Here is a 72089-nt window from a genome sequence, read left to right on the forward strand (position 1 = left end):
TTAAAATGTAAAGTGTATAATTTATAATCTATATTATATAATTATACATACATACATTATAAAATTATACAATTATAAAATTTTATCTACATTATAAGATATAATATATAGTATGTTATATTATGTTTATTTTATATATTATATACATATTTATTATAAGTTTAATAAAATTATATGTTATATATTATTATATTTTTATATATTATCTATTATATGTATTATAATGTGATACAATATTATATATTATAATATGCAAATAGTTTATTTATATACAATAGATTAATATATATTGTAATTTTTTTATATTGCATTATAATATATTATGTATTTTATATATTATATATAATATATGTTGTTTATATTATTGTATTATTTTATTATATTCTATTGTATATAATATATAATAATACAATAATAATACATAATATTACTATGTAGTATATTATAATGTATATAATATTATAATATAACATATTTTATTTATTTATATTTATGTATTTGTATATTTATATGTTTATATTTGTATATATATTTTCCTATATAATATATAATGGTATACAATATTATACATATTACAATATTTATTACAAGTTATTATGAATTATATATTATAAGTTATGTATATTAGTCATATATTATACATAATATATGTAATAATATATGTATGATATATTATAATACATTTTACGTTAGTAATATCTGATACATAATATAAAATAGGTATTTATTTAAAATATATAAATATGTTTCTTTTATATATATTTATGTATATGTATCATATATTATACATGCCAATTATATATATATTTCTGTCTGAACTTCACGATAACCACAAACCAATAACCTATTAGATTCATACTCAAACAGAGGAATGAATCCAAATATGACAATACAGATGGCCATCACTCACAAGGAAAGAATGCAAAGGAACAGCAAAGGAGACAAAAGAACTACAAAAGCAAAAGGAAAACAAAAATGGCAAAAAGTACCCACAATCAATAATTATTTTTTAATGTAAATACACAGAGTAGCTGAATGTATTAAGAAAAAAAATAAGACCCATATATATGCAAGACACTTCATGTCTCAATATACAGAGAGACTTTAAGTGAGGGGATAGAAAAATAGGTTTTCTTGCAAATGGAAACAAAAAGAAGGCTGAGGTAGCAATAAATATAACAGGCAAAACATACTTTAAGACAAAGACCATAATAAGTTAAGAAGAATGCCATTACTAAATAATCAGGTAATCCAACCAGCAAGAAAATGTAACAATTGTAAACATATTTTCACCAGAAGAAGGGGCACCTAAAAGCATAAGGGAATATGAGCAGATATAAAGGGAGAAACTGACAGTAATACAATAAGAGTAGGGGACTTTTAACACTCCACTTGCATTCATAGATAATTCAGACAGAAAATCAATAAGGAAACACAGGTCTTAAATAACACATTTGTTGAGATGAACTTAAAAGATATATAGAGAACATTCTATCCAAAAGGAGCAGAATACACATTCTTTACAAGTACACCTGAAATATTCTCCAGGATATATCATATACTAGGGCAAAATTGATATCTCAACAATTTAGGAGGATTGAAATCATGTCAAACATTTGTTCTGGCCACAGTGCTATGAGACTAGGAATAAACTACAAGTAAAAAACACAAACGTGGGCTTCCCTGGTGGCGCAGTGGTTGAGAGTCCACCTGCCAATGCAGGAAACACGGGTTCGTGCCCCGGTCTGGGAAGATCCCACATGCCATGGAGTGGCTGCGCCCGTGAGCCAAGGCCACTGAGCCTGCATGTCCAGAGCCTGTGCTCTGGCAACGGGAGAAGCCACAACAGTGAGAGGCCAGTACACCACAAAAAAAAAAAACAAAAAAACAAAAAAAACCCCACAAACGTTTGGAGGTTACACAATGTGCTACTAAACAAACTCACTGAAGAAATTACAGAGGAATTCAAAAATACCTGGAGACAAATGAAAATGGAAACACAAAGAGCCAAATTCAGCAAACACAATTGCAGCACACACAGTTCTAAGAGGGAAGGTTATAGTGATACACACCTACCTCAGGAAAAAATAAATTCAAATAAGCAACTAAATAGTACACCTAAAGAAATTAGAAAAAGAGCAAACAAAGAACAAAGTTAGTAGAAGAAAAGAAAATGTAAAGATCAGAGCAGAAATAAAATAGAGACTAAAAATGATACAAAAGAGCAATAACCTAAAAGCTGGTTCTTTGAAAAGATAAACAAAGTTGATAAACCTTTAGCTAGACTTATGAAGAAAAAAATATAGTGAACTCAAATTATCAAAATAAGAAATGAAAAAGGAGATTTTACAACTGATACAATTCAAATACAAATGATCAGAAGAGATTACTATGAATAATCATACGTCAATAAAAATGGACAATCTACAAGAAATTGATAAGTTTCTAGAAAGGTACAATCTCTCAAGACTGAATCAAGGAGAAACAGAAAATATGAACAGACCAATTAAGTGATATAATTGAATCAGTTCAAAACAAAAACAAAACTCTCCCACCCAATAAAATGTTGGACCAGAGAGCTTCACAGGTGAATTCTACAAATCATTTAACAAAGAGGTAATGCCTATCCTTTTATAAATATACCAAAAGTTGAAGAGGAAGGAATGCATCCAAACTCATTCTACACAACCAGTATTGCCCTGATTCCCAAACCACACAAAAATACCACAAAAAAATATATAGAGAGAACAATATCATTGATGAAAATAGGTGCAAAATTTTTTATCAATACATTAGCAAACTGAATTCAACAATTAAAATTTTCATGCACTATGATAAAGTGGGTTTTATTCCAGGGATGCAAAAAGGTTGAATATCAGCAAATCAAACAATATGATACACAATATAGAAAACCGAAGGACAAAAATCATGATATCATATAATTAGATATAAAAAAGATCTGTCAAAATTCAACATACATTTATAAAAAAAAATCTTTCAATTAAGTGGGTATAAAGGAAACATACCTCAGCATAATAAAGATCACATGAAAAACCTGCAGTCAACAATACTCAGCAGTGAAAAGCCAAAAACATTTCTTCTAAAATCAGGAACACAACAAGGATGCCCATTCTTGCTACTTTTATTCAACATATTATTGGAAGTTCTAGTGACATTAATAAGAAAAAAAAGAAAGAAAATGAATCTGAATTGGAAAAGAAAAAGAAAAACTATTACTGATTGCAAATGACATGATGCTACATATAGAAAATCCTAGAGTCCACCAAAAGTATATTAAAACTAATAAATGAATTCAGTAAATTTTCAGAATACAAAATTATACACAGAATTGTGTTTTTATACATTAATTAACTATCAGAAAGAGAAATTAAGAAAAAAATTGCATCAAATATTTTTAAAAATATATAGGAATAAGTCTAACTAAAGAGTTGAAAGACCTGTACTCTGAAAACTGTAGAACATTGACAAAAAACCCTGAAGATGACACAAACAAATGGAAAGATATATTGTGCTTATGGATTAGAAGAATTAACATTGTCAAAAATGGCCATGCTACTCAAGGTAATCTGCAGATTTAATCAGTTCGTATCAAAATACTAATGGCATTTTCACAGAATTAAAACAAAGAATTCTAAAATTTGTATTCAATCACAAATGACCTTGAATAGCTAAAACAATCTTGAGAAAAAAGAACAAAGCTGGCGTTATCACACTCCCTAATTTCAAACTACACTACAGAGTTACAGTAATCAATCAAAACAGTATGGTACTGCCACATAAACAGGCACACGTATCAGTAAAACCGAATAGAGAACCTAGAAATGAACCCACATTATATAGTCAATTATATAGTTAATCTATGACAAAGGAGACTAGAATATACACTGGGAAAAAAAACAGCCTCTTTAATAAATGGTGCTGGGAAAACTGGACTGCTACATGCAAAAAGTCAAGCTGAGCTAATTTCTCATACTATAGAGAAAAATAAACTTAAAATGGATTAAAGACTTAAATATAAGATCTTAAAACATAAAATTCCTAGAAGAAATTATAGGCAGTACACTCTTTGATATATTTAGCAATATTAGAACTCTTAGCAATATTTTTTGTATCTGTCTCTTCAATCAAAGGAAACAAATCAAAACTAAATAAGTGGGACTACCTCAAAATAGAAGGCTTTTGGGCTTCCCTGGTGGCACAGTAGTTGAAAATCTGCCTGCTAATGCAGGGGACACGGGTTCGAGCCCTGGTCTGGGAAGATCCCACATTCCGCGGAGCAACTGGCCCGTGAGCCACAACTACTGAGCCTGCGCGTCTGGAGCCTGTGCGCCACAACAAGAGAGGCTGCAATAGTGAGAGGCCCATGCACCGCGATGAAGAGTGACCCCTGCTTGCCACAACTAGAGAAAGCCCTTGCACAGAAATGAAGACCCAACACATCAAAAATAAATAAATTAATTAATAAACTCCTACTCCCAACATCTCCTTTAAAATAAAAAAAAATAGAAGGCTTCACAGCAAAGGAAACTATCAACAAAACAAAAAGGCAGCTTACTATAAAGGGGAAAGATATTTGCAAATAACATATGTGATAGGGGTCAATATAAAAAAATATACAAAGAACTCACACAACTCAATTTAACAAAGACAGTTTAAAAAATGGGCAGAGGAAATGAAATTTTTTCCAAAAAAGACATGCAGATAGCCAAAAGGCACATAGAAAAATGCTTAACATAATTAATCCTCAGGGAAATGAAAATCAAAACCAAAATAAGATATCCACTCACACCTGTTAGAATGGCTATTTTCTAAATAAATAAATAAATAACATGTCAAAAATGTGGAGAAAAGCGAAACTTCTTGAAATTTTACTGGGATTATAAATTGGTGCAGCCACTATGGTAAATATCATGGGGTACCTTAAAAAATTAAAATAGAACTGTCATATCATACACCAATTTCACTTTTGAGTATTCACCCCCAAAAAACAAAAACACTAATTCAAAAAGACATATGCAACTCAGCGCTCAATACAGCACTATTTACAATAGCCAAACATGGAAACAAACTAAGTGTCCATCAACAGATGAATGGATAAAGATATGGTGTGTATATACAATGGAATACTACTCAGCCATAAAGAAATAATGAAATATGGCTATTTGTGACAGCACAGATGGACATGGAGATTATTATACTAAGCAAAGTAAGTCAGAAAGAGAAAGACAAATGCTGCATGATCTCACTTATACATGGAATATAAAACATACATTATATAAGAAAAACAAAATGAAAACAGACTCATAGATAAAGAGAACAAACTGGAGGTTGCTAGAAGGTAGGGTGTCAGGGAGATGGGCAAAACAAGTGAAAGGAATTAAGACATATAAACCTCCAGTAATATAATAAATAAGTCACAGGGATACAACATACTGCATAGAGAATGTGGTCAATAATATGGTAATAGGTTTGTAATGGGACAGAGGGCTACTAGACTTATTGTGGTGATCATTCTGTAATGTACATATCGAATCACTATGTAATAAATATGGTAATAGGTTTGTAATGGGACAGAGGGCTACTAGACTTATTGTGGTGATCATTCTGTAATGTACATATCGAATCACTATGTAATAAACTGAAACTAGCATAATATTGCATGGCAATTTTATTTCAATTAAAAATAAATAAGAAATAGAAAAATAACTATATCTTCTCTATAATATCTGTGGCAGCTTCTCAACCAGACTCTCCCTGTTCATTCTCCTAGTAAATGCTTATTTCATCTTGTACAGTTCTGTTACTGTAACATTTTTTTTTAAGGCTGAAGTAATGACTGTTCAAATGGAGGTTTGTTTGCTCTACTTTTACCCTTCTATGTAATTAAATATAGATGTTTGGTGAACTTTCTGATATTTAAAGAAAGCTGTCCCAAATTTTCATATATTTTCCTCTTTAGGTCAAACTACACAACTTCAACTTCTTTAGCCATTTCATATGATTAGGTTTCTAAATGCTGCATGATCTTTCTCCAGATGCATGTCCTCTTCCCTCAATGAAATCTGGAAATGTATGTCCAGTTACACTGATATGCCTAAATTGAAAGCAATAATCCAGATGTGTCCTGACAGTATAGCACTCTTGTTAATAATCAATTGGCCATAGGTTTAAGGGCTTATTTCTGCACTCTCAATTTTATTACACTGATCCATAAATCTAGCCTGATGGCATTCATCACCCCACTAGTTTCATTACTATAGCTTTGTAGTAGTTTCAAAACAGGAAGTGTGAGTCCTCCAACTTTATTTTTCTTTTTTCAAGATTATTTTGGTTATTCTGGATTCCCTGAATTTCCATACCAATTTTGGCAGTTTGATAATTTCTGAAAAAAACAAACATAAAAACATCTAGGATTTTGAAGGAGGTTACATTGAATCTCTAGAGTATATTGGAAAATAGCAGCATTTTATCTGTATTAAAAAACTGAGCAATCTCCTGATCCATAATACGGGATGACATTCAAATTAGTTATCTTTTTTAATCTCTTTCAACAATGATTGTGATAGTCAGTGTACAAATCTTTACTGTCTCATTAAATTTATTCTTATTTGAAGTTTGTTGAACTTCATGCATGTATAGTAACATTAATGCTTTTTAAGTCAAATTTGTGAAAATTTAAGCCCTTATAGCTTCAATTTCTGATACTCCCATTAGGCATATGCTGGTGCATATACTGATGTTCAACACTTCTATGAGTCTCTGTTTACTTTCTTCATTCTTTTCTCTTTCTGTTCTTCAGAACAAAGAATCTTTAATGATTTGTCAATATTTTATTCTTCAGCTTAAATCTACTATTGAGCCTTTCTAGTGAATTCTTCGTCTTTATTATTAGACTTTTCAGCTCCAGCATTTACATTTCGTTCTTTTTGTTTGTTTTTTAATTTGTATTTCTTTACTGATATTCTCTATGAGACATTGCTAAAATATATTCTTTACTGCTTTAAACATGGATTCCTTTTGCTCTTTGAAGATATTTATAATAGCTGCTTATTCTGGGTTCCCTCAAAGGCAGTTTCTATAGCTTACTTATATTTTTTTCCCTTGTATGGGTGGCCTTTTTCTGCTTGTTTACATGTCTCATTTTGTTGTGTTAAAAACTGAGCATTTCAGAGAATATCTCTAAATAACTCTGCATGTGAAACCCCACTCCCCTCTGGAGCTTCTTGTTGCTATTTACATTGCGTGCTCAATTAATTGTTTAGTGACGTGAATGGACTATTTCAGTGAGGTCTATTTCCTCTAAAATGTCACAGTTACAGGCTGGAGTCGAATGTATTGTCACAATCAACATGGGATGGCAGTGATTTTTGAAGGGTTCTCATTGGCTGTCTCTCCCTTATCTCCCTTTTAAATTTTAGCTGATCCACTGCCATTGGTATTACACTCAGCTCTAACTCTCAATAAATGCCAGATGACTGCTGTTTTTGATTACTGTTTTTGACAATGTCCTGAGACGTATGTTGTTCTATAGTCTGACCCAATTCAATCTAGGCCCCTTTATGGCCAGTCTTTGAGCTTTGTTCTGAGCTCAGGAAGACTCCTCTTGGCTGGTTATTTCCCTGATGCTCTTTGTTAACATTCTTTTAGTTCTTTTATACTTTAACATTGTGCTATCATGGAATTACTTGACTCCTCTTAGTTTCTTTTATCCAAAATCTCCATTGCTTTCACCAGTGCCCTCAGACTTTAACTTCCTGGAGCTCTGTTCCAAATAAAGTCAGTCCACCTAGGGAAAGCTACTTATATCTGTCTTAAGACCTACATTTCCCCCTCAGCAAAACATCTGTATCACTGCTTTGGAGCTGGAGAGAGGGTAATGCCCATTCCTCCCCAGTGACACCATACACTACAAGCAGGGTGCTAGGCAGAGATGGTAGCCCCTGCTTCTCTTGGCTTGCCTCTCCTGATGGGGTCCTCCACCCTACAAGCAAACTAAGGTGATGGCATGTCAGGATTAGATGCTCAGATTTCTGTACTTGGGGTAGAGTTTCTACCCCATGGATTGCAGATGGGGAGGGAAGGGAGCCACAGATCCCACAGTTTCTCTTTGGAATAAAGCTTCTATGACACTGAGCTGGGAAAGATGATAAATCTTGGCAGCCTGTCTCTCTTGAGGAGCTACCATAGCCCCTGACTGGTAGCCGGGAAAGAAGGATCCTCATATTCTTGCTTGCAGCTGCCAAGAATAGAACTTCCATCTTGCTGAGCTTGGTCAGGGAGAGAGATGTTTGCATCTCAAATGTCAGATTCTTGCTGTTCTTACCTTATTTAATAGACTGTTTTGAATAAATATTTATCCACTTGCCGTTTGTCCTTTGGACAATTTCTAGCATTTTAAAAAAGTCTTAAATATATTTTTTAAAATATTTTTCACCTGTCAAGGTTGTTTTGCTGGAGAGAGATTACTTAGAGATACGCATGCTGCTATTCTGGAAATGTGCATCCCTTGGTAACCATTCTATCGTATGAATATAACCCCTATTATTTATTCATCTTCTTATTGATGGATATTTATGAGTTTGAGAAATGTTCTCTTTTAATGGCATATATCACCCTATGCACATGTGCAAAATCACCCCTAAGGTATAAGCCTGGAGATAGATTGTCTCTGGTGTATTGTCCATTTGTATTGGTTTTTATTAAACTCAAATTTTGATTAGCACTTTTCTAATTATCTCAAATGAGTTATAATTTATATTACCACTAATAAAATATTAGAATACTTTTCAAAAGAGGAAGGCATGGGGTGGGCTTCACATTTGCCTCTTTGCCGATGAATCATTTGCTGACTTGTTGAGGGGACTAAGAGGTTGAAAGAAGCAGCTTTAGGCTTACATTAGCCTCAATAATCTTAGGTGATAGAAGTTGGAATTCAAGGCTACCAGGGCACCTGGGTATTGAGGATTCAAGCTATAGAGGATGGAACCATAGATTCTAAAATTGTTATGTTCTCTTCTCCTTGAGAAACTTGCTGAATCCTAAGTTATATGACATGAGAAAAGTGTTTGAGAAATAAGACAAAATTAGATGCTAGAAGGTTAAATCAGTAACCAAAGATGTCAGCATTTTTCAGGCCTCATTTTAACTTAAAAGGAGACAGGTGTTGAATTTCAGGGCATGACAAGATAAAGGAACACTGGTAAATACCCATGCTATTACTGAAGGCTATGGCAGTAAGGCAAAACTAGAAATGGCTGATCTCTACAAAATCTGAATCCTAGCCTGGACTGGATCAAGGTGATGTCCCTTTGCTCAAAGAGACTAAACATCACCTAGTACCTCTTATATTTTAATACTCAATGTCTAGCATTTTCTCAAAAGTTACCAGGCATTCAAGTAAGCAGGGTCAAATGACAAACAAGAGAAAAAAAAGACAATAGAGAGAGAGTCAAAATTCATCCAGAGGGCTTCCCTGGTGGCACAGTGGTTGAGAGTCCACCTGCCGATGCAGGGGACATGGGTTCATGCCCCGGTCCAGGAAGATCCCACATACCATGGAGCGGCTGGGCTGTGAGCCACAGCTGCTGGGCCTGTGCGTCCAGAGCCTGTGCTCTGCAACAGGAGAGATCACAGCAGTGAGAGGCCCATGTACCACAAAAAAAACAAAAAAACAAATTCATCCAGAAAGCAACTTTAAATTAATTATGATTAAATTGTTCCAGAACATAGAAAGATGAAAAGAGAATGAAAGATAATTTCACCAGATAATTTAAGTGTATATACACTAATATGTATAAAATAGATAACTAATAAGAACCTGTTGTATAAAAATAAATAAAATTCGAATAAAAATAATTTAAAAAATTTAAAAACATCAAATTAAAATGCTACAAATAAAAAATCCAATCACGGAAATTAAAAATGTAATAGATGTGTTTCATAGTATGTTAAAGCTGAGGAAAAGAAAAGTAAGCTAGAGGATATGTTAGGAGAATGTATATGGATTGAAACACAGAAAGAAAAAAAGGAGAAATACAGTAAAACTTGTAAAAGAAATCTGGGGCATGTTGCAAAAGCTTAATATACATAAATTTGAGTACCAGAAAGAGAGAAAAGAATGTCAGCATGCTGTGGTAAAAATCCAGAAAATAAAATGGAGTGAAAATATATTAAAAGCAGTTAGTGTTGGTGGGTCCACAGTTTAACTACAAAGTAGCAAGTGTAAAACTGACAATGAACTGCTCACAATAAAGGGTGGAAGCAGAACATCATAGGAAAATGCTTTAAAAGATGGAGGGATAACAACTATCAATCTCAAATTTTAAATTCAGAAAAATTCTCAAAACAGTGCCTATAGGGCATCCCTGGTGGCGCAGTGGTTGAGAGTCCGCCTGCCGATGCAGGGGACACGGGTTCGTGCCCCGGTCCGGGAAGATCCCACATGCCGTGGAGCAGCTGGGCCCGTGAGCCATGGCCACTGAGCCTGCACGTCTGGAGCCTGTGCTCCACAACGGGAGAGGCCACAAAAGTGAGAGGCCCGCGTACCACCAAAAAAAAAAAAAAAAAAAAAAAAACCAAAAAAAAATGCCTATATAAACATATTTTCAACCATAAAAAATTTTAATATTTTTCCAGTAAAACTGCACTAAAACTGAAAATAAGTTTACATCAACAGAGAGAAAGAAAAAAAAAAAAAGCTGAACAAAATCTTCAGGAAATACGAAAATGATATAAAAATGGAAACATGAAAATATAAAAGGGAATGAGAAGAATGCAAACATAGAAAAGTGACAAATGGGACAGAACAGAAAATTCAGAAATAAATCCATATATCTGTGCTCATATAATTAATAAAAACAATATGCCCTAAAGTATAGGCACTGATAATCTTTTCATTAAGCTGTCCTGAGTCTATTGGATATTTGCATTTATAAAAATAATAATAACCTTTTTCTGTACCATGTAAAAAAATTAAAGGAATATAGATATAAATGTGAAAGGTAAAACAATAAAGCTTCAAAACAACATGAGAATATCTTCATAAACTCAGTGTTGGCTAAATTTCTAAAGCAGTATTTCAGCCTTAAAAGAAAAAAAAAGAAAAAACCTAAAGGAGACTTTATTAAATTTAGTCAAAAGGTAGTATGAAGAAAGAGAAACCCACACATCATAGAATTGTTGCAATTCTATTTAATTTCAATTCTTTTAAAATGAAGATTAAAAATTATCTTCATCTTAAATAGGATTTCCAAACTTTATTTATTGTATCAGCCGAAGTGCAAATTTTTATTTTGTTCTAAGCTGGCTCCGATATACTTTACATTTCTACCAAGTGAAGAAATGGGCATTGTGAGCATTTCTATCCCAGACTTTACTAGGGAAGGATACAGTAAATTATGCTTTATCCAGTGGTGTTCTGTTGACTTTGTGATTGTATCTTTAGCCCTAAATAGTAGGCATGTGTGCACTGAAACAAAAAATAACTCATTTTAAACTTGTAACTCATTTACTTTTACCATGTCTCTCTTCTCTGTAAGACAGAGAATGCCAGCAATGGTTCACAAAATTGACAGTTACAAGAAGAGAAAGCGTGGTGAAATGTAAAACCAAAAAAAAAAAAGTGAGTGTTTTAGAAAAGGAGAGGAAATTCCTATAGACAACAGAGCCATTCTTATAATATTGTCTTGAGATCAAAAAGGATACTAAATCCAAACCTCACACAGATTAAATAACTGGAAAAATAAATTAAATTTTGATTAAAAACTACATTATAACAGTGACATTTGTAATTATTGGACTATGGGTTCATATAAAGGAAAGTGTACAGAGTACTCTGGAAATGTTAGCTAAAAGGAGATACATAGTAATGCTATAAACAACTGTATGCCAACAGTTTAGATGGCTTCAAAATTGATACTGAGTATTATATCTCAGTTGGGCTAAATTCAGAGGATTATTTTCAGAAAGCAAATTAACAGTTTAGGGTTTCAATTCAGCTCAGGGCAAAGTCAGTGAACCCAGAGATTCTATGATTCAGTTAAAAGCATTTTCTTCTCTTTTAGTCCCAAGGTAATGTAGTTAACAATTAAACCCAAAATTTGATACTGTGGCTACAGAATTACAATGTAATTTGAATTCACATTCTCACCAAGTCCTTAACTGAAAGTTATAACATAAATTTGAAGGAATGAGTCCCAGAGTGTTTGAATGGAGATATTTTGTGGAAACAAATTTGAGACCTCCTTTACCAGCCCTTCCTCTCATGACTGACAATAGTAAAGTTAATAGAAAACTACAGCAGCTCAATACAACTCTATTCTTCAGGAATAAAGGATTGATTTACTCCACAGATTAGGTAGTTTTCTGCTCAGGGTCGCATTAGGCTAAAATTAAGGTCTTGGATGGGTCTGTGACCTAATTTGAACCTCAGGATCCTCTTCTAAATTCCCTAGTTGTTGTCACAATTTAGTGTCTTGCAGCCATATGACCATGGCTCTAGCCTGAAAAGGACACCTGCCATTCCATGACATGTGATCCTCACTACAACAGGGAAGTTCGATACTCAAGGCCAACCAAGGAGTCTCCTCTGTTGTGAATTTTCATGAATTTTTCTGTTTCTGACTCTAGAACTTACTTACAAAGGGCTCAAGTCATTAGTTTAGACTCACCCAAGATAAATTCCCTTTTTATATCTTAACTGATTAGGAAACTCAATTACATCTGCAAAATCCCTTAACTTTGCCATATAACATAGCCTAATAATAGATATATTCCATGGTATTTACATGCCTCACTGACACTCAAGGGGAAAGCATTATATTATACTGAGGGGTGGAAATCTTGTGGACCATCTTAGAATTATGGGTGTCAAAGTGAGGCATTTTGTCTCTTTCAGAGATCCTTCTCTGTTATTATCCTCATATCTTTAGAGCATTTCCCTTGTCATTATGTCATCCAAGTGGGATTGATGCACAAGTTAAGAGAATTAATAATGTTTCAATTTTGGAAATCTTTCTTTCTGAAGAACTGAAAGCACTGCCAAATTATGTTATGTCAAAATAAGTGATGCATTTATAAAGTCATGTTCTCACTGTGATAGTGAGGAAAAGTTCTAGGCATTTGACAAGTTGAATGATAAAATATGAAATTAAAACATTGACTTGTTGGGCTTCCCTGGTGGCACAGTGGTCGAGAGTCTGCCTGCCAATGCAGGGGACATGGGTTCGTGCCCTGGTCTGGGAAGATCCCACATGCCGTGGAGTGGCTGGGCCTGTGAGCCATGGCCGCCGAGCCTGCGCATCCGGAGCCTGTGCTCCGCAAAGGGAGAGGCCACAACAGTGAGAGGCCCGCGTACTACAAAAAAACAAAAAAAAACATTGACTTGTTGATGAACATTTTCATTTCTGCTATATATTTCCAACTCATACTCACAGCAGTTGTTCCAAAGCAGAAGGGGTGGAAGGTTGAATCAAATGTCTATGATATTATGTTTAAATTGCAGATATTTATAAAAGTTGTTAATTACATGGTTTAAATTCTCTAGTTATATTCAAAGTTTCCTGCTTATTACTACATGTGCTTAAGCAATAGTGGTCTATCTACATAACTATGGTGATAAAGAGTGTCCCAGCACCAACCTTGTATGCACAGCATGGAGGATAGGGTTTATTCCCTGGGCCTTGTGTATAGAACCTCCTTTGCAGGAAACAGGGCAGGAAGGAGCATGCAAGAACTTAAATATTTCATGGGCCATGCACCATCCCCAGGTGCCACCAGGCGGCAGTGGAGGTATCAAGAGCACACAGTCTACAGTCAGGGACAGTGCAGGGAGCTGGAGAAATACTTTGAGAAGAGCGAGTACCAAATGCAGGTGTGGTTCAAGAACCAATGGGCAGTACAATGGAATATTACTCAGCCATAAAAAGGAATGAAATTGGGTCATTTGTAGAGACGTGGATGCACCTAGAGACTGTCATACAGTCAGAAAGAGAAAAACAAATACCGTATATTAACTCATATTATGGCATCTGAAAAAATGGTATAGACGATCTTATTTACAAAGCAGAAATAGAGACACAGATGTAGAGAACAAACTTATGGATACCAAGGGGGAAAGGGAGGGTGGGATGAATTGGGAAATTGAGATTGACTTATATACACTATTGATATTATGCATAAAATCGATACCTAGTGAGAATGTATTCTGTAGTCCAGGGAACTATACTCAGTGCTCTGTGATGACCTAAATGGAAGGAAATCCAAAAAACATGGGATATATCTATACGTAGAGCTGATTCACTTTGTTATACAGTAGAAACTGACACAACATTGTAAAGCAACTATACCCCAATAAAAATTTTAAAAAAGAAGAAGAACTGATTGGCTAAGCACTCGAGGAAGTAACCAGCTACAGCAGTAACACCAGTGACTGCATGGCTGGACAAGGTCATGGAGTTCATTCTGTGCCCTGAAGTCATGTGTTCCTGGGGTGCAGCTAGGTTTCTGTAGCCTGCTTCTGCGCAGCCCTTTAGGAGTCTTGCAGCCAATCCACCATCTCCTGCCACGACCAGGCCTGGGGAGTCCCTGTGCAGGGTGCACAGCAGGAAGCGGCAGCTGCCCCTGCCCCTGCCTGGGACCCCTTGTAGACACTGAGCAATTCTAACTTCACAGGGCGACTCTTACTCCAAGACCCCTTGGGAGGTTCTCTGTGTCCTTCATAATATCTGGGTACCAAGAAGAGGATGGCTTTGTGGACAAGAACTACTCCAGCCCTGAACCTTACTGAATTTGTAGAGGAGTTTGTCCATTTAGCATCCTGCAGATCCCCTGGGGAACCAGAGAGGATGGGGTGCTGTCCTGAGCACTGAGTCCACCCAGGTGGCTGAAATGGTGCCTTGATGGTCTTCACTGCTGATCACTCCACCACTGCCTGGATGCACCACTGTTCCTTTATCCAAAGGGGTGAATGTGGACCTTTGCATGTTTTCACTGTGCAACCATACAAATTGTGCTAAGAACTTCCCCTTCCTCTGATTTGGGTGGCACATGAGGATGTTGTTGATTTCTAAGACTACGAGTTCTCCACTTTATTGTGTTCTGCCCATGAGCTTTCTAGAGTGTTGAGCAGTCTTGTTCCAAGTGTTCCTCTTGGTCAACGTCCTTGCCCATGTTTAGGATTATGAGACTTTAAAATGTGTGCCCATATGCTGTGTTTGTTGTGATTTTAATATGAATTCCCATGATGATCATGAGGTAGAGCAACGCTTGTGTTACATGGCATTGGGAATCCTCATAAATTGTCTATTTGCACTTTTCTTTTGCCTATTTTTCTAGTTGATTTGATTTTTTGCAAACATTTATGATTTCTTAACATAAAACCGCTTGGCAACTAATATGTTGCAAACATTTCTCATCCTGTGGCTCTCATTTTACTGCTGAAGTATATTTTAATGGATAGATACATGTATTTTAATTTTAGTATAGTCCATTTCACTACTTCTCTCACCACACATCATTAAAAAATACAGTCACTGTCAACGGATACTTCAATATTAATGCAGAAAAAAGACTATAAAATTAAAAAGTAAAGATATACCAAATGAAAAAACTATTTTAAAAATGAGATTCAGTAGTCATAATATTACACTGTCAAATCATTTCAAAGTTCTCTAAATGTTGCCTGCTGGTGAAAGAGTCTGCAACTGAAACAATTACAATGAACAGAGTTTGTGCAATGGTCAAATTTCCTTTCTCATTTACTTCCTAGTGTTGTTGCTTTTTTCCATCTTGTTTAAGAAGTAACTATAAATATTCTGTATGAATTACCTAGTAATGCATGAAAACACCCACCAAATTTACTAGCTTAAAACATCATCATTTATTTCACCCATGAGTTTTAAGCTTGGCATGTACTTTGAACTCCATGCAAAATATTTGCAAAACCAGATGAATCAGATTAAGTCCTAGGGAAAAAGTTATACAATTTGAGGTCTAAAAGCATATACAAAGCAATTTCATAAAATAAAATATATAAACTTATCGAAGAATTGACTCACAAGAAAATCCCACGCTCAGATTATTTTAGGGCAATTTTATAAAACCTTCAAAGGACAGAAGATCATGATATTTCATAATAGGTCCAGAGAAGGTAAAAAGTTTGAAAATTTCCACATTTCTGAAGAAATTGTGACATTCAATTGTTTTTAATTAATTAATTAATTATTTTATGGCTGCATTGGGTCTCATTGCTGCACGTGAGCTTTCTCTAGTTGTGGCAAGATGGGGCTACTCTTTGCTGTGGTGTGTGTGCTTCTCATTGCAGTGGCTTCTCTTGTTGTGGAGCATGGGCTCTAAGAGTGTGGTCTTCAGTAGTTGTGGCTCGCAGGCTCAGTAGTTATGGCTCGTGGGCTGTAGAGTGCAGGCTATGTAGTTGTGGCACACGGGCTTAGTTGCTCCGCAACATGTGGGATATTCCCAGACCAGGGCTCGAACCCATGTCCCCTGCATTGACAGGCAGATTCTTAACAACTGCGCCACCAGGGAAACCCCTTACATTCAAATTTTAAGCTAATAAATATAGCCCCAGATAGATAAACAAGCAGATTCTATCTCACTTAAAATATCCATGCAATCAAACCTAAATAAAACATTAGTGAACAGAAATTTTAACATCACATTAAATTATAAATCTGTGTCACCTTATATGTAATACACACAATAGAGTGGAATGTAAGGATTATTAAATATTAGGAAACCACTTTATACAATTAACTACATTAATGGATCTAAGAAAAGTATCATACAGTCATTAATATAGACTCTGAAAAGATGTTTGATAGTATTATACACAAACACAATACTATCAAAAGCTTTTTAGTTATACATATTTACATTTAGAAATGTAAGTGTTGAGAAGCACAGAGTACCATACTACTATATAACTTGGGGAGTTGAAAGACTGTCACAGGCTTCCCTGGGAATGTATATTTAAATAAATATCTGCATAAAAAGTAGAAATTAGCAATGGAGTGATTTGAGGAACCAGCACTCCATGTAGCAAGAGTGGCATGTGTGAATGGCTTACAAAGGAAATGGGTGCCTAGTATGTCAATTGGACTAAAAGAAAGCCAGTGTTGTGAGGTAGCGTAGTCTAAGATCAGATGAGACAAAACTTGTAGTTGTGAAAAGAGTACATTGACATTTCTGAAGACAATTTAGTAGTGTGTCCTGAAAGCCTTGAATATGCAGATGTTAAACAATAACTCTTCCTATGAGTTATCCTAAGAGATAACTAAAGATAAGCAGAGACTTAAGTCTTAAGTAAAGGATATTCAACATGGTCTTTACAAAAGTAGAATAGGTAGTTAATAAAATTGTTGCTCCCATAAGTGAAATGGTTATAGTAATAAACTGTTCTGGAATAAACATTGAAACATATTTGTTATATGTAGTTTGAGTTGGAGAATGGACCCTTCCAAATTCCCAAAAGTTTCTGATAGGATTATATATTTAATTTTCACTGATATTCAAAATGAGATTTTTGTACTTTATAACCAAGCACAATTTGTTAATGGAACCACATATAAAAAAAACACAATTTTACATTCATTTGTTATAATGAATGATTTCAGTAAATGAAAATGTTCTGTTTTTGTAGTCTGCATATTTATTAAGTTGGAATGACTATATTTTAATGATAACACTAGAGCATATAAACTCTTTTAATATGATCAATATTATTACTTTCAGAGTCTCATATATTATGTTTTATAGTTTTCATAGAACATTTAAAGTTTAGGGAAATTGACACAAATTCCTCATTAGAATGATAATCAGCAGTTCATGACTACTTCCTTAAAAAATAGAATTTAACTTTTCAAAAGCAATTTATTTATTTATTTATTTTTCACTGCATTGGGTCTTTGTTGCTGCATGCAGGCTTTCTCTAGTTGCAGCGAGCAGGGGCTACTCTTCATTGCGGTGCGAGGGCTTCTCATTGTGGTGGCTTCTCTTGCTGTGGAACGTGGTCTCTAGGTTTGCAGGCTTCAGTAGTTGTGGCACACAGGCTCAGTAGTTGTGGCACACGAGTTTTGTTGCTCTGTGGCATGTGGAATCATCCTGGAGCAGGGCTCAAACCCATGTCCCCTGCATTGGCAAGTGGATTCCTAACCACTGCTCCACCAGGAAGCCCCTAGAATTTAACTTTTAACAGTAATCAAGTAAATTGAAGTTATGTCACACAATTTTAAATGTCATTGTGTTCTTGCTTTTAACTTCAGTTTAAGAGTTACTCAAATTTACAATGCTTGTCAATTGAGTCAGTAACATACATAAATATTTTAGGCAAAATTTTATTAACTTTTATACTTCTCAATCTTTGGTGATGAATAATAAATTATCAAATAACATAAAAAATCTCATCAATCATAAAGTGATTACAGACAAACTATAAATTAATTCGTTTCAAACTAGAATAATGAATACATACAATTATTATTTGCATTATTCAGAGTAGGAGACTTTTAAACAACTTTCTAGAAAATAAATAACGAATGAGTTCTAAAAATAGTTTTCCTCTCCTTTTTCTTCTATTATTACAATTATCTCTTAGAAGTGAGATCTCAATATTAAATAAATTTTGTACTTACTTCCGACTTAGAAGAAGTGAGATCTATACTAAATAAATTTTTACCTCTGACATTAATAATGATGTTTCAGAAATACTTCACCCATTTTCTTTTTTTCTGACTAAAAGCTTGTCTACTTGTTAAATCTAATTAGATTGAATTATAGAGCAATTCAGCAGTAAGCAATAAGTTTTAAACAGGCATTTGAACTTTAAAATTCTCATGGAATAATATTTTATATTATTTATAGGAAAATCTCCAATTCTTATGAAAACCTGAAACCATAAACTGCTTCATGAAGAACTTAATAAATCAAACTTTTGTGTTGTATCAATGAACAAACATCTGTCTCTCTTCATCAGTTTTGGAAAACTATGTAGCACTGCAATTAAGGAGTTGGATAAATAAAACTTCAAATTTTTACTTGCTGCCTTACCACGGAAAATAGTAAAATATTCTTAGCTCTCATTTCCTCAAATAATAAAAGAGGAACAATTATATGTGTTGAGGTTTAAATTATTTAATATATGTACATACTTTTCAGTTACTGAAAGTTAGTGGGTACCCAATAAAAATAAGTATTTATCTTATTTTTATAACAGATATTGAAATAATTTCTGAAATGTATGAAAATCCCTATACCTTAGAAACATATGTGAAATTTTTATGTGTAATGTCTTCAGTGAGCATCACAGTTAATTAAGGTAAAGGTTTTTACAAAATCAGACCTAACATAATTGCAAAATAAAAGTGATAACTTAGAGGTCATGAACTGTATATACCCTTCTCATCTTACAGATGAGCAAGATGTTCTCAGGGAAGATTAAATGATTTGCTAAATGTTGATAATTGACCAAAACTAAAGTACAGGTATACTTATTAGTAATCTGGATTTTTTCTTTATAATCAGCTTTTTAAATAATAAGAATATTTACTGTGTTAGATGACCCATGGCAATATACAAATATATTTTACATGATAGATAATTTTATTTATGTTTTTATTTATTTAATTTTTTGTTGAGGTATAATTGATGTATAATATCATATAAGTTTCACGTGTACAACATACTGATTCACAATTTTTAAAGGTTATACTCTATTTATAGTTATTATAAAATATTGATTGTATTCCCTGTATTGCACTATATATATTCTTGTAGTTTATTTATTCTATACATAATAGTTTGTACTTATTACAATCTTAATCCCCTACACCTTTCTTCTCCCTGCCCACTTCCCTCTCCCCACTGGTAACCACTAGTTTTTTCTCTATATCTGTGAGTCTCTTTCTGTTTTGTTATATTTATTCATTTGTTATTTCTTTTAGATTCCACAGATAAGTGATAACATACAGTATTTGTCTTTCTCTATCTGACTTATTGCACTTAACATAATACCCTCCAAGTTCATCCATGTATCCATGTTGCTGCAAATGGCAAAATTTTATTATTTTTTTATGGCTGAGTAGTATATATATATATATATATATATATATATATATATATACCACATCTTCTTTATCCATTCATCTGTTGATGAACACTTAGGTTGCTTCCATGTCTTGGCTATTGTAAATAATGCTGCTGTGAACATTGGGATACATTTATCTTTCCAAATTAGTGTTTTCATGTTTTTCAGATAAATACCCAGAGTGGATTTGCTGGATCACATGGTAGTTCTATTTTTAGTTTTTTGGGAAACCTCCATACTGTTTCCCACATGGGTTGCACTAATTTACATTCCCACCAACAGTGTACAAGGGTTCTCTTTTCTCCACATCCTTGCCAACATTTGTTATTTGTGTTCTGCTTGATGATAGCCACTCTGACAGGTGGGAGGCAATAGCTCGTTGTGATTTTTATTTGCATTTCTCTGATTTTTAATGATTTTGAGCATCATTTTGTGTCTGTTATTTTCCTATTTTATAGATAGAAATGAAAGATAACCTGTGGTTTTCAGTAGAATCTACAGGTTTATTTATGAGAACTATTTATTGGGGTCTCTGAGTATGAAATATGATACTATGAAGATATTATATAGACTATTTCAGTTATTAGCCTCAGTGTAAAGCAGTATACAATTAATATTTTGACCAACATATAGTTTAATTAGTATGAATATAATTAACCTATCTTATAATAATGATATTTTGAGAATAAAACTATCATTTAATGAGTTTATATGGAAAGTAATATGGAAATATCCTCCAGGATCACATAAAGAAGCTAAAAGTGCTGACAAAACTCTTTTACCATCCCCTATTAAGTTTCTTGTAAACAAAATGATCTTATTTGCTGATATCATTAACTTTTGTCAAGTTTATTAATTGGGGTGACATTAGTACTAACACAACAGTGCAGCAATTTGCTAAGAATTTCCATAAATCAGACTGCATTATGCTCCATGAGATTATAAACCAGAAATTTGACATTTTTTATCAGTGTTGTACAATGATGCTATTTTCTTAATTTTTAACTAAAAACGCAAATTTATCCTAAATGGAAGTAAAATAATGTCCTTTATAACTTTGACAGTATAACCTTTTATGTAGATATTGATATTTGCAAGTTGTTTCTACACTGAAATTAGCTTGTAGTGAATGTTTTCCTTTCCATGTTTTACTAATAAATTTATAATGAAAGATGAGAAAAACAAATTTGATAAATAGGAAAAAATAGTGTTGTCCTTTTACTGTATGGTTCTTATCAAATTTTGTCCAGCTCATGCCTCATTTCTTTTGTCTATGACCATTAGTGGACAACAATATGTAAAGCCAGATGAGGATTCATTAGCTACTTAGGAAAATTGCAAAGAGTTAATTTGCAAAAGTTGGCATTTTGCTGGATTATTGTGGATTTGGATATATGATTAACAATTTGAAATTTCTGGTAAACATCTTGGAATCTCTAGTTTAGCTGCTGCCAAAGGGGGGTTATTAAGCCTTAATTTGTAAGCTTAGGATGCTTGAAAATTCAACATTAGTCAAGAAAACATTAACAGGTCTTTTTCCCGAGGACACTGGGAGGAAATTTTTTGGCTTTCCAATAAGAATTATGAAATAAAGTGCTATAAAGAATTGTTTCCATAATGAATCTCTGATCTAAATGAAATGTAACTTGAAAAGAATGTATAATGTTCTACCTGACATAAAAAAGAAGAGGCATTTCTATTTTAAAACAATATCTAGCCTCTGATGCAACTTTCAGGTTTTCTCAAATTCACACTAAAATATCTATGGGAACACACACACACACACACACACACACACACACACACACACACACAGAGAAACAAAAACACCAGAAACAAAGAAATGAGAACTGAAAGTGAACTAATTACTAAAATTAGTGGTTGACTTTCCAGTAACTTTAAAGCTGATAGAAGGAAATCAAAAGTGCCTTGTTACTAAGAACAAATTAAGTCTGCTGTCCTAAAGAATAAAAATATAAACAGGAAACCCTTACTTTCTTCTCTAATATCTACTTACTATCTCATAATTTCATTGTTTACTCTTCTATTTAGTGTTTGCCACTCACAGAAAACTATTTTTAAATTAAATTATATTTTATTTTACTGTGGTAAGAACACTTTGTGTGAGTTCTATCCTATTAAACTTTAAATTGTACTAGACATCATTGTTGATTATAAGTACATATAGACTAGACTAGAGCATTATTCATTTTTTAACTGAAACCACATGCCCATTTATTAGTAATCTGTCAAGTTAGAGGTAGGTGTCAGGGTTTATGTATAGCTGATTCTATGCTATAATGAATAGGAGAAAGAAGATAAGGGTGCACTGCAAAATTTATACACATTGAGATTTGTAGGATTGTTTTATGCTTTTACTCCTTTTATTCATAATATCAAAAATTCAAGCAGTAGAATAAAGGTTTTTCTCAAATTAAATGAATATCTAATAGACCAGGACAGTTGACTTGTCAAGATCTTTCATTCTCTTTATTCTGTCTACTTTTCTCCATCTGGATTGTGACTATTGTAACAGAACATAGGTCTCTTGTTTTATCACTACAGTGGTCTCCTAACTGCTCCTTTGCCTGTAATAGTTCTCTTGCCAGATCATCTACCACACTGGAAAATGTGCTCTTGCTAAACCTCATATACAAATATGTCATTCCCTTTATTAAAAATTTTGAATTGTGACTCATTTCTTTGGATAGTCAAATTTCCTGAATAGTATTTATAAGTCTCCTTTATTATATGGATCATTTTTATTATTTCAACCCCACTTCCTGCTACAGCCAGGAAACACTGGTTGGTGTGATAGACAGAATAATGGCCCACCAAAGATATTCATATCCTGATTCTCAAAACCTGTGGATCAGTTACTTCAGATGGAAAAAGACACCATGCAGATATGATTACATTGAAAGCCTTGAGATGAAATTGTCCTGAATTATCTGAATAGACCCTACATAATCACAAGGGCCTTTGTAAGAGGTGGGCAGGAAGTTCAGAGTCAGAGAAGGAGATAAAATAACAAACAAAGATGATGGGAAGAGAGATTAATTTTGGACTACTGACTTACTGAATTATAAGATAAGACTTTGTTCTCTTTTAAGTCACTATGGTTGTGGTTTGTAACAGCATCAACAGGAAACTAATATAGATGGAAAATGCAAAGAAACCAAATGAAGGAAGAAAATAAAATCTATAAAGCAAAAGAAAGAATGAAGCAGGAGATTAGACAGGAGGAACCATGAGACATAACAGTCATGGACACTAGGAAAAAATAAAGAAAACCTAAATAAATGAATAAATACCTCATTCATGTGAATTGGAAGAGACCATATTGTTAAGATTTAAATTCTTTCCAAATTAACATATGTTTAATGTCATTCCAATCAAAATGTCAAACACTATTTATTTTAATTGACAAAATGGTCCTAAAATGTATATGGAAATGCAACAGGTCTATATTAACTTGAAATAAGAGTATTTATACTGCCTCATTCTAAGACTTACTATGAAATTCCAAGAAGCATTGAAATAGTAGTGTCAGAATAGAATAGTGAGTATGGAAACAGACACACACATATGAGCTCACTCAATTGTCAACAAAGACACCAATGCAATTCAATGGACAAAATAATGTCCAGACTGTGCTGGAACAACTGGATATTCTTACTGAAACAAACATAAATATTGACTCTACCTCACAGTATATTCAAAAATTAATTTTAAAATGTGAAAGTTAAAACCATAATCAATCTAGAAGAAAAATAAAGAGAAAATTTCAGTTTACAATTTTGTTTCCTTTATGATTAATACATTGGTGTTATGTCCATGAAAATTTTGCCTTCCTCAAAGTTACAAAGGCATTTATATTTTCTTCAGAAACCCTGTGATTCATAGTTTTAGGATTATGTCCATGACCCACTTCAATTTTTGTATGTGTTTCAATTGAGATAGTGGTTGAATTTTTATGGTTTTTACATTGAGTACCCAGTGATTTTGACTTTACATGTACATCCTTATTTCTCTACAAGCTGTTCCATTCCATATGGACACTCTTCTCTCCCTACTTGGGCTCTTTCACTCCAGAGTGGGAAATCTTCCTTATACCAGTCAGACTCTAATATTCCATGATAGACCACAATTTCCTCTCCCTGGAGAGGCTTCCTGATTCAGCCTCAGCTCTGACAACACTCCTGAAGTCATCATGGCTCCCTTCCACCACCACTACAATGGACGCCCACATGTTCTGCTCAACATAATGAATTTACCATTTGAGAAGAAGAAAAGTAAGGGCAATTTTACAGTTTGATGCTATTTTGATGGATTGTTTTGGTAATTTTATTTGCCAAATGCTTATATCTTTGATGTAAAAATAGAGTTGATTTTAAAAAATTTAACTAGTTTCTTGTCTTGAAAAATTTACTTATTAAATCTAGCATTTTTGTAGATTCTATAGGTTTTTCTACATAACCTATCCAGTCATCTATAAACTACATATATGTAATTTTATTTTTCATTTAAATGTCAATGTTAGATGTTTAAATAATTTCACTACTGCACCAATCACTCTTAAAGTTTTATCACATGAAAATTATATCTCAGTAAAGCAGTGCAATCATGAAAATATATTTGATAATATAAAACCCGAATTATAAAATTGAAATGTATCTAAATTTAAAATATTATTAGGTTTACAGTTTACATTTAAGTTTAACTTTGTAACAGTTATGTTTTAGTAATTGGCAAAAGACACTTTAACAGAGGTACAATATTTATTGCTTCATTCTATAAACATTTTTTCAAGTATCATATGTCTTGCCATAAATGATTAACCTCAAATTCAGAAGAGAATATGGTACCTAATTGATACTGTACTGAATGTTCTCTTCCTGTTGTTAATATTTTTAAAGGGATGTATGTGCATTCATGCATATGGCTAATTATATCAACAGATATTAGTATAATAAGCTTTTATATGAATGTATATTTATATATAGAAAGACATATTTATTTTGATGGGGTACAAAGTATATATATAAAGTATATATACATATATATAGAGAGAGTGATAAAGACAGAGAGATACACATTAATAATTATATAGACTCTTTCAAATATTTTCAATCTTAATAAATACTATCTTTAAAGGAATTGAAGCACCTGCTTACTAAGAATATGCAAGAAAAGGACCACAAATTAAAAAACAAATACTGCATGATCTTACTTATATGTGGAATCTAAAATAATCAAACCCATGGAAACAGACAGTAAAATGGTGCTTACCAAGAACTGAAAGGAGGGATAGATAAGAAAATTTTGGTCAAAGAACGTGTTTACTTATGAAAGATGCCTAAGTTTTGGAGATCAAATGTACAAAAATGTGACCATAGTTAACACTGTTGTATATTTAAATTTGCTAGAGAGTAGATCTTAGATCTTAAATGTTCTGAAAAAAAGAAAGAAAGGAAGGAAGGAAGAAAATGGTAATTATGTGAGGTAACACATATGTTTACTAACTTGGTCATGATGGCTATTTCACAATACAAATGCATATCAAATCATTCAGTAGTACATTTTAAATATATACAATTTTTGTCAATTCTGTTTCAATAAAACTAGGGGGAAGATAAATAACACAATTTAAAATAGTTGAAACAAAATGGGAATTTTTTTTTTTAATTCCAGTCAGGGGAGGACAAGTAACTAAATTAAAAAGTTCCTTATTCTATCTCACTTGCCTTTATTGCCAGAGTAACTTTTATTCAAGTAGAAAATAAAAATAAGCTGAATGATAATCACAAAAAGAGAACCACTAGAAGAACCTGCAGAAGGAAATAAAAATCATTTGTATTTATTCCAAAATTTTCTAGTTATCACTTAAATTTATCACTTAAAAACATAAAACAATAACTAAATATTACTGATCACAAAACTAAAATTATTAATAAATTTCCAGACAAGTATCCCCATATAACTCCATTCAACAGTAACATTTTATGTTTACAAATACACTGGTGGGAAAAATGCACTTGATATACTATATTTTCTTTGGAAGTTTGAGTTTATACCAGCATTAATAAATGTGTCTACATAAGAAAATCAGATTATATGATTTAACACTAATAAATTAAAGGAGAAAATGATGTTATTTATTTTCTATAGTTCCAGAAAAAAATTAAAATTTAGATTAATTCAAAATTTTCTAAAGAGGAAGAAAGTTTTGTAAGTTAGGAATAAAAAAAAAAAACTTATCCTGATAAATTCCCTTTACAAAGAGACAGAAAATAAATCTCTAAGACAATATCAGACAGAATGGTCAAATTTTGAAAGCATTTCTTAATATCAAGAACAACCTAAGGTGTTCAATATGACCACTTCTTCTCAAGGGGATAAATTAATTGGTTATCATATTATGTGTTTAGAAATGTGCAAAAAAGCCACAGATAAATTATTAGAGTTAAAGAATTTTAGAAATTTTGATGAATACAAAATATTTTGTAAACTCTACTGTGTTTTATTCACAAGAAACAATTATTCAGTTAAAGTGATTTTTAAAAATATCATTTATTCTTACTAAAAAAGACAACACAAAAATAAATCCAGAAAATGATTTTTTAATAAATTATAAACATTTATTTGAAAGGTTATATTAATATCACATATAACAGGTTATTAATATTTTATAAAATAATATTGATTATAATATGATATTAATATTATAAATCTTTTATCAATTAGCTTTATATTATAAAACCATATTGTAAAATAAACTGCAAAACAAATGATTTTCTTATTAGTAAGTTAATTAATTAATAAAAACATACATGTGTGTATATATATATATATACATATATATATATATACACACACATATACAAATACACATCTATTTACACATTGGAAACTGAGTAAAATTTCCTCTAAATTTGTCTATAGATTTCATGCAATCTTAATTAATATTGCAACAATTTTTGTTGCAACACCTGATAGTCAAGGATAAACCACACTAGAGAAAAAGAAAAAGAAGGCAAGAGGATATTTTCTATTAGATGCCAAGAAATACTGTAAAAAGAAGTGGCCAGGCTGGCAGAGTAGGAAGACTCTGAACTCACTTTCTCCCATGAGCACACAAAAATTAAAACTATTTACAGAGCAACCATCAATGAGAAATACTTGAAAACTAGCAGAAAATATTTTCCACAACTAAGAATACAAAGAAGGAAACAAAATGAGATGTGTAGGAAGGGTAGAGGCCAAGGATAGTCAAAAGTCCACATCCCTGTGTAGGTAAACCACATATCTGAGGGTAATTACAATTACAGAAGAGTATCCCCAAGAAACAAGAGGTCCAAGGCTCACACTTGGTTCCCCAGCTCAAGGGTTCTGCACTGGGAAGATGAATACTTAGAATGTCTGTAATTGAAGGCCATAGGGATTGCATACAAAAGAGATAGAGGGCTGAAAGAAACACACTCTTGTCTTAAAGAGCACATGTAAAATCTCAGTTTCCAAGACCCAGTGCACAGTCAGCAATAAATGTTCCTGGGCCAGACCCACTTGTTGATCCCAGAGAGACAGGAGGCAACTTAGACATCCACTAAGGACTTCTCTAAGCAGAAAAGAAAAAGCATAACTTGAAATATAAAAGTTATGAAAGGAAAAATCTCATTGGTAAAGAAAAATATAAAGATAGTAGACAAAACACTTATGATGCTACTGTGAAAGTTAAAAGACAAAAGTAATAAAATCATCTATATCCACAATAAGTAGTAAAGGATATACAAAAGAAGGATATGTGAAATATGATGTCAAAAATAATGATGTGGGAAGGGGAATAAAAATTCAGGTTTGTTAGAATGCATTTGAACTTAAGAGATCATTAACATATTTATATTTATAATTGTATCTGTATTTATGTATGAACCTCATGTTAACCACAAACCATAAACCTATAACAGATACACACACAAAAAAAGAAGAAGGAATACAAATATAACACTAAAGAGAGTTATTAAATCAAATAGGAAGAGCACAAAAGAAGAAAAGAGCAACAACCAAAAAAACTAAAAAACAACAAGACAGCAATAAACAAATGGTCATAACTATATTTATCAACAACTACCTTTAATGTAAATCACCTAAATGTTCTAATAAAAAGACACAGAAAGGCTATGTCTTTTTATTAATATGGATTTTTTTATGAATGGGTTAAAAAAAAAGACTCATATATATGTGGCCTACAAGAGACTCACTCAGACTGAAAGGGAAGGGTCAGAAAAAGGTAATCTGTGAAAATGAAAAAAAAAAGCTGGAATAGCAATACTTATGTCAACAAAAAAAATGTTTAAAAAAAGACTATGACAGGAGACAATAAAGGACATTGCATAATGATAAAATTATCAATCCAATAAGAAGATAATAACAATTGTCAATACATATGCATCCAAAATTGGAGCACCTAATACATAAACCCAATATTAACAGATATAAAGGGAGAAATTGACAGTAACACAATAAGAGTAGGGGTATTTAACATCCCATTTACATCAATGGACAGATCATCCAGACAGAAAAACAATAAGGGAACACTGAATTTAAGAGACACATTAGGCAAGATGGTCTTTATAGATATGGAGAAAACATTCCACCCTGAAGCAGCAGAGTATACATTCTTTACAAGTGCACATGACACATTCTCTAGGAGAGATGACATGCTAGGTGACAAAACAAATCTTAACAAATTTAACAGGATAGAAATTATATCAAGCATCTTTTGTAATGAGAATGGTATGAAATCAGAAATCAATTACAGGAAGAAAAATAGGGAAAACAAGAACACATGGAGACTAAACAATATATTATTAAAAAAACAATGGGTCAATGAAGAATCAAAGAGGAAATTACAAAATGCCTTGAGACAAATGAAATTAAAACACAACTTTCCAAAATCTATGGAACACAGAAAAAGGGAGGAAATTTTACAGTGTTACAGGCCTACCTCAAGAAATAAGAAAAATCTCAAACAACCTAACCTACTATGTAAAAAAATTAGAAAAAGAACAAACAAAGCCCAAAGCCAGCAGAAGGAAGAAAACAGTAAAGATCAAAATGGAAATAAGTAAAATAGAGCTAGAAAAAAAATAAAGAAAAAAAGAAAAAAGGAATACAAATAAGAGTTGCTTTTATGAAAAGATAAAGAAAATTGATAAGCCTTTAGCCAGGCTCATTAAGAAAAAAAGTGAAGACCAAAATAAAATAAGAAATAAAAGAGAAGAAATTACAGTCAACATTACAGAGGTACAAAAAATCATAAGAGAACTGTAGGAATGGATCTATGCCAACAACTTGGACAATCTAGAAGAAATGAGTGAATTCCTAAAATCATACAACTTGGCAAGACTGAATCAGGAAGAACTAGATAATCTGAACAGACTGATTACTAGTAGTAAAATTTAATCAGTAATAAAAAATCTCCCAGCTAAAAAAATTCCAGGTTCAGATGGCTTCACAGGGAAATTCTATCAACCATATAAAGAAGAACTAATATTTATCATTCTCAAACTATCCAAAAATATTGAAGAGGAAGGAACATTCTCAAGTTTATTCTATGTAGCCACCATTACCCAGATACCAAAACCAGACAAAGACACAAAAAAGAAAAGGCCATTATCTCTAAGAAAAAAAGGTTTTAAAAACATTCAACAAAATATTAACAAACCAAATTCAACAATATATCAACAATATCTTACACCATGGTCCAGTGAGATTTATTCCAGAGATGTAAGGAGCATTCAATATCCACAAATCAATCAATGTGATAGGAAATTAACAATAGGAAAGAAAAAAATAACATGATCCTCTCAATAGATGCAGAAACAGCATTTGACAAAATTCAACATCCATTATTAATAAAATATCTCATCAAAGTTGGTGTAGAGGGAACATATCTCATCATAATAAAGACCAATTATAACACACTTACAGTTAACATCAAACTCAATTATGTAAAGTGGAAAGATTTTCCTCTAAAATCAAGAATAAGACAAGGATGCCCACTCACACCATTTCTATGTAACATAGTATGGAAGTCCAAGGCAGAGAAGTCAGAGAAGAAAAAGAAATAAAATCCATCTAGATTGGAAGGAAAGAGGTAAAACTGTCAGTATTTGCAGATGACAAAATACTGTATATAAAAACCCTAAAGACTCCACCAAAAAATTATTAGGACTAATAAGTGAATTCAGTAAATTTGTACAATATAAGATGAATAAACAGAAATCTGTTGCTTTTATACACTAATAATGAATGATCAGAAAGAAAAAGCAAGAAACAATCCAATTTAAAATTGCATCAAAAATAATAAAATACCTAGAAATAAACTTAACCAAGAAGATGAAAGACCTATACTATGAAAACTATAAAACATTGATAAAGGAATTGAAGACGATACAAAGAAATGGAAAGATACCTCATGTTCATGGATTAGAAGTATTAATATTATTAAAATGCCCATTCTACCCTAAGCAGTCTAATTTAATGCAATCCCTAACAAAATACCCATAGCATTTTTCACAGAACTAGAACAAATAGTCCTAAAATGTATATGGAACCACAGAAGACCCAAAATGACCAAAATTATATTGAGAAAGGAGAACAGAACTGGAAGAATCATGCTCTCTGACTTCTGACTATACTACAAAGCTACAACAATCAAAATAGTTATTATTGGCACAAAAGCAGACACACAGATCAATGGAACAGTATAGAAAGCCCATAAATAAACCCACGTACATGTGGTCAATTAATCTATGACAAAGGAGCCAACAATATACAATGGAAAAGAGACAGTCTCTTCAATAAGTTGTGCCGTGAAAACTGGACAGCTACATGTAAAACAGTGAAATTAGAATATTTTCTCACATCATATGAACAAATGAATTCAAAATGAGTTAATGCCCTAAGTGGAAGACCAGAGGCACAAAACTCGTAAAAGAAAAAATAGGCAGAAAACTCTTTGACATAAGTCACAGCAATATTTTTTTGGTGATCTATCTCCATAGGCAAAGGAAACAAGAGCAAAAATAAGCAAATAGAGTCTAATTAAACTTGAAAACTTTTGCTTGATGGAACTCATCTACAAAATGAAAGCACAACGTACTGAATGGGAGAAAATATTTGCAAATGATATGTCCAGTAAGGACTTAATATCCAAAATATATAAAGAGCTCATATAACTCAATATCAAAAAAACAAATAACCCAATTTAAAAAATGGGCAGAAGCCCTGAACAGACTTTTTTCCAAAGACATACATATGGCCAACAGACATGTGAAATGATGCTCAACATTATTAATTATCAGGGAAATGCAAAATAAAACCACATGGAGATATCACCTCACAGCTGTTAGAAATGGCTATCATCAAAACGTCTACAAATAACAAAAGTTGACAAGGATGTGGAGAAAAGGGAACCCTCCTAAGCTGTTGGTGGGAATGTAAATTGGTGTAGCCACTATGGAGAACAGTATGGAGGTTCCTCCAAAAACTAAAAATAGAACTACCATATGATCAAGTAATTCCACTCCTGGATTTAGATTTGAATTTAAAAAACCTAAATTTAAAAAACTAAATTAAAAAGATACACGCACTCCAATGTTCATACCATCATTATTTACAACAGCCAATATATGGAAGCAACCTAAGTAGCTATCCAGATATGAATGGTTAAAGATGTGGTATATATATTTCTTAGGGATACAAATAGAATAAAATCTTGCCATCTGCAACAACATGGAAAGAGCTGGAGGGTATTATGCTTAGTGAAATAAGTCATACAGAGAGAGACAAGTACTGTAAATTATCCTGTATATGTGGACTCTAAAACAAGTATAACGAAACAGAAACAGACTCTTGGATATACAGAATAAACTATTGTTTACCAGTGGAGAAAGTGATGGGGAAAGGAGCAAAATAGGGTAGGGGATTTAGAGGTACGAAATATGATGTATAAAGTAAGATACAAGGGTACATTGTACAGCACACAGAATATAGCCAATATTTTATAATAACTTTAAATGGGTTATATTCTATAAACTATTGAATCATTGTGTTTTATACCTGAAACTAATATAATGTAAATCAACCATACTTTAATAAAGATAATAATAATAATTTTTTAAAAGAGATTAAATCCTAAGTGTTTTCATCACAAGCAATATTTCTTTTTTCTTTTATTTTGTATCTATATGAGACAATGGATGTTCACTAAACTTATTGGGGTAATCATTTCATGCTGTATGTAAGTCAAGTAATGATGCTTACACCTTAAATTTATACAGTGCTGTATGTCTATTATATCTCAAGAAAACTGGAAGAATAAAAATAAACATAGTACAAGCTCTAGGTGAGAAAAATGTAGACTTGGAACAAAAGTGAAAATCGATAGAAAGTTGAAGTCAGGTGTGCTACATCTTTATAATATAGTAAATCTCCAACCAAACAAGTTAAGATCAAGTAACAGAAAAATACATTCACTATGTTTGTATTTATGTAAAAAATGCAAAGCTTAGTAACATATTTTCTAGAAACAGAGTAAAATACAGACTTCGAGGGGAAAACTACTACAAAATTCAGTATAAAGTTTCTCCTGATGGTGCAGAAGAGGAATATAATGGTTGGAGGGGTGCCTGCAGGGTCTGTAATCACTGTTAAAACTTTTTATTTCTGAAATTGTGTGATGACTGATAATGGGTAGTGGTTAAGCTTGAAAGCAAGATGCTTCTAGGGTCAAATTAATGATGTTAAAATAAGAGTTGTATGGCTTGTATAGTTAACAACTAAAAAAAATCAAGGACGTGAAAAGAATATTCAGGTGAGCAAGAGAAAATCCTTGCAGTTGCACTTTCTGTGGAATAAGAATATTAATGTGCAGGAAAACCCATGGAATCTCCTAACAATTGGTCTCTTTCTTCAGTTCATAATACTAGATCAGAAACAATGCCATTTATCAATATCAAAACTTAAAGGATGCATAAAGAAGATCTCTGTCAACAACCAATTTCATTCCCAGAAATGGACCTTCCAAAAACTATAAAGATCAAAGAGGATGATTGTGGAACACTATAATCAACTGTTAATCCCAATCGCAGCCTCCGTTTCAGATGTGCTGTCTTTACTAGATGAGATCAGGACCTATAGGAGGGGAAAAAGCATGCAGAAATTTTTGTCTGCCTTGAATGCCCTCCAGATAGCAATTACCCCATAGGAGGTGCTTAATTAATCTTCAGGTGCGCAAAATGAGTTTTCCAGTGCAAGACAGTCTTCAATCACCTCAGTTTCTGCACAATGGGTCCATGAATAAAGTGGTCATGATGGCAGGGCTGGAGACTATGCATGGGCATAACCACATGGGCTCTCCCTTTTCAGAGATGATCCAGCTACTACTGGTGCTCAGTATCTAACTCACCTGAAGCAGAGACCAATGCTGAGCTCTAAAAAGCACACAATCCATTGAGGAAATTCACCAGGCACTTTGTGGAAAGTGATTTTTTATATGTAAGACCACTTCCAACTTGAGATGTTAATGATTTGTCTTGACTGGGATCAGTATGTGTTATAGTTATGCATTTCTCTTTCCTTGACAACATTTGCTCTACCACTACTACTTTTAGAAAGATCAGAGAATATTTGATTAACTAAAATGTTATCCTGTGGAACAACATCTCAGACCAAGAGGCTGACATTGTCATGTAGGAGGTAGAAGAATGTACACTGCAATAAAGGATTCACCTGCCCTATTATATATTACTCAGAAGTTACATTCATGATAAACCATTAGAATGGCCTTTTAAAGGATCAGTTAAAATTCCAATTTGAGGATATCTACAGCATTATGGCAGTTGTGCCCAAATGCAATGTCTACATTAAACTAATAGTCTTAGTGTTTATTTGATTTTCTGCCTTTGTTCAGAAACCAAATAGTGAAAATAAAACTGGTCACTCTCACTGACTTATTTGGAAATGTATGTTTCCCTTGCAAATCAGTCTCTGTAGTTTTAGGGATCTAGATAACTAGAGGTGGAATATTTCCTCCAGAGGACACAGGGAGTGTTCCACAGAACCCAGATCTAGATTTAGGACTGATAACTGATCATTTGGGTCTCCTAATGATGAAGTCAGCAGGAAAATGGAGGAGTTATAGAGCTGGTAGGATTTGTCGATCCTGGATATCCTGAAGAGTCAGTACTGCTGTTACATAGTGGAAGCAGTGGAAAGGAAGTCTGTGGTTCCAAGGCTTCACTGGAATACTTATTGGTACATGCCTGGGGCAACACCACAGCATGGCAAGGGCATCATATCCAGCAGTCTCAGACACTCCATAGTTAGAGGTATGATTGACCCCAACAAATAAGCAACTTAGATAATCAGGCATGCAGGAAAATGATAAGGGTGACCTAGAATGTATATGAGAAAGAGAAGTGATGATTATCAAATCTGGGCTGAACACAAGCTGTGAGCGGAAATGTCATTTTCCCTGCTAACCTTGTTATAATTATTTTTATTAGAAATCATGGCCAGGCATCAACTTGTAGAATCAGTGAAAGGATGTTATTAATCTAACGTGGGATGCAAGTGGAGCTGAGTGGCTCAAGAGGTGATATCTTTTGCAGATGCCATTGATGTCTCACCAATTTCCCTTGGCCCACCTTATTGTCTCTCTGCCTAGGGACTTCCTCTGGCTGCAGGAGCTTTTCTGGTCCACCCAGTGATAAAAGTGCAAAGATTTAACATTCCAGGAGCAACCTTCAGCCAGTTAGGTTCTAGAGTTGGTGAAGCACAGTCCCAACTTCTTTAACCCTCAGTGGAACAATTCTGAGTACACTCTACATGGCCTTCTACAGAGTACCCAGTGAGATGGAGCCCCAGTTGCCTACAGGAATAATCAATTTCTTAACAATTTCTGATGGATAGTTGTCTTTTTCTCACTTCCCTGTTCTGTTACTATGACTTCTATGATCACCACCCAAATAGAAACCACACACTCAGATGCTACTATCAGGGGGTGCTTTTACAAAAACCCAATTATAATATCCCCCTTCAATTAAAAATAAAATTATAGTTCATACACAACATAAATTACACTTCATACTTTAATATATATATTTTAGTCAATTTTCCCATGTGTGCATTTGTAAAGAATATATCAGAGAACTCCTGTGCAGTTACAAATGTATCTGCACGTGTGTGTGTGTTTGTGTGTGGACACACACACAGAGAACAATACTTGGATTTTTTTAATAGTACATTATTTTAGTTATACATTCCATAATCATATAAAAATCATGGAAATATCATTATAAAATGACTGAACTAGTGATGACTGCAAACTCAGTAAATATAAATAGTATTTGTGATTACACATGAAATGGGATACAAAAATATATTGAAATCAGATTTTCAGTGTCTTATGTCATTTTATACTTACTGTACTTACTGTACTATAAGTAGCTATATGTTTTCCTAGCCCAGATTTACCTACAACTGAAAATTAACGAGAATCTCTTAACATGCCTTAAGGGATGAATTCACTTATATCAATTAAAATTTTAAGTAAGCACAAGCCACTTATGTAAGTTTTCTAGAAATGTTTCTAACAAAGCCATTGTATTATTACATAGTATATGATTAATCAGGTACCCCTTTGCATATAATGTAAGAGTTGCTATAGAATATTAAAAATTACATTATTTTTTCTTATTCAACTTGCTATTTGAAATAGAAAAGAGCACATGCCCATGTATTGTAGTATTCCATCCTCTCACATATGATGAGTTCACAGGGAAAAACAAAAGAATTTAGAAGTGAATTTAAAGAAAGATCAAAGAGGAGTTAGACCTTTATTTATCATTATAAAATCATCTAAGAAAGTGAAATTTCGTGTAATTATAGAAGCACATATCTTTGATATATAGCAACAGTTTCCAAATCTGTATATATATTAAAGCAAACAAACAAAAAACAGAAGATTAGGACATGAAATTCTCCAGACTGCCCTAGGGATAATGATTCAAAATATGCAGAAGTCTAGAAGACTCTGTAAGTATCAATTCCCCTGTAATAGTTCTTCTTCACACAAACTCCTGAAAGAAGATAAATGATGGTCTCCTTTCTCATATATGAGGAAATAGAGACTCGTGAAGGATGAGGTAGATCATTTCTTAAAGTTATGTTTATGAATATCTGATCTTAGAAGTTGGGAAAAACATATAGGAAATAAATATAATTTTAGTCACACATAGGTAATTTTGTATATAATTTTAAAGACTTTTTGACAGTAATATTTGCCATGAAACAAACGATGCAAATACAAGCAGATACATCCAGCCTGGGAGGAATCATTAAGAAACACCTGTTTTAAGAACTATTCATCCCAAAGGGATTTTGGTCTATCCTCCTATTCCAGAGGAATCTTCTAACATGGGATTAGGGTAGTGGAATAAGAAAAAAGGTCTGGAGAATCTGGTCATTTCTATTTTTTTTTCTTTTGAGTCTATTATCCTGATTAATAGGCTTCTTTCCCTTTGTAACTGCCTGATGTTTAAAACTGCTTACTTCGGCTAAACTACTTTGAAGAATTGAGGGAGAATTGAAATAAGTTGTAAATTATTAAAATTATTCCACAGATATCAACCTTCAACAGAAGATATTTAATAAGCTTAAAGTCAGAAGATAGTAAGTGGTAGAGCTAAAATTCAAAGTTTTGTCTGAATGCAAATACCTCGATTTGTTTCCCCACTACATAGAGTACGGCTGCAGCTTAATTCAGCTTTCTAAACTCGTGTTTATTTATAAAAAATAATAATTTTAAAGAAAATTTAATAATTGAACAGTGTTAATCTTACCCCTCAGGGGAAGTAAGTGAACTATTTTAAAGCCTCGTATTTTTCATCAGCATTCCAAAATCATGCCATATTCTTTAAAAAATTAAGCATAAGGGACAATTCAGGCAATACCCCCTAACTGTTTTAGGTCTTTTCCTCAAAACTCAGCATATTAGTGATACCCACAGGGTTCTTGGCCTTCCCCAATCAATAGGAATTGACTAGAGGCCGGACAAGAAATTCAGACAAGGCTTTATTGGGGTCCCTGCTGCAGCAGGGAGGGATTGGGAGAGAGCAAACAACAGGTTCCCTGGCTTGCTCGTTTACAGAGGGGGGCAAGCTTGTTCCTTATATGGGATGAGTGTAGGGGTGTGTCCAGGGGTCGGGCTGGAGGGGTGGCTTAGGAGTTTTGCCCATCCCTTAGGTGGTTGTGTGTGCAGTTCCCTGCTTTTGCTCCCCAAACCCTGTTTTTTCTCCCGGCTCTTCAGAAATGGCAGTTGTTTTTTTGTTTTACTCTGTTTTTTTTGTATCTTATGGGTCCAGAATTTGCCCCAACTATGTATGCACACAGTTGTTTTAGTCCCATATAATTTCTTTGTATTTTGTAGCTCAAGGAGAGTTGTGTCCAGGTACAAGCTTTGCAGAACTGCAGCAAAGTGTCCCAGGTCCCAGGCTAGTCTCATTTCCCCTGAGAGACTCTACACCATTGTTCTTAAGGGGTAAGGGGCCGAAGTTCTCTTCTTCTGAAAATTCTTCCCGCTGGACAGGTACCGCAGATCCTAGCCTGCCCTAGAGGTGTAGACATCACTTGCTGACTGTTGCAAGGGCCTGTAGGGATCTGGGCCACTTTCCGCTGGAATGGGCTGAATTCCTTACTCCATCAGGAGCCTTACTTCAAATTGTTGTAGGCTAGAAGACACAAACTCAATCAAGAGGTTAAACAAACAAGGGTTAAAAAGGAGAACAACAATAGCCATTAAAGGACCTAGAAAGGGAAGGAACCAGGTTAATTTTGGACTTCCTTAACTGTTGACCAGACAAGGGAGGTGATGTTGCCCCTGCCAAAAAGCCATTCTCCTTGGGTATATATTTTTGTTAATATCAGGGTTAAAGTTTAACATGTTTCTGTATTTTTAGAATGGAAGGCCTGAACCTATTTGTCCCAGTTCTCCTTCTTGGACCAAAAAGTCTGAGTCACAGGTTTACAATAGTAGAGAAGACAATGGAGCACTAGACAAAATATGGCATAAATCAGTATGACTGAAAAGAAAAGTGTTATAAGAAAATGAAAATCTCCTTCCAGAAAGCTTTTTATACCTCATGGAATCCAAGAGGAAAAACTAGAGAACCAGTTTTCAGTTTCCGTGCCCATATTGAATAGCAAGGATTGGTGATTAATTGTTTGCTGAAGCCAAGTGGTTTGTAGTCGAATTTTCTCAGTGTTGGTTTCTACCTGGCATGGGCATTACAGCTGCTTTCTTTGCTTCCAAATCTGCCCTGTTGTTCCCTTGGATAATTTGAGAATTTTCCTTTTGGTGCCCGTGACAGTGAATGACTGCTACTAGTTTTGGTTTTTGAGCCACTTCTATGAGATGTAAAACCTCAGCCCCATATTTTACAGGGGAATTTTTTGTATTCACAGTCCTCTTTCTTTCCAGATAGCTGCATGGGCATATAAAACAAGGAAGGTATATTTCGAGTCTGTATACATATTTATAATTTTTCCTTCCCCCAAGATTAAGGTCCAAGTTAGGGCTATTAGCTCAGTCTTCTGGGCTGAATTGTTAGGTGGCAAAGGTTTTGCTTCTGTAACACTATAAGTGCTCACAATAACATACCTTGCCCTCATGACTCCATCTTTAAGAATACTACTGCCATCAGTAAACAATTCTTCCTCAGGGTTTTCTATGGCCTGGTCTGTTAGATCAGGCCTACAGACATAAACCTGGTCAAGGGTTTGAAGGCAGGAATGTGTTTGTTCTTGGCTTTCCACAGGCATTAGTATAGCTGGGTTGAAGGTGTGGAAAGTTTTGAGGGTTACCTCTTGGGAGTCAAGGGGTAAAGTTTGTTACTTAGTTAGGTGGCCTCCAGTTAGCCAACAGTGGCCTTCAATCTCCAGAATCCCTTGTACTTGATGAAGGGTCTGGACTTCTAGTCACTGTCCAAAGGTAAGCTTTTTAGCTTCTTCCACTAATAAAGTAGTGGCAGCTACTGCCCAGAGGCAGCCAGGCCAACCTCGAGCCGAGGAATCTAGTTGTTTGGAAAAATAGACTAAGGCTGAGGAACTTCTCCTAGCTTTTGCACAAGGACCCCCAGAGCTGTCCCCTATTTTTCAGCCACATACAAGATAATTTTTTCCTTTTTAACTGCAGAGACCCAAAGCAGGAGCTCTGGTGAGCGCCTGTTTGATATTATTAAAAGCCCTTTCTTGTTCCCCATTCCAAAGTGATGGCTCTGTATCTAGGACTTTAGTAGCTTCATACAAAGGCTTTGCCATTAGTCTGAATCCTGGAATCCAAATTCTGCAAAATCTTGCCATGCATAAGAAAGTACAAAGATTTTTTTTCTCTTTGGGGTGTTTAGACCTAATATAGCTTGTTTTCTATCTGGAGATAACTGTCTGCTTCCAGGGTTTATAATTTATCCCAGATATTTAACTTGTTTCTTTGAGATTTGTGCTTTTTTTTTTTTTCTTTCTGGGAGATCCTGTAGCCTTAGGCACCAAAGAAATTAATGTCTTCAATGGTATTCTGATCTGAGGCCTCCATGGTGGGACTACATATTAATATGTCATCTACATACTGTAGAATGGCCCCTTCTTTTAAGTGTATCTCCCTTAGTTATTTCCCTAGGGCCTGGGCGAACAATTGTGGACTTTCCCAAAACACCTGAGGCAATACTCTCCAGGTATATTCTTGCATCTGTCTTGAGTAGAGGTTAGTCCACTCAAAGGCAAACAGATGCTGAAATGAGAGATGAACTGGGATGCAAAAGAAGTCATCCTTGAGGTCAAGCGCAGTAAACCATTTGGCATCTCCAGGAATCTGGACTAATATAAGGATTGGCCACAAGGGGATGTACAGGGACCACTGCCTCATACACTGCTCTAAGGTCTTGTACCATTCAATATTCCCTGTTTAGCTTAACAGCTGGCAGAATAGGGGTATTGCATGGAGACTGTCAGGTCACTAAGAGGCCATGTTTTAAGAATTTATCTATGAGGGGTTGCCAACCTTTATTTGCTTCCAACTTTATGGGGTATTTTCTCTTCTTAGGATAAGCGACTTCTGGCTTAAGGCTAATTTTTACATGTTGGGCATGTGAAAGCCTTCCCAGGGATTCCTTTGTCCCAAACTGCAGGGTTTACTCCATGTAGAATATGGCTAGGAATAGGCCCTTGTCCTTCCAGCTGCTTTGTCTTAGTCAGAGTCTAGAGTCAAGAAAAGGGGCTGCTTGGGGCCTCCTAACCATGATATGGCTCCAAGGGAGCCCAGAAGGTCTCTCCCCAGAAATGGAGTAGGACACTTAGGCACAACTAAAACGGCATGGGAGATCAAACGCTGTTCAAATTGACAAGTGAGAGTTCCAGTGAAGTAACAGGTGTGAGGCTTTCCATCAACATCAGTCACAGTACAACTTTTGAAAGAAAGAGACCCAGTGTGAGAAATCAGGACACAGTAACTGGCTCCCATATCAATTAAAATAATGATTTTCTTACCTGCCACATCAAGGACCACCTGGTCCACCAGCATCCCAGAGATGTTTTACCAGGAGGCTTTTGTCAGAAGGGGGCTGGATTGTCCTCTGAATTTCTTTCTCACCTAATGGGATTTTGAGCATCTTCTACTCTCCCATTGCTTAACCAGACATCTCTGGTCACCCCCCTCCCTTGTGCAAGAGGTCCCCATTAGTGAACGTTTGAACCAGTGCCAGTGTGTTGCCAAGACTTCCTGTGAGGTCGATCTGTTATCTATAATGCTTATGTCCTATAAAAATTTTCCTGGGGCTTCCCTGGTGGCGCAATTGTTGAGAGTCTGTCTGCTGATACAGGGGACATGGGTTCGTGCCCTGGTCCAGGAGGATCCCATATGCCACGGAGCAGCTGGGCCCATGAGCCATGGCCACTGAGCCTGTGCGTCCGGAGCCTGTGCTCCGCAATGGGAGAGGCCACAACAGTGAGAGGCCTGCGTACAGCAAAAAAAAAAAAAAAAGAAAAAAAAAATTAAAAAAAATTTTAAAAAAATTTCCTGATGTTGGGTTGTATTTCTCGAGATTGAGCATATATAAAGTCTAGGATGTGGGCTGCTTGGAAGTGGCCAGCCCAATAGGTAGTCTGTAGAAAAGGTATGGGCTGCCAAGGCCTGAAGTCAAGAGGGTCCTGGAGGTGCAAAAATGGACTCTTGGAGGAATTGGAGTTGGGTACTTTGGAAAATGCCATGGGCATCAGAACCTGAGGGCCTAGAGATGGGAATATTCCCACAGGGGATTTTTTGAACATAGAGTAAGGTGAAAGACTAGACAGCAGAAGAACCCAAAATCCTTTCCCTTATCTGTTTGGTGGCTGTGATAAATTTGGGGAAAGCCTGATGATTCCATCTGACATAGGCAATAGCGAGTTTGGATAGTGTTTCCCATATCATTTAACATACAAATCCAATTAGTTTAGGATCTCTCTTTGGGATTTTCCAAGGGCCCTTTGAAGCACCCCAAAGTTAGCTGGAGGTCAAAAGAACTTTAATTAGAATTTGGTATTTGGGAAGTCTGTCAAAAATTTCAAGAAGTTTTAAAACACCCAGTCAGATAGAATCATAGGTCACTGTGAAACAATTATTTCTTGAGCTAAGGTGAAAAAAAGATTTCAAAAGTAAATACAGATCACTTAAAGGCATGGAAACTCACACAATCTGTTATCAAAAGTAACATTCCAGGCAAATTTTGTTTTCTTATGAGACAAAGGGACATAACAAAGAACAAAGATTGTGGCTGATCTAATCAAACTACATACCACTGTTACGACTGCCAAATTAACATTTGGCTTTTGTTGTTGTAGTTTAATTTTTTTTATTGAGGTATAGTTGATGTACAATATTATATGTTTTAGATGTACAGTATAGAGATTCACAATTTTTAAAGGTTATACTCCATTTATATTACTGTAAAATATCAGCTATATTCTCTGGGATGTACAATATATCCTTGTAGCTTATTTATTTTATACATAGTAGTTTGTACCTCTTAATTCCCTACTCTTCTTTTGCCCCTCTCCTCCACACCTCTCCCCATGGTAACCACTAGTATTTTCTCTATATCTGTTTATTTTTTGTAATATTCACTAGTTTTTGTTAAGTAGAACACAGGGTGCTGAATGGTGAAAAATTATTCAACTGAAGACCACAGGAGAAATTGAAATAGGGAAGTTTATTGCTCACAGGTCCTGAATAAAGTACAGGGCCCCAAGAGGCCTCAAGGAGCCACATACCTCAAGGGTCTACACAGGGAGGTCAAGGCAGAGTGTAGACATAGAGAGGGGTAGGATCTGGGCACATGCTTTCATTAAAGAGCCTCTGCTGGTGGTGATTGCCTTGGCTTTCTCTTTATCATATAGGCATAGATCATAGATGTATTTGTGTGACACCATCCTGAATTGAACAAGACCAAGTGCTTGGCCTTCATGGTGGGCCTTGCAGATGGACAATGGTGACTCTTCCTCCTCTGGGCAACATGATAAATACCCCCTAATACTGACTTAAATAGGGCACTGAAGGTCTACACCTGTGTTTAAAGATATGCTTGGGACAAGAGTGATTAAACCCACAATGTCCCCTTTCAAAAGCCCCATTTGCCCAGAACTTAAGCCAGCCACCAACTAGAGGCATTTCCTCACTGACTATAGAAACTTCAATGCACAGTTCCTGCTATTAAGGCTCCAATATCTAAAATTATAGAATAGATTGAGGACAAAAAACTGGCCCAAGGAGACTTCACAGTCACTGACCTAGCTAGTATGTTCTATGCTGTTCCCATCGTGGAGAAATCTCAGGTCCGATTTGCTTTCACTTTTGAAGGGGTTTGGTACACATTTAAATGGCTCCCAATGGGATACTTAAACAGCACTGCAATCACACATAATATCTGTTGCCTTGATATAAACACTTTACAATCAGAAAATTGCCATTTTTGACAATATATTGATGGCATTATGCAGAGGGATCTCTGAGGAAGCATAGGCAGATTTGCACACCTTCACACATCATGTTCACCAATGTGGTTAGCCAATCCCCCTTGGCAAGATCCAAGGCCCAGCTTCATCTGCCACCTTTCTGAGCATCACCTGACCCTCCAAGGACCAAGAGATCCCCCCAGCCACCAACATCAACTTTTCACTATCAAACCCACTATACTACACTACACTCAGTGGGCACCACACATATTAGGTCTTTTCATATTATGAAGGCAGCATACCCTTCATGTCTCACTAATTCCTTGCCCATGAAACCACATGCATGTCTGCAACCTCCCACTGGGGCAAGGCCCAACAGTGCTCTTTAGAAGCTGCAAATAGGCAGTCCAACAAGACTTACCTTTAGTCTCACCTGGCTCCACATTGAGAACTGAGCCCTGGCCACACCCAGCTGTGCCTCCCTGGACTCTCTGGACCAAACATGAATCTACCTGGCTTCCTATGTGGTTTTGGACTAAGTGCCTACACCCTGTGGCAGCCCAATATATTCCCTTGAGCTCCAACTTTTGGCATCTTATGTGAGTCTTCTACAAATCAAGGCCCTAACCAGACCCCACACAATACTACCCCATACCTAAGTTCCTATAATGCTCTATGTTAGAGATGCCTCAGCACAGAAGGTCAGCACAGCCACTTGTGCATCTTTGGCAAAATGGAAGAAGGCTAAATCTAACACTGAAGGCCTCTCCAATTACAGAGACTGTGGCTTCCCCCATGTTCAGTCCCCTGCTGAGAGGCTTGGAGAATTGATATCAGCACCCCTGCTTTCTTCTCCTCTGGGTATTTGAGGAGTGCCTTGGGGCCAACTGTCTGAGCTGGTCAGGGAGTAAATGTTCCTTTCTCTGGCAGCTCCTTGGAGGGCCACAGCATTCCACCTGAGCTCAGGTGGAATGTTTAGTTGAAGAGGACACTGTTGACTCTTCCTGATTGGTGGAACTTGTAGCTGTTTACTAGTCCTCAAGGAGGCCATTAAAAGAGGCCTTTCACAGATCCACATTTTCACAAACTCCTAGGCTATTGCTAAGGGCCTTGCAGTTTATTTAACCAATGGCTGAAGGACAATTTTCTCATACAAGGCAAGCCCATTTGAGGTACCTATATAAGGAAGGAACTAGCAAAGTCCCTGATTCCTAGTTTGTTACCCAAACTTCTGCTCTTACTAACCTTATTTTCAACAACATTGCAAACTCGCTCACTAAGTCCTCCACACTCTGCCTGGTACAAGCTCCTAAAGGTCCTGACCCTTCCTACCAGGTCATTAAATTGGCCCACACAACCTCTGGGTCACAGATCACAGGAGAATCCATGCCTTAACAATTTGGGCTCCTGTGAAGGACATCCCTGTCTCCTCTGTAGCAGCCAAAGTTGTGATAGAGGAATGTACTCTCTGCTCCCAAACCAAACAACAGAGGGTACCCAGATGGGGACACATTCCCTGGGTAGACTGACCATACTCCCACCAGAAGATTGACTTCACTGACCCACTCTCCCCCTGCTGGATTCCAGGTACACTGCTGACCAGCGTAATAATCAATACCTACACAGAACTCTTTTTTGGAAACTCGCACTTGGAATTCCTCTTCAAAATAGTAAATCTCTGTTCTTATTAAATTTATTCTCTTTCCTTTGATCTCCAGATATTGGAGATCAGATTTTGACCAAGGTACGTACTTCATCTCAGGACACTCAACAGTGGACTCTCTTTGGAACTTCAATTTCAGCTACAGCCCCCAGATGGCTGGCCTCATTGAGCATCATAATGGCCTTCTTAAAGACACACTACTTAAATTACTTTCCACCAAGGGGACCTCAAAATGACCAAACTTTTTTTTTTTCTTCCCCAAGGGTGAGGCTGGACTATCAATCAAAGATACTATAACTTATTTATTTATTTTTGGCTGTGTTGGGTCTTCGTCTCTGTGCGAGGGCTTTCTCTAGTTGCTGCAAGTGAGGGCCACTCTTCATCGTGGTGTGTGGGCCTCTCACTATCGCGGCCTCTTTTGTTGCAGAGCAGAGGCTCCAGATGCACAGGCTCAGTAGTTGTGGCTCACGGGTCTAGTTGCTCCGCGGCCTGTGGGATCTTCCCAGACCAGGACTCGAACCCGTGTCCTCTGCATTGGCAGGCAGATTCTCAACCACTGTACCACCAGGGAAGCCCCTGGACCAAACTTTTGCCCCAGTTTGCTCTTGCTTAATTCTTGTCCCCCAGGGCCTTCATACCACACATACCAACTATTACACACCCCCTAAAATTCTACTTTTTGTCATCTCTGACAAACCTTAAGCTTTTACTATCCAAGGCAATATTGTTTTTATTTTATTCTCTGATTTGACTTACCCTTCTTATGATTTTTGGATCAGTTTACAAACTACTTCACACTGGTCACCTGATCAGACCAGATAGTCCAATACTATCTTCTCATCATTGAATGTCCCTCAGTACCAAAGCCTACACGTTAGTCCAAAAACATGTCTTTGGAAACCCTGGCAATTTTAAGGACTCTCCAAAAGGAGCCACCTCTATGGTAACTGCTTGTCTTCAGTGTAGTGGCTACAAGGACTGGCTAATGAAACTAAATCTCTCTACTAATTTATGGGAAGTGGAAACCATTGCCTCAAGACCAACCAGTTGCACAGTTTGGGTGTCTAAAAGAGGGAAAGAAACTATTGGTAGACATGAGCCATATTGAAGATGAGAGCATGGCAAGAAAAGTACAAGTCTTATCCTTACCCCATGCTGGATGAGGTAACCCATGACTTTCTTGCCAGGAACAATCACACTCAGTCACTAGTCAACTTACACGTAACTCATCTAGAAGGAGCCTGGCCTAAGCTCATCTAATGGCAGTGCTCTGTACAGCTATGGCTATTCTTACTGATGCGTGCTGCCTGGGTGGTTGGGTTACTGGTAGATCCCTTGGGACTCACCATCACCCAGGATCAACGTTGGAATAATGCCATTTCAGAATGCAATTGCACTACAGGGTAGAAAAGCAGGAAATGTTGGCAAGCCCTGTTGGAAGGGCTCAGGAAGGTGTGCCACTAAGTTTGAGTGGCAAAAGGATTAAATCACTTAACACACAGGGCTTCTTCTGGACATGCTGTTTAAATGATACTTGGCACCCCCCAATTTCTTTACATCAAATATTTCTACAAACTAACTGGCCCTCTGATTGCCCATACATAAAACTCAGCTAGTTACAGGTACTTTGTTCCCATGATTTTTCCATCGTCCTCACAGTCTGGTCCAAGAGATGTCTAAATAGCATCCATGAGGTCTCCCTTAGCCTGGATACATGTACCCAGAATCTGAATATATGCTTGTAATGAGCTCATTGGAGGGTGAAAGGGCAGTCACCCATTCCTTTGATAAATTTGCCACTGATGACTACAGGAAGCTCTAAAAAATTTCTGTCCTCAGAGGTGACTTCAAGTTACATAAGACAAGCTTACCCTCAGCCCATGACCACTACCCCAACTGGATAGCTACATGAGAGGACCCCACCCGCTAAGGGGCTAATGCTCTAGAGATCCTCACCCCTGAGTGAGATGGACTCATCACTGGAGAGAATGCTCTTCCAGATAGCATCACCCCAGCCCAAGAGTTCATCAATGAAGGTGACTTATGTCCCTACACCAGAGATGACTCCCCAGAGACATATCACCAGTCAGAGACCTAGCCACTCACCCAGATAACCTTGCTACTGAGTTCACAGCAAACTCAGTGAGACAACACAATGGGGACTGAGACTACCCAGGAACAGTGGATTAAATGTACTGCCCTAATGGAATAAGAGATTCCACTGGAATCCTCTGTTCTTCTGCTGATATTTCCTATACCAAGATGTCTGTCAAACTGTATGTCCTCTGCTGACTGCAGTTTTGCGTCGTGTTTCCCCATTACAGCAGGCAAAATGTGCAGTCAGAACCAGACAGCAACCCTGCCTAGAAATACTCCCCAATTATACTGCTCGCCCTTGCCTATTCCCTATGACTTTCTGATTTTGTGTACTTACATGTCCACCCATGACTTCTGCTGGACATCTGCTTTTCTGGTTACACTGGTGGTTTCATTTAACATTTTTGGTCACACATCCACTGTACTCACCTGCAGTTCTTCCACTACAACACAACTACAATCCCATGTATAATGACCATTTCCAACACTCTCATGGCCTCTTCCACCACAGTATCCCTAGACTTGCCACGACTCCAGCAAGACACTTCAAAAACACCACCAACACCTATATTAATTGAGTCAAGAGAGCTACAAAAGGTTGAAAATTAAAGGTTACTGAGTGATTATTTTAAAATCTTCATCAGAGTGTTCATAGATCTCAATTTCTTTTTTTAAGTAGCTTCTGTCTTCTTTTAATTGACATGTAAGTGACCTACAATATCATATTCATTTCAGGTGTATAGCATAGTGATTCAATATTTTTCTATATTACAAAATAATCACCAAATAAGTCTACATACAATCTGTTACCATACAAAATTATTATAATATTATTGACTATATTCACTGTGTTGTATGTTACGTCACCATGAATTATTTATTTTATAACTAGAAGTTTGTACCTTTTAATCTCCGTCACCTAATTTATTCATATCCCCACCTGCCTCCCTTTGAAATCCACTAGTTTGTTCTCCGTATCTATGAATCTGTTTCTGTTTTGTTATATTTGTACATTTGTCTTGTATTTAGATTCTACATATATGTGAAATCATATGGTACTCTTCATTCTCTGTCTGGCTTATTTCACTTAGCATAGTATCCTCTAGGGCCATCCATGGCATTTTCATTCTTTTTACAGCTGAGTAATATTATATTTTATTTATATACCTTATCATATTTATCTACTCAATATCAGTGGAAACTTTGGCTTCTTCCATATCTTGAGTATTGTAAATAATGCTGCAATGAACATAGGGATGTAGATATGTTTTCAATTTAGTATTTTTGTTTTCTTCAGAAAAATACTCAGAAGTGGAACATATAGTAGTTTTATTTTTAACTTTTTGAGGAACCTCTGTATTGTTTTCCACAGTGGTTGCACAAATTTACATTCCTACAAACAGTGCACAGGGTAAACTTTTCTTCACATCCCTGCCAACACTTGTAATTTCTTGTATTTTTGATAATAGACATTCTGACAGGTGTAAGGTGACATCTCATTGTAGTTTTGGTTTTAAAATCCCTGATGATTCATGATGTTTACCATCTTTTCATATGTCTGTTGACAACCTGTTTGTCTTCTTTGAAAAAATGTATATTCAAGTTCTCCATTTTTTAATCAGGTTGTTTGTTTTGATGTTGAATTGTATGAGTTCTTTGTATATTTTGAATATTTCCTTATCAGACATATCATTTGTAAATGTATTTTGCCATTCAGTAGGTCACTTTCTTGTTTCATCGATAGTTTCCTTTGCTGCATAAATCTTTGCTGTAGTCTCATTTGTTTACTTTTGACTTTGTTTCCCTTGTCTGAAGAGACACAGCCAAAAAAATATTGTTAAAACCAATGTCAAAGAGCATGCTACTTAGGATTCTTCTGGGAGTTTTATGGTTTCAGGTCTTACATTTAAGTCTTTAAGTCATTTTGAGTTACTTTTGTATACAGTGTGAGAAAGTAGACCAGTTTGATTCTTTTACATGTAGCTCTCAAGTTTTCCCAACACTATTTGTTGAAGAGGCTGTTTTCTCCCTATTGTACATTCTTGCCTATCTTACTGGGAGATTAATTGACCATATAAGTGTGGGTAGGCTTTCCATTCTGTTCTATTGATCTATGTGTCTTTTTTTGTGCCATTAACAAGTTGTTTGGATTACTGTAACTGTAGTATAGTTTCAAAGCAGGGAGCATGATTTATCCAGCTTTATTCTTTCTCAAGACTGTTTTGACTATTTATGGTATTTGTGGTTCCATACAAATTTTAGAATTTTTGTACTAGCTTTGTGAAAAACACCATTGGTATTTTGATAGGCATTGCATAGAATCTCTAGATTACCTTAGGTAATATACTCATTTTAACAATGTTAATTCTTTTTATACATGAGGCACAATATACCTCTTCATTTTTGTGTCATCTTCTATTTCCTTCATCACTGTCTTATAATTTTCCAAGTACATCTGTTTTACCTTCTTGGTTAGATTTATTCCTAGGTATTTTATTCTTTTTGATGCATTTGTAAATGGGACCATTTTCTAAATTTCTCTTGCTCTGTAACTCTACTGAATTCATTTATTAGTTCTAACAGACTTTTGATGGTGTCTTTAAGATTTTCTCTATATAGTATCATGTCATCTACAAACAGTGACAGTTTTAAATCTTCCTTTCCAATTTGGATTATTTTTATTTCTTTTACTTGTGTGATTGTGGTGGCTAGGACTTCTAATATGATGTTGAATAGAAGTGGCATGAATGGGCAAACTTGTCTTATACTTGATATTAGAGGAAGTGCTTTCAGCTTTTCACTGTTGAGTATGATGTTGGCTATAGGTTTCTCATATATGTCCTTTATTGTGTTGTGGTATGTTCTCTCTACCACTACTTTGTTAAGAGATTTTATAATAAATGGATATCAAACTTGTCAAAAGCTTTTTCTGCATCCATGAAAACATATCATTTTTGGTCTTCATTTTGTTCATGTGGTGCATCAGATTGATTTGTGTGTAATGAACTATCCTTGCATCCATAGGAAATATTCTATTTGATTATGATGGATCATACTTTAGTAATTGTTGAATTTAATTTGTTAATATTTTGTTGAGGATATTTGTACCTATTGGCATCTGTGATATTGGCCTATATTTTTTTTTTCATTTTTTGAGGTGTAATTTTCTGGTTTTGGTATTCAAGATGATGCTGGCCTTGCAGAATAAGTCTGGAAGTGTTCCTTCCCTTTCTTTTCTTTTTTTCTTTTTTTTTTTTTTTTTTTTTTGGAGGTGGGATAGTTTGAGAAGGATAGGTGTTAACTCTTCTTTAAATGTTTGGTGGAATTCACCTGTGAAGTCATCAGGTCTAGGACTTTTGTTTGTTGGGGGTTTGTTTAGTACTGATTTAATTTCATTAGTCATAAATGGTCTGTTCATATTTTCTATTTTTTCCTGATGCAGTCATGTGAGATTGGACATTCCTAGGAATTTATCCATTTCCTAGGTTGTCCGTTTTATTGACATATATTGTTTTTAGTGATCTCTTATGATCTTTTGTATTTCCGTGGTGTCAGTTGTAATTTCTCTTACATTTCTGATTCTATATAATTATGTCCTCTCTTTTACTGATGAATCTGGCTCAGGTTTTATCAATTTTGTTTATCTTTTCAAAGAACAATTTCTTAGTTTTATTGATACTTTCTATTGTTTTTTTGTCTCTGTTTCATTTATTTCTGCTCTGTTTTTTATTATGTCTTTCTTTCTACTAAATTTGTGTTTAATTTGGACTTCTTTCTCTAGTTCCTTTAGGTGTAAGGTTAGGTTATTTATTTGAGATTTTTCTTGTTTCCTGAGGTAGGCTTGTAATTCTATAACCTTGCCTCTTAGAACTGATTTTACTGTGTTCCATAGATTTTGGATCATTGTGCTTCTGTTTTCATTTTTCTCCAGTTATTATTTTTTATTTCTTCTTAGATTTCCTGAGTGACCCATTGGTTGTTCAACAGCATATTGTTTAGCCTCCACATGTTTTTGTTTTTTGCAGATTTTTTCTTGTAGTTTATTTCTAGTATTATATAGCACTGTGGTCAGAAAAGATTCTTGACATGAATTCAACCTAAAATTTATTGAACATTGTTTTGTGTTCTAGCTTGTGATCTATCCTGGGGAACATTCCATGTATACTTGAAAAGGTGTATTTTGCTGCTTTTGGATTAAATTCTATTATCTGCTAATTCCTTCTGATCTACTGTGTCATTTATGGCTCATATATACTTTTTGATTTTCTGTCTGGATTATCCGTCTATAGATATCAGTGGTCTATTAAAGCCCCGCTCTATTATTGTGTTACTTTCAATTTCTCCCTTTATATCTGTAAATGTTTGCTTTATGTATCTAGTTGCTCTTATTTTGGGTGCATATATATTTACAAATGTTATATTTTCTTCTTGGATTGATCCCTTTATCATTATGTAATGTCGTTCTTTATCCCTTGTTATACTCTCCACTTTTAAAGTCTGTTTTGTCTGTATAATTATTGCTACCTCAGCTTTCTTTTTGTTTCCAGTTGCAAGGAAGCTTTTTTCCTATCCCCTCACTTTCAGTCTTTGTGAGTCTCTTACAGACAACATATGCAGATCTTATTTTCTTTACCTATTCAGCCACTCCATTTTTTTTATTGGAACATTTAGTTCATTTACATTAAAAGTAATTATTGATAGGTATCTTTTTATTGACACTTTGTGAATTAGTTTTGTAGTTCTTTTCTTCTTTTTTTTTCATTTTTCTTCCTTCTTGGCTTCCCTGGTGGTTTGGTATCATGTTTGGATTCCTTTCTCTTTTATGATGTGTGTATCCATTAAAAGGTTTTGGTTTGTGAGGTTCATATATAACTCGCTCGCTCTCTATCTGTGGAGTATGTGTGTGTGTGTGTGTGTAAAATTATTACTTTAAGATGATGATCTCTTAAGTTCAAATGCATTCTAACAATGCTGCATTTTGACTCCCCTTGTTATTTAATGTTTTGGGCATGATATTTTACATGTGTGTACCTTAACTACTTATTATATATATATATAGATTGTTTTACTACTTTTGTCGTTTAACTTTCCAACTACATTTATAAGTGGTTGATCCACAACCTTTACTGTGTGTTTGCCTTCATTAATTATATTTTTCCTTTTTAATTTTTATATTTCTAGTTTTGGTCTCTTCTTTTCCCCTTAAAGAAGTCCCTTTAACATCTATTGTAAAGCTGGTTTTGTGGTGCTGTACACTTCTATATTTTTCTAGTCTGTAAAATTGTTTATCTTTATTTCTTCTTCAGATCTGAATTATAGCCTGGTTGTGTAGGGTATTCTTGGTTGTAGGTTTTTTCCTTTCATCGCTTTGAATATACTGAGCCACTCCCTTCTGACCTGCAAAGTTTTTGCTGAAAATGTCAGCTGATAATCTTATGGGAGCTCCCTTGTACATAACTAGATGCTTTTTCCTTGCTACTTTTAAGATTCTCTGTTGATCTTTATATTTTGCCGTTTTAATTACAGTATGTCTTTATGTGGACCTCTTTGATTGATTTTGTTTGGCAGTTTCTATGCTTCCTGGACCTAGATGTCTGTTTTCTTTCCAGTGTTAGGAAAGTTTTCAGCTATTATTTCTTCAGTTAAGTTCTCCGCCTCTTTCTATGTCTTGTCTCCTCTGGAACCCTTAAAATGCAAATGTTAGTACACATGATGTTGCCCCTGTGGTCTCCTAAATTTTTAAATTCACTTTTCTTTTTCTGTTCAGTTTAGGGAATCTCCACTATTCTGTCTTCCAGTTTGCTGAACTGGGGCTATGGATGCTGGCCTGTGACTGGAGTTCACCAGACCAGACCAGATGCCATGGTTCACAGTGAAGTCAGGTACTCACTTCAGTCTTTTACCGCAAATGCCAAGAATATCTTAGTTCTACCCTCCCCAGGATTGGGAGATAGTGAAACTATCCTTTCCACCCTCTTCAGTGCATCTTTTCTTACTTCTGTTCTCTACCTAGTTGCTGTAATCACTCACCTGGATTCTGTAGCTTTTGTAATGATATCCTCACTTGTGGATAGTTGTTCTAATTGATGTTTCTGCAACAGGACAAGTGCTGAAATCTCCTAGTCTGCCATCTCACTGACTTCATTCCTCACCACATTTGTTTTAAATGCCCTGTTAAAAAGTTCCAAGTTCTGTGTCCTATCTTAATTTGTACTGATCTATAATAATGATTGCCTTTTTTCTTGAAGTTGTGGCCATTTTTCTTTTTTTTTCATATACTTCTTAATATTTTCTGTAGAACAGTAAAACAGAGTTTTTGCCTGAAAATAAGCACATTTTCCTTTGGCTAAAATTTTACTCTTGGAGGTTATGATTAATCTGGTTAAGAGTTGGACTAACCTTAAGATTTGTTGTTGCTATGGTTACCCACAGTGTGCCAAAGTTTTCAAATTCCTGTAGAATTACTTTGTTTCTACAGTGGAGTGAGGCTTATTGGATCAATTCCTGTTGAATTCTTAGTTTTAGGATTTTCCTTTCTTCTGTGCCTCAGAATCAGTCTCCCTGCATACTATTATTCCTCTCCCATCCCTCCCTCATCAGTATTCTGTTGTTACTTATTAAGGGAGGCTTCTTAGTATGTGCAATCAGTTATTCTGGCTCAATCTTAGACCTATACCATGTATCTGGGACTTGGAGGTATGCCTTCCTCAGTTTGTTTGCCCCTACCTGGTTACAGTTATAGGCTCATCATGTAACACTGTTCCTCTGTCAAGAATGGATTTTTAGAACCTTTCTTTTTCCTTCCACTTGTAACAAACATTTAACAATGTTTAAGAGCATGAGTGCCATTGCATGTCCTATGTCAGGGTAAAACTTTTGTTCCACAGTGGAGATTGCAGATAAGAATTTAAGCAGTGTTTCTCACCCATCCTGCATGGGTGCTGCTCTTCTCCCCAGGTCTGCACCATAATAGACACTTCTTAGGGCTCTATTAGATTCCTTCTCTGAATGCCTTGTAGGGTTTCTGGAGAAATAGACTGCAAGATGGCAGATTCCTCCAACTTTCACACTATCTCACCAGTCCACACACAGCCTTCACCAGTTTGTTGACTATTCTACTTAAACTGTTCATATTGGTGTCTCATTTAATTTAATTAATTAATCTATATTTCTACATATTCTTTTTTTTATATCTTTACTGGAGTATAATTGATTTACAATGTTGTGTTAGTTTCTGTTGTACAACAAAGTGAGTCAGCTATATGTATACATATTTTATATTCAAAGAAAAGTGCAAGATCTTGGCTCCTCTCTCCCTGAAAACAGTGTCTCTCCTTAGATTTGGGGGCATTACTTGTGCTCTGTGACCACAGTGTTCTAGTGCATTCACAAAAAGGTGTGAATTTGAAGTTAGCCAAGCTTCTTTTAGTGATAATGATAGAATGATGCTACTTAATAGTTCTCTACAGCATGAGGTGGAAACCATGGGCTTCAATAGTCTTTTGCTTTCTTATTAAATAATGCACAAATATTAGCCTGTGACTAGATAATGGTATTAACAGTCCAAAATAATGCTTATTAGTACTTAATCAAGGCCAAAACAACATGAAAGACTTTTTGCTGAAAGTAAAATAATATTTTTATCATTAAAAAACTATGATTTATATTCTACCAAGTTTTAATTTGAAACATCTTTCAATACTAATTTTTTTAAAAATAAGAATATTTTTTAAAAATTACAGAGACCCAAATCTAAAGAACAAAGAGAAGAATTAGGTGTATGGCACATCTGCCTGAGTTTGTTATTGCATTTCAGCATTTAATGGAATTCTGAACTTTCTGGAAGGCAAAGCAGAAATCTAGGCTTGTTATCAGTCAAGTAAGGTTCTGTTTGAATACCACTTCTGTGCTATAACAGACACTTCACCTTCTCTAGGGTTTCAGGTATACCTTAGCAGTGTATTAATTTTGGAAATGAATCCTTCTTATACACAGATAAAAGCATAGACCTAGAGGGGAATCCTTGCTATTTGCACAGAAATGATTCCCTAACCCTACCTAAGGTAAGACCAACCTAATAAAGGTAGCAGTGTATATAACTTAGATAAAATACTCCCTCAGGAAAATATCTTACTCATGAAAGTAAGATCTTTGAAACATACAGAATCTTTATTAAACAAGTACCCCAAATTCCTGACAAATGTTACTGTCTGGAGTTAAAAAGAGATTTCAAGGTGAAAAATTACTTTGATTGTTAAAAATACATTACAAAATATACATTTACTTTATGTTTTATATACACATATATATTTTACATATGATGTATACATATTTAAGTGGTACAAACTAGATAATCTTTAAGTCTAATAGTAAAATCATACTGTACCTCCACTTTCTTACCTACATTTCTGTGTGCATGTGTTCATGTGTGCATACATGTGTGTAGGTGCAGGTGTGTGTTTATCATCCACAACTAAAACCAAAGTAATTTAAATACAAATTTTACTGATACCATAAGGTATCACAGATAATTGTTTTCACTTTAAAAGCTTCTTAACTCAAAGCACAGAACACTGAAACCTGGGAAGTTGGAGGTGGGATTCTAGGTGAAATTTGGCTCCACAAACAGTACATGATTATGAATAGGAAGAATAATAAAGTAAGGAAGAAAGTTCACCACAAAAATAAGAAATGAGTCTAATTTCATCACTGAACTGTGAGCAAAGAAAATCAGAAATTTTGATAAAAATAAAAATAGGTATAAAAATCAGCCTGATCTGGAGCTATTTCAGGACTGAGAAGAAAAATTAATATTCTAACAAATGATGCCCTATGTCTCTTATATAGAAAATGACAAAAGTTTTTGGAGCTGTGTGTCAGAAACTGTGGGCAAAGATCAATATATATATATATATATATATATATATATATATAGTTATCACAAATCATAAGATTCAAAGATAAATAGTGTTAGCTTATTTATTGCATTATAAAATATTAGATGGACACTTTTCTTTAAATCATTTGCAGTATTAAAATTTGCCAAGTTTTAAAATTTAGATTTATCACATAATAACTTTCCACAGGAAGTTAATAATATAATTTATTTCTAGATATCAAAGTTAGAGTAAGAAATTAAAATAAACATTTCCTGTTATTAAACTAAATAAATTTTTGTCTTCAGCTCTAAGTTTGTAACTTTATTAGTCAGAATGAGACTAATAAAGGGAATGGAAACAACAGTTTCCAGTTGTTTCAGCCCGAGGTATCTGGGATCATCGGTGATTTACTTGTTTACATTCTTATCCAATCAATCAGAATTTATTCAGCTCTACCAACATAAACCATATAGAATCTGGCTGTTTCCCATCCCTTTCACCTTTGCTATTCATGTCCAGCCACCTGGACTCTGGCAAACATCTCTTGATTGGTCTCTCTGATTCCTCTCTTGGAGATGTACATTTCCCACAAAACAGTAAAGATTTTTCAAAATCATAAGGTAGAGCATGTCAAAGTGTTGCTCAGAAAACTCAATGACAAATTTCACACTGTGCTTAGATTCAAACCCAAATGCTTACATGATCTATGATAGGGTTCAGAACACACTTCCCTAAAATATGGCATGTTGGCACTTTGAATATCTTGAGCGGAAGGAGTTTCAGAAAATGCTAGAAGCAGGAAGGTCGCTGACTTCCCTCCCCTCACACTTTTTCTGAGAAACAGGTCATAGAACCTTCCCTATACTGAGGAGGAATATATTCTGCCACCAGGGAAAGGGAATTTGGGGATGAGAAATCTATACAAACAAATTTTGTTAAATAACCCTTATTCTCCCAGTTACTTCTTCACCATTTACTACCCCTTTGCCTTTCAGTTCTGCACAAACTAATGTGTTTTTTTTGTTGTTTATTTGTCTAAAAGGAATAAACACTTCTTGTTCTGGTCATTTCCCCAAGTCCTTATTCTCCTGTGAAGTTTCCCATGTACATGTAAAATTTCAGTTAAATTTGTATGCTTTTCTCTTGTTCTGTCTTTGTCAGTTTAATCTTCAGTCCCAGACAAGGACCATAAAAGGGTTGAAGAAAATGTTTTCCTCCCCCATCCCTGTAAGAGGTCAACTACTGTAGAGCCTGCTATCTCTAATCAAATGTCTTCCCACTTTTTCTGAGGTCACCATTCCTTGCTGTGTCAGATGCCTTACTCTTTTTTAAATATGTGAGGCATTCTCTCACCTCAGGTTTTTGGTATTTTCTGTTTCCTCTTCTTAGAATGTTCTCTCGTGAGATGTTTGCACAACTTTCTCTTTGATTTATATTTCTTCTTAGATGTCAGTGATATAGAGAATATCCTGACTACTCAATCTAAAATAAAATCAAGTTTTATTTTGAGTTTCTAACACTTTCTGGAGTACTATCTATTTAGTGCTTTACATTGTTATTGTCTTTCTTGCCTATTCAAACATAAAAATTGTGATCACAGGACAAATGTTGTTCTCTACATTGTCCCCTACCATTTTGGAAAGAGGCTGGCATAGGAAGGTGTCTAATAAATATTTGTCAACTACATAAATGGATAATGTACCCTCACTTTTTAGAGATTTCTAACTCAGAAAATTCATATCCACATACCTATTGCTCTGCATTTCTATGAAACTTCATTTTTAATGACCTGATAAAAATCATAAGTGTTCCAAACTTTAACCTTCATTAAATTACTTCCTCCGCTGAAACTAATAAACACCTCTGGGTAAACATTATATGAAAATTTGGCATGTTTCAGTAATTCAATATAAAATTATTAAGTTAAAACATATAAGTTGTTGGAGATTCAGATATGTAAGACATTACCCACTTTCCAGGAGCTGTCACTCAAAAGAAGGGGACAGACAAGTGAACTGCTAGTGTATAAAATACTGAGGTACTTCAGTTTACTTCCAGGCCTCTCTCTTTCCGTGTTGATGGCACTCTCACAAACACGGTGAATATTCCTAAAACCTGCTGGACTTTCTGTAAGGAGCTTAAGGAACTTAAAACTCCCTGAGCTCAGACAGAAATGAATCTGTTACAGCCCGCTTCTGTGCTGTTCCTTTGTGCCTCTGATTTGTAAACAAGACTTAGTAGGGCAAGCACCAACCCCACAAAGTGACACAATACAAGAAGGGCAAAGAGTTTCTGTATGCCCAGGGAAAGCACCTTTATGACAGGAAGCAGAGTGACTATGGTGGGCAGACTAAGCCGATTTTCCAGAAAAAGGCTAAAACTACAAAGAAGACTGTGCTGAGGTTTGAATGTGTTGAACCCAACTGCAGATCTAAGAGAATGCTGGCTATTAAGAGATGCAAGCATTTTGAGCTGGGAGGAGATAAGAAGAGAAAGTGCCAAGTGATCCAGTTCTGAGCTTCATATTTTGTTTTATTATGAAGACAATAAAAATTTGAGATTGTTTCCTTCAAAAAAATTAAATAAAATACTGAGATAGAGGGTAACACATGGTTTCTGATGAACACATTAGGAGAGGCCCCTCATCTAGAATTGTAGGTCAAAATAGATCCTCAGGGGAGATTGTGGCTGCATTGATTAGGAAAGGGACTTCTCAAAATTGTTTTTATTCCAACACTATTTTGTAATTTCTCAAATTTTAGCCAACTAAGTTGCAGTTCTACTTTATAAGTTATTGCTAAAAATGTTAGATTGTATCAGGCAAAGATTGGCAGAAGAACTGGAAAACTTCCCCTGAACCAATACTAATTACAGATTGCTAATCACTGAATTTAAGTTCCTGACCAGTAGAATACCTACACAACCATATTATGTAAAACATATTCAGTGCTGATAATTTTTTAAAAAGTGACATTTGGAAGAGATGGAGCTGCTTTATTGGAGACAAGATGTATCATATTTGCTCTTTCTTGCTATCAACAAAGCCTATCATGTTGTCATAGAGAGAAATTTGTTTGACAATTATATGTTTTACTTGTGATTTTTTTTTAAAAAACAAAAGCATTTCCTAAGATGCATTAAATGAGGTCTTATAAGAAGTCTTATCTTCAAAATCTGAGAAATTTTAAAATACATGAAATATAAAAAATATGTTCAAAAACCACATGTTTTCAGCTTCAGTCACTATTTTCAGCTGAGTAAAAGTGAGAGGATAATAGTATAAATGAAAGAAAACAAATTCATAATAAAGATCCAAGGATATATTTCAATGTAGAAAACTTTAAGCTTCAGTTCTGGCATGAATAGTAATCACTTTCATTGAAGATAATGAAAAGGAAGAGCATTGAATACTAAAATCTATAAATTATTCACAAGAGTAATGTACTAGTGAAATAGAATGGGAAGGAGTATGGAGAAAAGACAGAAGCCTTTCTTATTCATGTAAAACTTAAATAGAATTTCTCCATTCAGGATAATATTGAAATAAGCCAGTATAAAAGTAAGGGTTTTGAAATTGTTCTAATTAATGAATAACTTAAAATAGTTAAGACACATTTCAAGTTTTGTTAGCCTCAAATATATGCTCTTGTGTACTAAACTAATATTGGGAAGTTCCAGAACAAGATCTCTTTAATTTTACCTTATGTTGAGACTGAGAGAGAAAAGGGAAGTTCCAGAACAGGTTCTTTTTTTTTTTTTTTTACCTTGTGTTGAGACTGAAAGAGAAAGATCTATCTATTTTATTTTAATCTAATGATAATTCCCCAAGATTGAAGGACACAGTCCTAACTAACCCACACAGTCTGTTTTGACTGGCAAGGGCTTAACTTTAAGAGATAATTTCTTTTCCTTGAGATTCCAAGAGATAATCAATTTTAATGGTTACAGTGCAAATCTGTGGTGGTAGGAATAGATTTTATGTCAGAATGTGGTTTTCCTTGCCTTGACCTTGTAGCAGAGGAAAATAATTTTCCCTCCACCCTCTATATTACTGGCTGACACCCTCTGTGATAAAAGTCAAATTAACAAGAGAAAAACAAACAGATTTATTATCCATGTTTACCTCATGTATACATGGAAGATCCTCAAGGAAAATGAGCAAACTGTCTGAGATGGCCCAAACCTCTACCTTGAATACTAGCTTCATATAACTGACTAAAGAGAGGTGTGTATGTGGTGTGTGGTGTGTGTGTGTGTGTGTGTGTGTGTGTGTGTGGTGTGGTGTGTGTGTGTGTATGTTGTGTGTGTGTGGTGTGTGTGTGTGGTATGTGTCTATGTGTGGAGTGTGTAGGTGGTATGTGTGTGTGTGTGTGTGGTATGTGTCTGTGTGGTGTGTGTGTGTGGTGTGTGTAGGTGGTATGTGTGTGTGGTGTGTGTGTGGTGTGTGTGTGTGTGTGTGGTGTGTGTGTGTCTGTGTGGTATGTGTGTGTGGTGTGTGTCTGTGTGGTGTGTCTGTGGTGTGTGTGTTGTGTATGTGTTGTGTGTGGTGCATGTGTGTGTGTGTGTGGTGTCTGTGTGTGTGGTGTGTGTGTGGTATGTGTCTATGTGGTGTGTGTGTAGGTGGTATGTGTTTGTGTTTTGTGTGTGTAGTGTGTGGTGCATGTATGTGTGTGTGTGTGTGTGGTGTATGTGTGTGGTGTGTCTGTGGTATCTGAGAGGTGAGTGAGTGGTGTGGTGTGTGTGTGTTTGTGTGGTGTTTGTGTGGTGTCTGTGTGGTGTTTGTGTGTAGGTGGTATGTGTGGTGTGTGTGTGGTATGTGTGTGTGTAGTGTGTGTGGTGTGTGTAGGTGGTATGTGTGTGTGTGGTGTGCATGTGTGTGTGTGGTATGTGTGTGTGGTGTGTGTGTGGTGTGTGTGTGTGTGGTGTGTGTGTGTAGGTGATATGTATGTGGTGTGTTTGTGTGTGGAATGTGTCTGTGTGTTGTGTGTAGGTGGTATGTGTGTGGTGTGTGGTGTGTGTGTGTGTGTGGTGTCTGTGTGTGTGGTGTGTGTGGGGTATGTGTGTGTGTGTGGTGTGTGTAGGTGGTAGGTGTGTGGTGTATGATGTGTGTGTGTGTGTGGTATCTGTGTGTGTGGTGTGTGTGTGGTGTGTGTGTGTGTGGTGGTTGGTGTGTGTGGTGTGTGTGTGTGTGGTGGTTGGTGTGTGTGGTGTGTGTGTGTGTGTGGTGTGGTGTGTGTGTGGTGTGTGTGTGTGTGTGTAAGTGGTGTGTGTGTGTGTGTGTGGTGTCTGTATGTGGTGTGTGTGTGTTGTACGTGTGGTGTGTGTGTGTGGTGTGTGTGTGGTGTGTGTGTGGTGTGTGTGTGTGGTGTGTGTGTTTGGGGGCGGGGGGACAATTCACAGGAAGATGAGAAGAGGAAAATTTTGGTAAACAAATGTTGTTCTGCCATGAAGGTAAGTCTCTCAGGAAAAAAAATATTATCTCTGGTGATACCTCTCTTCCTGGAACAGGCCCCCTTTCTAATGTAAATTTTCTTTGTAAGAGTAGATTTCTCTCAAAAAAGGTAAATTTTACTCTGTTTTTAGAGCTTCTCTTGAATCTGCAGTTTTTCAAAATAATCTTTATGGCAAGGAGGTATATTTTGGGGTGGCATATTCTGCTTCCTTTTAACCTTTACTTCTACTTCATTTCCCCCTTTCTTCTTTTGAAAATTTTGCTCTTAAGCCTCCATTACTTCTAACGTCCCATAACATAGCCAATTACAACCTGAGGTCTGAACCTCCATAACAGTCCCTTTACAAGTGGGGACAAAGTGTATGTGTGATAACAAGGGTTTACTGGCCAGCACCAAGTTTATATTCTTTAAAAACAAGGCTTTTCAGAAATTGCAGATTTCCATTTTCTCTTGAATAATTAAATAATTTGGGAATCATTGTCTAAGTTGTACATTTGTTATACATTTTAACTGTTGTAAAAAAAAAAAAGCGACTGTTTTGTAAGCAGATAGGGTAGGGAGTCCAGGGAGAAAGAGAACAATGCATGACTTTCTTCACACAAGAGAAGTCATTTTTGGGCTTCCCTGGGGGCTCAGTGTTTAAGAATCCACCTGCCAACTTAGGGAACACAGGTTCAAGTGCTGGTCTGGGGAGATCCCACATGCCACGGAGCAACTAAGCTTGTGAACCACAACTATTGAGCCTGTGCTCTAGAGCCCATGAGGTAAAACTACTGAGCCTGCATGCCACAACTACTGAAGCCCACACGCCTGGAGCCCATGCTCCACAACAAGAGAAGCCACCACAATGAGAAGCCCGTGTACCGCAACTAAGAGTAGCCCCCCGCTCGCCGCAACTAGAGAAAGCCCACGTGCAGCAGCAAAGACCCAACAGAGCCAAACAAACAAACAAAAAAACAAATAAATAAGTAAATTTATTAAAAAAAGAAAAGAAAGAAAGAGAGAAGCCATTTTTGGCTTAAGCCATTTTGTGATTTAAGCCTGGCTCCAATGCTTGCCCTTGAACAGGTCTCAGTACTTAATGATCATAAGGAAACAAAAGAATACAGGAACACTGTTATCAGACAAGAGAAGTAACAATAGCAAAGATAACAAATCAGTTGTAAAGACTCCCAGTTCTGTTTCAATGGTAAATATTAGCCTGAAGTTCAACCACCAGATCACCTGGAAGCTAATGGATGATGCTGTTGACCTTTGCTAACCCTTCTGACTTCAATCAGCTAAAGCCAGGACTCAGTCCACTGTCCAACCCCCAACCCCCCTCATGAATATGCACACGCTCTTAGATTAAAAATTCCCCAGTTTTTCTCTTAAGGGAGACACTGCTTTGGGAAAGATCCCACGTGCTCTCCTTACTTGCTGCAAGTAATCAATACTTCCTTCTCCTGCTCTTTGGCTTGGCTGTGTCTTTTGGCTCAACACCCAACAAGAGGCAAACCCAGTTTTCTGGTAACATACCTGAAAATAAAATAAATTAATATATTTGATTATTTACTTGCTTTCTCAAGTAACCATATATGAAAAAAAGTGAAAAATATGGCAAGAAATATAGGAAAAGTTAGACATTTTTTCAATTTGATATTGGAAAAGTGGGATAAAAATTTCTGGTGTTAAAAACATTTTTCTTCAAATCATATAGTATTTCAAATGCACAATGGCCACAACTAGAAAAAAACTCGTGCATAGCAGCGAAGACCCAATGCAGCAAAAATAAATAAAATAAAATAAATGAATTTATTAAAAATAAATAAATAAAATTCACAGTAGCACAAAATTCTTAAAAATTAATCTCCTAATTTAAGTATACCATTATTTATTTTATTTGTTGCCTATTGATGGACACTTTGATTGCTCTTACATTTGCAAAGATCAAAATTGATGTAAGAACATGTTTGAACCTTAGAAAAATCTGAGTACTTTCATTGCTTCTAATAGATTTTGTCCACAAAAAATTAAACGGTTGATTTAAGAAAGAACTGGAAAATTTTATTTGGGCTAAATTTGAGGACTATAACCTGGAAGAGCATCTCTGAGAGCTCTGAGAAGTGTTCCACTCATTAGAAGTCAAGACACAGTTTATACAAGTTTCTTGAGACAGAGGGCTGTACATCAAATGACATTTGGCAGTGTACATAATCCAGATCTAAGCACCATGTACCCCTCGTGAGATCAAGAAGGAAAGCTACCTTTTAAGGAGTTGTTCCATTGATGCTAGGAGAATGTTCCTCCTCATGGTTAAGCAGATATTTCTGCTGATGGGAGAGGTTTGGTTGATGCATAATGCAGGTACACAATGTACAGTGTGAGGAGAGAGGAGGCCAAAAGCCAGAAAAAATTTTCTTTTTAAATGATTCTCATCTTGTCATAAAATATGAATTTTATTTCACAGTTTTCAGGCAATTATCTTCAGTTCAGATGTACAAATATATCATCTGCAAATAATGATAATTTAATTTTTAATTATGTTTATATTAATAATTTATCTTTTATTGGCTTATTCCTTCATAAATATATTAAAAATTTTTGACATTCATAATTTGTTCAGGTCTTTAAAGTATATACATTTTTTACCATTTTGTGTTAACCAATCTTGTTAAGGTAATGCAATTTATTCTATATACATGTAGTAAAAATTGTATGTTGTATATCTGATATATTATATATATTATACAGATAGATTACATTGACAATATATATATAGATGTTGAATTTTGTTAAATATTTATTTGGCAACTCAAGATTATTTCTTAATATTTCTTTTTAAATTTACTTGGTTCTTTATTAAAAATGAGCAAAATTGCATTCTTGTTAGCAACTGCAAATGGTTGTGGAGTTATAGTCTGCTACAACAACACTAAATTCTATTTGTTAGTATTTTACTTAAAATGTCTGCTCATTTTCATAAGTGAGATGACCAATATTTGAAAAACATTTAGAACAATTAATGGCGTATAGTAATTGTTTTTAAGTGTTTTAACAATTTTTTTAAATGTGTGAGTTCTACTTGATTTTTTGATTTAAAACCTCTGTGTCTTATGTCTTAACTTTACATACAATAAAAAAAGAAAAAAGCTAGCCAATTCCTCCCATATCCAATCTCATACCCATCTTATCTTCCTGAACTTTTCATGAAGAATTGGTAATAATATTATCTCCTACATAGCTTTATAACAAGAATATGTGCATACTTCCATGTCCTGTTTCATCTAATTTATACATAATATATTGACATAATATTAAGAATAAACATGATTAAATTAGCACATATACAATTCTTCATATTTTCTATCACACACACACAAACAGTATTACTAGTATTTTACAATGTCAGCATTTACAATTATTTAACTAGATTATCTAGTTAAAAAATCAGTTTTAACTAGATTATTGATATCTTAGCTCATTATACTTAGATGGATTCAATATGCATCATGTTTCTTCTCATCAAGGAATATATTTTATTTTTTGGTTGGCTAGAATCTATAAGAAACATGGCAGATAAATACTTTATATGAATCTTTAAGTAAACATGACTACAACATGATTCCCTTGAGGCAACAAAAATGTTAACAATTTTAAATTAGGATTTTAGACTTTGCCAGGCAAGTGCTTGGTAACATAATAATGACTGACGATGATGATGATGATAATAATAATAATAATAATAATAATAAAGTGTGAATGAGACTCTTTACTGTCAAATGATGTCAGGTTAAGATAATTGGCCTAAAGTTGTGCTCAACACTACTCATTAACAGGAATCTGTGACTTATAAAAACTCTTAGCAAAAACTTCTTACAATAATTTTAAAATATGTTTTTTAAATATTTCACTATGAGACTACTTGTATTCTTGTGTGTGATTTATTATGTGTTGAGATTGTAAAGACAAATAAAAATGTAAAATAAGAACAATTCTCCTGGTGAAAATAAGAAAATTGAAATCACCCCTTTCCCTTTTTCTTTAGAAAAATTGTAATGTAAATATTTTTGAAAACTGGATAAGCCTTTGGTAGCTTTATGACCCAGGAATGCCTTTCTCAAGGGTTAAGTTGCTATCTCTGAAATGTAAACTCAAGGAAGAGGGAACTTCTATCTTCTAGTTCCCATGGAAAGAGTCTAAAATTTCTGGTGAGCTTCTTGCTCTAAGTTGCAAAACCACCTTCTATAAAAAAGAAATGAAAGCTAGTTTCTCCTCTGGATAAAGCCAATTTAGCTAACAGACAGTCACCTGAATTACCAGATGACTGTCAGATGGGATGAGCTATACATGACAAATGGTGCTGTCCTGTCCTTTTACTTAAAGACCAGTTATTCATTTTGAAAACGTACATGGAATAGTCTTACCTGCTTGTCTACGTAAAGGGTCAGAATCCTTTCTGTCTTTACATCTTTCAGTGGATTGTCTGTAATGAGCATAGCATTCTGGTTTAATGCTTATTTGATAATAAAGTGTTTTCTTTCTCTACTACCTTTGTGGACAGATTTTCTGGGTTGGGAGAAGGTTTTGTTTTTAATTACATTTCCCCAACAGACATTGTTTTATATATTTTATGTAGATCAATCAAACACTAATTACAAATTATGAAGTGTAGATATTTTCTTTTCAACACTTGAGAGAAATATAAAAGCATCACACACTAAAATTTTTATTGTAATATTTATTAGTGGAATTGTCTAATTTTATTTACTTGTGAAAAAATCATTTGACCACATATTCATGGATTAATTAAAAAACTAAAATCATGAAGCAACTGCCTATTATATGCAAATTTCTCTATTTGGCTCTGGATGTACATGTGAGGGGGTAAGATAAGTAAAGCACAAATCTTGCTGTAAAATAACTCAATTTCCTGAAAGATTTATACTCTCCTGAGGCAGGGAAAGTCATTAACTATAGTATAAGACAGAATGAAGTAAGCGCCATTACTCCACCTACTTCATAACATGTCCAAAAGCGGTAACTCTTTTTAAAAATAATGCTAAAGGTAAATATGCATAGATGATAATTTCATATTAAAAAAAAGTGACTGCCTTTCCGAGAATTCCAGTAGAGTCAGTGAAAGCTCCAGCTTAGATCCTGAGTTGTAGAATCACTAAGAATCGTGTCCATAGGGTATTGAGTACAACACTGACAGCAAATGATACACTGTTGGTTTAAATGGGAGTGAACATACTGTCAGACTTTATGACAAAACTCTTCTGAAAACTGTGCTAACATTTAAAGTTTAAAAATGTTTTATTACAAAAAAGAGAAAATACCAATAAGATAAATGAATGTGTGGATCCTTATCAATTAGAATCATGAAGAAATAAAGTAATTGTATTACAGAAGATCATATATTCAAATGTTTATTAGCATTTATGGTGACATAAATATTCAATCAGAAATTCTGAAGAAAAACTAGGAAAGTGCTCATTGGAATAACTTAATTAGCATGACATAATATAAATTGAAATAATCTTTACTTGGAAACTTTTAAAAAATAAAATAAATGTAATGTTTATCTAATATATTTTGTAAAATAACATAAAGAAGGAATAAGAAGAAGTGTGATTTCCTTTCATCACTGCAAAGAATTTGGAGAATTACACTGTCAAATTAAACTATCATAAAATGCACTAGACTGAAATGTCAGTTTCAGAAAATGCTAGTATTCTTTTACCTCAAGCAGTATTCAAATTATAGAAATATAAAATTATTTTAAGAATGTGTACCTGTTATTTTTAAAATATATATTTGCTGATTACTACTTTACATCTTGTTGGTTGTTTTTCACTTGCAATAAAGATTCTAAAATCATAATCTTGACATTCTGCTGTGTGGTAAACAAACGTATGGAATAGTAACAATATTTGAGATATAAACTTTTCTTACACTTTTACTAATTTGTGTTATATCTATATTTGTTTAGGCTGCAATTACAAAGTTCTGAAAATAGTAACTAGTTTAAAGTTTATATTATATTAATCTGATTGTAGAAATTTATATTTCTAAAAATGTAAATTTCTAAAAAAATTGACATATCTAAATTTCTAAAAAATTTACATATCTAAAAAGTTAGATATAGTCATGCACACACTACTTCTTTTGAAGTAGAGTTTTTTATATTAAATTATCTGTGTGGCAGTATGTGTGTTTTTGTATGAGTTCCGCCACTGCCGCAACCAAAGTAGATACCTACTAAAGATTTATTTACATGTAGTTTATTTTGAAAGTAATACCCAAAACAAAGAAAGAGGAACCAAGGCACAAATAGATTTCTTATTCAATGATAATCAGTTTACACTGCCTCATATCAAAATGGTCACACAAGAGTTCAAGTACGATTCAATGGGCCTTCAGCTGTAATGTCTCTGGAATATATTTATGATTATAACCCTTTTTTGAAATTTCTTTAAAAGAAAGTAAAAAACAAGCTTAAATTAGATAATACATTGAATCAATTTACTCTAGAGGATAAAGGAATATTACCAGAGCTTTTCCTAGGGTCAAATTTTAAAGAAGAGAGAATAGATACAAAAAAAAAAAAAAAAAAGGAAAAGAAAGGAAATTATTATACTGAGGAAAAGAAGGAAAAACAAAAGTTCTACCTAAAAATAAAGGTGTGTGTGAGGGTGTGGGGGGGTGGGTTAGATAACCTGCTTTATAAATGTACCTGTGGATGGTTCCAAACAGCACATCAATTTTTGTTCTACTACTAAACGCACAATAGAAGAACCTGGTTTGCTTATTATGTATTGTGTCACCTTTTCTCAGTCTCGCTTTGATTTCAGCCATGGGTTCGGTTTACACTTGTCTCCCCAGAATATTTTTTTTTTTTACCTGAATTTTTAAATTTTTTTCATCTTATAATCCCCTTTTTTTTTAAAAAAATCTTTATTGGAGTATAATTGCTTTACAATGCTGTGTTAGTTTCTGCTTTATAAAAAAGTGAATCAGTTATACATATACATATGTTCCCATATCTCTTCCCTCTTGCGTCTCCCTCCCTCCCACCCTCCCACCCTCCCTATCCCACCCCTCTATGTGGTCACAAAGCACCGAGCTGATCTCGCTGTGTTATGCGGCTGCTTCCCACTAGGCATGGACATATATACACTCTCCCCAGCATCTTGAGTCCGTCTCTCACTTTCAGCTCTCATGTGCCTCTCAGTGCATGTCTTTAGAAGCACACTCTTCAGGCAGGGAAGCAGAACCTTGAAATGTCCAGGATCTTTGGCCTAGAGCAACAACTTTAAACCAATGGGAAATGGGAACTGACTGGTATACATCCTTCTTCCTGTTAATCCTTGAGTCTCAGATGGATAGTTATGAAAACCATTCCATATGCTCTTTGAAGTTCTCAAGTCGCCTGAGACTAGTTTCCCTCAGAATCGACTAAGACACTATAATTATTTTTTTTTAATTTTACTATTTTTTTAACTTTTTATTTTATATTGGAGTACAGTTGATTAACAATGTTGTGTTAGTTTCAGGTTACAGCAAAGTGATTCGGTTATACATATACATGTATCTATTCTTTTTCAAATTCCTTTCCCATTTAGGTTGTTACATAATATTGAACAAACAAGGACCTACTGTATAGCACAGGGAACTCTGCTCAATATTCTGTGACAACCTAAAAGGGCACTATAACTATTGATTTCAGCTTTGCTTCTGCTCCCCAGGACTACTTCCAAAAAATCTACATGCACAAAATTCTGTCTCAGGCTCTGCTTTAATGGTGGTAGTTAGGAAAGACAAGCTGAGATTTAAGAATTACCACCCACCAAAATTTAGTATAATGTTAGTATAGAAATACTATTTATTCTACACTTTTTAATACAAGTGTGGCCTCAAATGACGTTTTAATGTTTTGTAATCTTCCTAGATATTTATTTTTTTCATTTTAAATGTAAATTTGAAAATCTTCTATATTGTGTTTGTATAGGTTTTACAAAGCAATATTTTATTATTTTATTTTGTTGTTTATTTTATTGTATTCCTTATTTAATAATAATAATTTTAAGAGTTATTTTACTATGGATTTCTTGGTTCTCTAAGTTACGATAGATATAATTATCAAATAGAAATATTATCACATTAGAAACTCTTATGATGCTTGGCAATGTCATAGCAAGGAGTACACAACAAAATCTTCTCCTTATTAACCCTTCTTACTGTTTAATGTTCCTTAACAATGGGTTAAAAAACATGGAATAGTAATATGTTAGGTAAGAAGGTAATTTGAATCAATTACTTTCAACTAGTCTTCTATTTTAAAATATTTGGCCTCTGGATTTTGTTCTAATGGTCATAAATCATGTTGATAAGCTAATAGCCACTGGATAGTTTATTCACATTGTCTCATTTATAGTTATTTATTCACTATTCTATCTGAATAGCATCTCCTGTTACTCTCTATCCTATTACCTTGATAATTCTTGTCCATGGCACTTATCAATAACTGGGATCCTATAATACACTTGTAGGTTTATTTGTTTATTTGCCATTTCCCCCACTGGAATATAAACATGATGAAGACAAGGATTCTGTGTTCTGGATCTGTGTGCATGGAAAACAGTAGATATTGAATCAATATTTGTTGTTTAAAAGAAAGAATGAAATTACACAAAACCTTTGAAAAGAGGTTTTGTCCTGCTTCCAAGATGTAGCAAAGTATCAATAAGTGATCTTATTCTATAGAGAGTTTTTAATGTGCTTGAATGAATATGGGCACCTGAAGGATGTCCCATTCGCTGCCCAGATCTCTGGCATATTTAGACTGATCTCATAATCAATTGGAGAGTCTCAAAGTAAAACAGAAACTTTATAAAACTCAATGCACTTTATGTTAAGGTTACCTACTGTGATTTTTTCTAAAATGTGAAACTGAATGAATATTTCATTAGACATTTTATAAAGAAGTTTCAGAGTAACAGGGATATGGCATATGCTATGTCAAAGAAATAGTAATATAGATGACATTGAAATGCTGACATTGTAAAATATTCATGACCGTATAAGTATCTATTAAGAAGTTGGAATCATAAAAACTTCTTGCATTGGAAATGCATCCTGTTTCCTCACTTAATAAGACTATACAACGGGTGCCTACAGTATACTTATTCTCGCACAGTCTCTTTTTGATGCTCTCAGAATATGTAGGGGGAAAAATGCTAGACATTTGTAAATGCAAATCTTTAGGACTCTAAACAGATGTTTCTCTCTGTGAATAATCCTCTTAAGGAAACAATACTGACAGTGAAACTTCCCATTGGCAGCCTCTTAGACGTTTGTTCTCTCTATCCCTGTCGCTGTCTCTCTGTCTCTGTCACACACACACACACAAAACTCCTTTTACTCATGCTTTTTAACTGAATAATTATGTCTTAAAATTGTATAATCTGTTATCCCTTATAAAGAACTTTCTCATAATTATTTCATCCATCCGAAGCTCACCAGGCAGCAGCATGATGAGACATCTTTAGATGAGAAAATGGAAATCTGGAAAGTTTGGAATCTTCTCAAATATTTCATGTCCAGATGTCAGACACGCAACTGAAGGCAGCCTTTCTAATTCTGATAGTGGAGGAAAATCCTATGAGCTACAGCTTTAGTTTCTCCTCCCCCTCCTAATTCTCCTTCTTCTTCTCCCCCCACCCCTCTCTCTCTCTCCTCTCTCCCTTCCTCTCTTTTTCTATCACACACACACCTACTTATATCACAAAATCAACATTTATTTCCTCAGAATCAGCTATAGTTTGATTTGGGAGTGGCCTTTCTTCCCTAAACAGAAAACAAATGTATATTTCCCATGCTGAGGTACTGAGACTATACAATCTTATTACTAAATATCTGATGATTAGTTTTTATTTTTGAGTAATATTATTAAAAGGCTGATATTTTAAAATATTTTTAATTTTATATTTATTTTTTATTGAAGTTTAGTTGATTTACAATGTTGTGTTAGTTTCAGGTGTACAGCAAAGTGATTTATATATATACATATATTATTTTTTTCACGTTCTTTTCCATTATAGTTTATTACAAGATATTGAATATAGTTCCATGTGCTATATAGTAGTTCCTTGTTGGTTATCTATTTTAAATACAGTAGTTTGTATCTGCTAATCTCAAACTCCCAATTCATTCCTCCCCATCCCCTTCCCCTTTGGTAACCTTAAGTTTGTTTTCTTTGTCCGTAAGTCTGTTTCTGTTTTGTAAATAAGTTCATTTGTATCATTTTTTAGATTCCACATATAAGTGATATCATATGGCATTTGTCTTTTTCTTTCTGACCTACTTCACTCAGTATGATGATCTCTAGGTCCATCCATGTTGCTGCAAATGGCATTATTTCATTCTTTTTGTGGCTGAGTAATATTCCATTGTGTATATGTACCACATCTTTTTTATCCATTCCTGTCGGTGGACATTTAAGTTGCTTCCATGGTAAAAAGCTAACAGTTTGAATGCTTATTGCCAGATATTTTATTAGGATAGGATATTTACCTCATTAATATATTAAGTGAATACTATCATCTTAATTTTAGAAATGGAAAAATTGAGCATGAGAGAGTTTTTAGCTTTGAACAAGACGATACAGCTTAATGACTTACTAATATTTGCATACACATTTTCCACTCTCTTTGTCTTGAACTCATTATGATTCCACATTTGTTACCTGTTGCTTTCAAGATTCCATTTCTTTCACAGTGAAGTGTTTCTAGATATATTCACTATGTTTAATTTTATAGTTATTCATGAGAAATATAGCAGTTGTT

Source organism: Lagenorhynchus albirostris, chromosome 12 (genome assembly GCF_949774975.1).
Source record: "Lagenorhynchus albirostris chromosome 12, mLagAlb1.1, whole genome shotgun sequence".
NCBI classification, from domain to species: Eukaryota; Metazoa; Chordata; class Mammalia; order Artiodactyla; family Delphinidae; genus Lagenorhynchus; species Lagenorhynchus albirostris.